This window comes from Coregonus lavaretus, assembly GCF_964263955.1.
Source record: "Coregonus lavaretus genome assembly, contig: HAP1_SCAFFOLD_129, whole genome shotgun sequence".
Classification (NCBI taxonomy): domain Eukaryota; kingdom Metazoa; phylum Chordata; class Actinopteri; order Salmoniformes; family Salmonidae; genus Coregonus; species Coregonus lavaretus.
Window position 1 is genome coordinate 102,357 of NW_028156273.1, and position 72,089 is coordinate 174,445.

Below are 72,089 nucleotides of genomic sequence, written 5' to 3' on the forward strand. Positions count from 1 at the left end.
AGGACATAGGACAGATTTAGGCTGAACAGTAGGACATAGGACAGATGTAGGATACTGAACAGTAGGACATAGGACAGATGTAGGTCCAATACATGGTGGGTCAGTAGGCCGTAGAGACTCTGAATGTGTCTTGTGTATTGACTTTCCAGTGTTTTCCGTACTGCATGTATTATAGTTTATTGGGTTTGTGGATTTGTTTGCTGGGTGCGTGTTTTGGTTTTTGCTCTAGCACAACTTATTCAGTTAACCAACTCATCATCAAGCTTTTCTGATTTGAAATGGCTGTGTAGTGTTAGAGGACCTGAGATGACATGAGAGAATACAGAGGCTTTGTTCTGACTGTTGTTTTGGACTGACAACTGTTCTGATTATTCTATTTTCCTTTAAGTTGTTGAAATGTTCCGTATTGACTGACCTTCATGTCTTAAAGTAATGATGGACTTGTCATTTCTCTTTTCTTATTTGAGCTGTTCTTGCCATAGTATGGACTTGGTCTTTTACCAAATAGGGCTATCTTCTGTATATCCCCCCTTACCTTGTCACAACACAACTGATTGGCTGAAACGCATTAAGAAGGAAAGAAATTCCACAAATGAACTTTTAAGAAGGCACACCTGTTAATTGAAATGCATTGAAATACCTGATGAAAGAATGCCAAGAGTGTGCAAAGCTGTCATCAAGGCAAAGGGTGGCTACTTTGAAGAATCTCAAATATATTTTGATTTAACACTGTTTTGGTTAATACATGATTCCATATGTGTTATTTCATTTTGTATTAATTTTTTATTCCACCTTTATTTAACCAGGTAAGCCAGTTGAGAACAAGTTCTCATTTACAACTGCGACCTGGCCAAGATAAAGCAAAGCAGTGCGATAAAAACAACAACACAGAGTTACATATGGGGTAAAACAAAACATAAAGTCAAAAATACAACAGAAAACATATATACAGTGTGTGCAAATGTAGCAAGTTATGGAGGTAAGGCAATAGTTAATCATAGTTTTGATGTCTTCACTATTATTCTACAATGTAGAAAATAGTAAAAATTAAGAAAAACCCTTGAATGAGAAGGTGTTCTAAAACTTTTGACTGGAACTGTATATGAAAATGTTCTAAAATGTTTGACCGGTAGTGTGTGTGTGTGTGTGTGTATATATATATATATACACACACACACACAGTTGAAGTCGGAAGTTTAAATACACTCCAATATATATATATATACACACAGTTGAAGTCGGAAGTTTAAAAACACTCCAATATATATATATACTCTTAGGTTGGAGTCATTAAAACTCGTTTTTCAACCACTCCACGGTTAGAACATCTGCGTGACACAAGTAATTTTTCCAACATTTGTTTACAGACAGATTATTTCACTTATAATTCACTGTATCACAATTCCAGTGGGTCAGACGTTTACATACACTAAGTTGGCTGTGCCTTTAAACAGCTTGGAAAATTCCAGAAAATGATGTCATGGCTTTAGAAGCTTCTGATAGGCTAATTGACATCATTTGAGTCAATTGGAGATGTACCTGTGGATGTATTTCAAGGCCTACCTTCAGACTAAGTGCCTCTTTGCTTGTCATCATGGGAAAATGAAAATAAATCAGCCAAGACCTCAGAAAAGAAATGGTAGATCTCCACAAGTCTGGTTCATCCTTGGGAGCAATTTCCAAACTCCTGAAGGTACAACATTCATCTGTACAAACAATAGTACGCAAGTATAAACACCCTGGGACCACGCAGCCATCATACCACTCAGGAAGGAGACTCGTTCCGTCCTAGAGATGAACATACTTTGGTGCAAAAACTGCAAATCAATCCCAGAACAACAGCAAAGGACCTTGTGAAGATGCTGGAGGAAACAGGTACAAAAGTATCTACATCCACATTAAAACGAGTCCTATTTCGACATAACCTGAAAGGCCGCTCAGCAAGGAAGAAGCCACTGCTCCAAAACCGCATAAAAAAGCCAGACTACGGTTTGCAACTGCACATGGGAACAAAAATCATACTTTTTGGAGAAATGTCCTCTGGTCTGATGAAACAAAAACAGAACTGTTTGGCAATAATGACCATCGTTATGTTTGGAGGAAAATGGGGGAGCCTGCAAGCCGAAGAACACCATCCCAACCGTGAAACACGGGGGTGGCAGCATCATGCTGTGGGGGTGCTTTGCTGCAGGAGGGACTGGTGCACTTCACAAAACAGATGGTATCATGAGGAAGGATAATTATGTGGATATATTGAAGCAACATCTCAAGACATCAGTAAGGAAGTTAAAGCTTGGTCACAAATGGTTCTTCCAAATGGACAATGACCCCAAGCATACTTCCAAAATTGTTGCAAAATGGCTTAAGGACAACAAAATCAAGGTATTGGAGTGGCCATCACAAAGCCCTGACCGCAATCCTATAGAAAATGTGTGGGCAGAACTGAAAAAGCATTTGCGAGCAAGGAGGCCTACAAACCTGACTCAATTACACCAGCTCTGTCATGAGGAATGGGCCAACATTCACCCAACTTATTGTGGGAAGCTTGTGGAAGGCTACCCGAAACGTTTGACCCAAGTTAAACCATTTTAAAGGCAATGCTACCAAATACTAATTGAGTGTATGTAAACTTCTGACTCACTGGGAATGTGATGACATAAACAAAAGCTGAAATAAATCATTCTCTATCCATTCTCTTATCATCCATCCATCCATTGATTCTTGAAGAATATAACTTCTAAATGCCTCATGAGTTCAACCGTTACACTCCATGAGAACCCAAAATGTAAGCTTGTTTTTATCCAATGTTTGTAAACATTGTAAATGTAAACAAACACTATATAGCCTCATAACATGTTTAAAACTATAATGTTGATATCATGGATGGTCAGTCCTTGCATCCATAGCTCTGTCTGGTTACATTTCTCCCATCCCTCAGCTGTTTACCAAAACAGAGGCAGGGCGACCGTTTTGTTATTGTTTCATCTGTGGATTTGCCCTTTAAACAGCTTCATATTAAACAAGATATCAAAGTGTCCCCAACACAAAGGTAAACAATAGGCCTGTAGTAAATGCAGCATTTCGTCTTTCACATGTAAATAGTACTTTTTCAGTAGTGCTCAAAGCATGCAGCGTTCTAAGGCGTCACCACAGATCCTGGTTCGATCCCAGCCGGCCGTGAACCGGGATGACCCATGATGCGGCGCCCAGTTGGCCCAGCGTCGTCCGGCTCAGGGGAAGGGTTTGGCCGGCCTGGGTTTGTCCTTGTCCCATCGCGCTCTAGCTCCTCCTGTGGCCGGCCGAGCACGAGTACGGTGTTCCCTCCGACACGTTGGTGCTGCTGGCTTCCGGGTTAAGCGAGCATTGTGTCAACAAAAGCAGTGCGGCTCTCGACCTTCGCCTCTCCCGAGTCCGTACAGGAGTTGCAGCGATGGGACAACACTGTAACTACCAATTGGGGAGAAAAAGGTGTACAAAAATAATGAATAATAATAATCTTTAACATTGATTTATCCTGCAATAGATGTCGTTCAATTGGGAACATACATTTTTGTCTTCTACTAATGCATTAAGGGGAGTAATCTAAAAGTAACGGAATGGAATATTACTTTACTGATTACCATTTTTGACAGGTACAGTGGGGGGAAAAGTATTTAGTCAGCCACCAATTGTGCAAGTTCTCCCACTTAAAAAGATGAGAGAGGCCTGTAATTTTCATCATAGGTACACGTCAACTATGACAGACAAATTGAGAAAAAAAATTCCAGAAAATCACATTGTAGGATTTTTAATGAATTTATTTGCAAATTATGGTGGAAAATAAGTATTTGGTCACCTACAAACAAGCAAGATTTCTAGCTCTCACAGACCTGTAACTTCTTCTTTAAGAGGCTCCTCTGTCCTCCACTCGTTACCTGTATTAATGGCACCTGTTTGAACTTGTTATCAGTATAAAAGACACCTGTCCGCAACCTCAAACAGTCACACTCCAAACTCCACTATGGCCAAGACCAAAGAGCTGTAAAAAGGACACCAAAAACAAAATTGTAGACCTGCACCAAGCTGGGAAGACTGAATCTGCAATAGGTAAGCAGCTTGGTTTGAAGAAATCGACTGTGGGAGCAATTATTAGGAAATGGAAGACATACAAGACCACTGATAATCTCCCTTGATCTGGGGCTCCACGCAAGATCTCACCCTGTGGGGTCAAAATGATCACAAGAACAGTGAGCAAAAATCCCAGAACCACACGGGGGGACCTAGTGAATGACCTGCAGAGAGCTGGGACCAAAGTAACAAAGCCTACCATCAGTAACACACTACACCGCCAGGGACTCAAATCCTGCAGTGCCAGACGTGTCCCCCTGCTTAAGCCAGTACATGTCCAGGCCCGTCTGAAGTTTGCTAGAGTGCATTTGGATGATCCAGAAGAGGATTGGGAGAATGTCATATGGTCAGATGAAACCAAAATAGAACTTTTGGGTAAAAACTCAACTCGTCGTGTTTGGAGGACAAAGAATGCTGAGTTGCATCCAAAGAACACCATACCTACTGTGAAGCATGGGGGTGGAAACATCTTGCTTTGGGGCTGTTTTTCTGCAAAGGGACCAGGACGACTGATCCGTGTAAAGGAAAAAATGAATGGGGCCATGTATCGTGAGATTTTGAGTGAAAACCTCCTTCCATCAGCAAGGGCATTGAAGATGAAACGTGGCTGGGTCTTTCAGCATGACAATGATCCCAAACACACCGCCCGGGCAACGAAGGAGTGGCTTCGAAGAAGCATTTCAAGATCCTGGAGTGGCCTAGCCAGTCTCCAGATCTCAACCCCATAGAAAATCTTTGGAGGGAGTTGAAAGTCCGTGTTGCCCAGCGACAGCCCCAAAACATCACTGCTCTAGAGGAGATCTGCATGGAGGAATGGGCCAAAATACCAGCAACAGTGTGTGAAAACCTTGTGAGGACTTACAGAAAACGTTTGAACTGTGTCATTGCCAACAAAGGGTATATAACAAAGTATTGAGAAACTTTTGTTATTGACCAAATACTTATTTTCCACCATAATTTGCAAATAAATTCATTAAAAATCCTACAATGTGATTTTCTGGATTTCTTTTCTCATTTTGTCTGTCATAGTTGACGTGTACCTATCATGAAAATTACAGGCCTCTTTCATCTTTTTAAGTGGGAGAACTTGCACAATTGGTGGCTGACTAAATACTTTTTTCCCCACTGTATGTATTGGCAATAATTTATTTCCAATAGGGAGGCATGAAATAATTACAAATGTATATTTTGTCAGGCTGGATGTTTGAAATATGAGTAGGTGATTTGAGTCATGCTTCTTCAGTAGTGGAATAAAGACAATTAGCACTTGAATATTATCAAGAAATACTGGAGTGATGTAAGATTGTTCATAAAATTGTTCATAGACGCATGTGTTATCCTGCGTCAATGTTTATAGGCTGCAAGTATGTTGAATGAAGTTGTTTTCAAGTCGTTGAAACAACGACCTGAGAAATCTCTTCAACTTTCACTTTCAACCAAAACTGAACATAGATTGGACCTCGAGCATAGTCTTCTTTTCAACAACATTTTGCAAGGTGGGATAGCCCAATGTCAAAACATAGTTTTAACGTGTCCAAATCAATAACCAATATGCAGAGTTGTGGAGGTTTCATTCAGGTCTCTGTTTAAATAAACGCTCTGTCTTTGGCAGGAGAAAGACCAGATTCAGAGGAACCAGAGACGTCCAAACCAGCAAGACGATTCCACTGCACCCACTGTGGAAAAGGTTTTAATCAGTTAAGGGACCTGAAACGACATGAGAGAATACACACAGGGGAGAAGCCTTTCCAATGCTCCCAGTGTGGAAAGAGTTTTTCCTTGTTAGCGAGCCTGAAAATACATGAGAGGACACACACAGGAGATAAGCCTCATCACTGCTCCCAGTGTGGAAAGAGTTTTACCCAGTTAGGACACCTGAAAGTAACATGAGAGAATACACACAGGGGAAAAGCCTTATCACTGCTCCCAGTGTGGAAAGAGTTTTAACCGGAAAGAATACCTGAAAGAGCATGAGAGAATACACACAGGGGAGAAGCGAGAGAAGACGTACCACTGCTCCCACTGTGGAAAGGGTTTTAACCAGTTAGGGGACCTCAAACGACATGAGACAATACACACAGGGGAGAAGCCTCATCACTGCTCCCAGTGTGGAAAGGGTTTTAACCAGTTAAAGGACCTGAAACGACATGAGAGAATACACACAGGGGAGAAGCCTTTCCAATGCTCCCATTGTAGAAAGAGTTTTACCCAGTTAGGGAGCCTAAAAATACATGAGAGGACACACACAGGAGATAAGCCTCATCACTGCTCCCAGTGTAGAAAGAGTTTTAACCGGAAAGAATACCTGAAAGAGCATGAGAGAATACACACAGGGGAGAAGCGAGATAAACCTTTCCAATGCTCCCAGTGTGGAAAGAGTTTTTCACAGTTAGGGAACATGAAACAACATGAGAGGACACACACAGGAGAGAAGCCTCATCACTGCTCCCAGTGTGGAAAGAGTTTTACCCAATTAGGACACCTGGAAGTGCATGAGAGAATACACACAGGGGAGAAGTGCTACCACTGCTCCCAATGTGAAAAGAGTTTTGCCTGGTTAGAGTACCTGAAAATACATGAGAGAATACACACAGGAGAGAAGCCTCATCACTGCTCCCAATGTGAAATGAGTTTTGCCTGGTTAGGTCACATGAGAAGACATGAGAGGACGCACACAGGAGATAAGGATGTAGGCTGCTGAACAGTGGGACATAGGACAGATGTAGGCTGAACAGTAGGACATAGGACAGATGTAGGCTGAACAGTAGGACATAGGACAGATGTAGGTCCAATACATGGTGGATCAGTAGGCCGTGGAGACTCTGAATGTGTCTTGTGTATTGACTTTCCAGTGTTTTCCGTACTGCATGTATTATAGTGGATTGGGTTTGTGGATTTGTTTTCTGACTTCACAAAATGAATTTCCATGTAAATGGACAAAGTATATTGCTCTCCTTTTGAGAAAAGAAAAATCCAGTTAGAGGAAGGTTTCCCAAACTCTACCCCAAAGGGTAGATCAGCTTTAATGTTGCAGATAGATTGTATCTTCCACACTCTTGGCATCCCGTCTCTCAACCAGCTTCATGAGGTAGTCACCTGGAGCTACCACAGTATTCGTCTCAACATCAACTGTTCAGAGGAGACTGCGTGAATCAGGCCTTCATGGTCGAATTGCTTCAAAGAAACCACTACCAAAGGACACCAATAAGAAGAGGCTTGGGCCACGGAACACGAGCAATGGACATTAGGCTGGTGGAAATCTGTAATTTGGTCTGGAGTTCAAATTTGAGATTTTTGGTTCCAACCTCTGTGTCTTTGGGAGATGCAGAGTAGGTGAACGGATGATCACCACATGTGTGGTTCCCACCGTGAAGCATGGAGGTGGTGTGGGGGTACTTTGCTGGTGACACTGTCAGTGATTTTATTTAGAATTCAAGGCACACTTAACCAACATGGCTACCACAGCATTCTGCAGCGATACGCCATCCCATCTGGTTTGTGCTTAGTGGGACTATCATTTGTTTTTCAACAGGACAATGACCCCAAACACACCTCCAGGCTGTGTAAGGGCTATTTAAACCAAGAAGGAGAGTGATGGAGTGCTGCATCAGATGACCTGGCCTCCACAATCACCCGACCTGAACCTCAATTGAGATGGTTTGGGATGAGTTGGACCGCAGAGTGAAGGAAACAAAGCCAACAAGTGCTCAGCATATGTGGGAACTCCTTCAAGACTGTTGGAAAATAATTCCTCATGAAGCTGGTTGAGAGAATGCCAAGCTGTCAACAAGGCAAAGGGTAGCCATTTTGAAGAATGTAAATATAAAATATATATTGATTTGTTTAACACTTTTTGGTTACTACATGATTCCATATGTGTTTTTTCATAGTTTTGATGTCTTCACCATTATTCAACAATGTATAAAATACAGTGGGGGAAAAAAATATTTAGTCAGCCACCAATTGTGCAAGTTATCCCACTTAAAAAGATGAGAGAGGCCTGTAATTTTCATCATAAGTACACGTCAACTATGACAGACAAAATGAGAAAAAAAAATCCTGAAAATCACATTGTAGGATTTTTTATGAATTTATTTGCAAATTATGGTGGAAAATAATTATTTGGTCAATAACAAAAGTTTCTCAATACTTTGTTATATACCCTTTGTTGGCAATGACACAGGTCAAACGTTTTCTGTAAGTCTTCACAAGGTTTTCACACACTGTTGCTGGTATTTTGACCCATTCCTCCATGCAGATCTCCTCTAGAGCAGTGATGTTTTGGGGCTGTCGCTGGGCAACACGGACTTTCAACTCCCTCCAAAGATTTTCTATGGGGTTGAGATCTGGAGACTGGCTAGGCCACTCCAGGACCTTGAAATGCTTCTTACGTAGCCACTCCTTCGTTGCCCGGGCGGTGTGTTTGGGATCATTGTCATGCTGAAAGACCCAGCCACGTTTCATCTTCAATGCCCTTGCTGATGGAAGGTGGCTTTCACTCAAAATCTCACGATACATGGCCCCATTCATTCTTTCCTTTACACGGTTCAGTCGTCCTGGTCCCTTTGCAGAAAAACAGCCCCAAAGCATGATGTTTCCACCCTCATGCTTCACAGTAGGTATGGTGTTCTTTGGATGCAACTCAGCATTCTTTGTCCTCCAAACACGACAAGTATTTTTTTTACAAAAAGTTATATTTTGGTTTCATCTGACCATATGACATTCTCCCAATCCTCTTCTGGATCATCCAAATGCACTCTAGCAAACTTCAGACGGGCCTGGACATGTACTGGCTTAAGCAGGGGGACACGTCTTTATTATTATTTATTATTACGTCTTGCACTGCAGGATTTGAGTCCCTGGCGGCGTAGTGTGTTACTGATGGTAGGCTTTTTTACTTTGGTCCCAGCTCTCTGCAGGTCATTCACTTGGTCCCCCGTGTGGTTCTGGGATTTTTGCTCACCGTTCTTGTGATCATTTTGACCCCACGGGGTGAGATCTTGCGTGGAGCCCCAGATCGAGGGAGATTATCAGTGGTCTTGTATGTCTTCCATTTCCTAATAATTGCTCCCACAGTTGATTTCTTCAAACCAAGCTGCTTACCTATTGCAGATTCAGTCTTCCCAGCCTGGTGCAGGTCTACAATTTTGTTTCTGGTGTCCTTTCACAGCTCTTTGGTCTTGGCCATAGTGGAGTTTGGAGTGTGACTGTTTGAGGTTGTGGACAGGTGTCTTTTATACTGATAACAAGTTCAAACAGGTGCCATTAATACAGGTAACGAGTGGAGCACAGAGGAGCCTCTTAAAGAAGAAGTTGCAGGTCGGTGAGAGCCAGAAATCTTGCTTGTTTGTAGGTGACCAAATACGTATTTTCCACCATAATTTGCAAATAAATTCATTAAAAAACCTACAATGTGATTTTCTGGATTTTTTTTTCTCAATTTGTCTGTCATAGTTGACGTGTACCTATGATGAAAATTACAGGCCTCTCTCATCTTTTTAAGTGGGAGAACTTGAACAATTGGTGGCTGACTAAATACTTTTTTCCCCCCACTGTAGTTAAAATAAAGAAAAACCCTTGAATGAGTAGGTGTGTCCATACATTGACTGGTACTGTACATCTACATGATGTATTGTTACACAATGTAGGCTCAGTATAGACCCAACTGCATATTGTGATATTATTGTAACCTTATGTTTAAAATACTCACTCATTAAAAAATATGTTCTCATCAACACAACACTTTCTACACTCTTTGTACTTTTACATATCATTTTATTATTTAATAAAATACATGAAAAACTAACGTTTTGTTTGAAAATAAAATAAAGATTTTACCTAAATGTGTTACTTTTGGGCAATATACAATATTGATTGAGTAACTATTTGCTAAGGAATGTGACTGTTTTTCTGGATTGTCTGAACTGTATTTGACTTTGTTTTGTACTTTCCGATTTTGATTAGATTTGGTCTATAAATGTTATGTGGAGGAAAGAGACCCTGGTCCCAATGGTGGCTTCCTGTTTAAATAAAGGTAAAATATTGATTTATTTATTCATATTTATTGTATACAGTATATCAATGTAGAGCTCATGTAAACCATGATTGACCACACACTCCAGCCCATTAGGTGGCGGCAAACACCCTGAAGGGTTGTTTGCGGACCACCATTATACCATAGAAGAAGATGCTTCTTCAACAACAACAAAGCTACTGATTCAACCACCTCGGTAGCTTGCTAGCTAATATAAAACCGAAACATTGAAGTTATTTTAGAACATTTTGGATAATATTAATCTGACTGTTTACGTATCTACTGGTTAACTTCAACTTAATTTCATTGTTCTATTTGTTGAGATTGATACTCATTAGCACTAATGCTAATCGCTGATGCTAGTCACTAATTAGCTAACATCCCTAACCATGAACTTAGCTACTCCCCTGCTAAAGAAGAGGAGGATATTACAGTGAAAGAAGTGGAAGAACATTTTAGAGAGGAAGAGGATGCTATCTCAATAAAGGTGAATGAGGAAGAGGAAGGAGAGGAGGAGGAGACTGAACACGACACCAGTGAGTATAGCTGCTCTTGTCAAAATGAAAAGCATGGCATGTGTGCACAAAAAAAAGGAAGAACTTGTGGGGGACTTTTATTTTGACATGAGGTAAGCAGAGAAAGTGGGTATGGAACAGACTGTTTAATAGATAGATATTCTGTCTCATTCCTCCCGTTTTAAGTACCAACAGTCCAGCCCACCGGTACAGTAGAGTATAGTACAGCACAGCAATGTTTCTGAAACTTACAGAAGGAAAATAACTCATCAGAAACTAAGTGTTGATATCAGTTGTAAAATAACTCATCAGAAAATAAGTGTTGATATTAGTTGTAAAATAACTCATCAGAAACTAAGTGCTGATATCAGTTGTAAAATAACTCATCAGAAACTAAGTGTTGATATTAGTTGTAAAATAACTCATCAGAAACTAAGTGTTGATATCAGTTGTAAAATAACTCATCAGAAACTAAGTGTTGATATTAGTTGTAAAATAACTCATCAGAAACTAAGTGTTGATATTAGTTGTAAAATAACTCATCAGAAACTAAGTGTTGATATCAGTTGTAAAATAACTCATCAGAAACTAAGTGTTCATTTGTTATTTAAATCTCAATGGTTTTATTAGGTCCTTAATATTTAGCTATAAGGTATAGGGAGGCGGGGCACGTAGCCCTTTCCTGCAGTCAAATGTCCAAATCGCTCTCTGGTGGCCTCAAGGGTGGAATGTTATTCATATTTTTCAGAATTTCATAATTCATAAAATCTTACGAATGTAACTCTGAAAATCTGGTATTTCTATGTTAAACAGTTTTGTTATACAGTATTTCAGTGTTCTGTGATGTATATGAAGTGTAATATCGGGACGCAAACTCAAAATGTAATACATTTCAACTCTATATCTGACATGGTCCAGGTGTCTAATGTAATACATTCCAACTCTATATCTGACATGGTACAGGTGTCTAATGTAATACATTCCAACTCTATATCTGACATGGTACAGGTGTCTAATGTAATACATTCCAACTCTATATCATGGTACAGGTGTCTAATGTAATACATTCCAACTCTATATCTGACATGGTACAGGTGTCTAATGTAATACATTCCAACTCTATATCTGACATGGTCCAGGTGTCTAATGTAATACATTCCAACTCTATATCATGGTACAGGTGTCTAATGTAATACATTCCAACTCTATATCTGACATGGTACAGGTGTCTAATGTAATACATTCCAACTCTATATCTGACATGGTCCAGGTGTCTAATGTAATACATTCCAACTCTATATCTGACATGGTCCAGGTGTCTAATGTAATACATTTCAACTCTATATCTGACATGGTCCAGGTGTCTAATGTAATACATTCCAACTCTATATCTGACATGGTCCAGGTGTCTAATGTAATACATTCCAACTCTATATCTGACATGGTCCAGGTGTCTAATGTAATACATTCCAACTCTATATCTGACATGGTCCAGGTGTCTAATGTAATACATTCCAACTCTATATCTGACATGGTACAGGTGTCTAATGTAATACATTCCAACTCTATATCTGACATGGTACAGGTGTCTAATGTAATACATTTCAACTCTATATCTGACATGGTACAGGTGTCTTTTTTTTGAATGACTCAAATGTAAATGTAAAGAGTTACACAGACTAATCTGAAAATCTCTATGATGCCACGTCATACAGTATATGCTATATTATTACAACCCAACTCCTGGCTGATTTCATGACATTTGGGTGAAATCTTGGCTTTCATTTTCTTTTCAAAATGATGAAGGGGACAGAACCAAAGACAGCGAAGGATCATTTGGATCTGGATTAAAACAATCTAAAACACTGACCTCAGGTTATTGAGGGATCTAGTTTGGATTAAACCTCAGAGGAAGACAGTTTTACCATGTGGAGGGTTCATTCAGGGTCGTGTTTATTAAGTGCACAACATAGCAAAATGTTTCACAGCTCAAAATGAAAAAAATATATAAAAATGTATATGATCCTAGTCTCTGTTTAACTAGATACGCTGTTTGTCTTTGGCAGACTCTCACTCTCACATCGGTAAGAGTCCTTCAGGGGAACCAGAGATGCCCAAACCAGCGAGACCACACCAGTGTTCCCACTGTGGAAAGAGTTTTAAGTGGGTATGTTACCTGAAAGAGCATGAAAGAATACCCACAGGAGAAAAGCCGTTCCAATGCTCACAGTGTGGAAAGGGTTTTACCTTGGAAGGGAGCCTGAAAACACATGAGAGGACACACACAGGAGAAAAAACATTCCAATGCTCTCAGTGTGGAAAAGGTTTTACCCGGGTAGTGAACCTGCAAACGCATTTGAGAACGCACACAGGGGAGAAGCCCTACCACTGCTCAGATTGTGGAAAGAGATTTACCCAGCTAGGGAACCTGAAATCACATGAGAGAACACATTCTTTAGAGAGACCTTTTCAGTGCTCACAGGGTGGAAAGAGATTTATCAAGTCATCAAATCTGAAAGACCATAAGGGAATACACACTGGAGAACGACCATTCCAATGTTCTCACTGTGGAAAGGGTTTTACCTTGGTAGGGAGCCTGAAAATGCATGAGAGGACACACACAGGGGAGAAGCCTTTCCAATGCTCTCAGTGTAAAAATAGTTTTAGCAAGTTAGGGAACCTGAAAAGGCATGATAGGACACACACAGGAGAAAAACATTTCTATGTTCCCAGTGTGGAAAGAGTTTTACAGAGTTAGGGAGCATGAAAAGACATGAGATAATACACAACCACTGCTCCCGATGTGAAATTAGATTTTCCTCATCATGGTGCCTAAAATCACATGAGAGGACACACTCAGGAGAGAAGCTTTTCCAATGCTCCCAGTGTGTAAAGTGTTTTACCCGGTTAGGGACTCTGAAAATACATCAGAGAATACACTTTGGAGTGAAGCTTTACCACTGCTCCCACTGTGGATTTAAATTGACCTGGTCAAGGCAACTAAAAGAGCATGAAAGAATCCACACCTAAGAGAAACGTTATCAATGCTCCCAGTGTGGAAAGATATTTACCCAGTTAGGGAAAGACCATGTGGTAACACACACATGGAAGATGCCTTACCACTGCTCCCAGTGTGGAAAGAGGTATATCAATAATAATAATATAAGGCAATTAGCAGACGCTTTTATCCAAAGCGACTTACAGTCATGCATGCATACATTGTACATATCGATGGTCCCAGGAATCAAACCCACTACCCTGGTGTTACAAGCGCCAGTATGAAAAATGTATGGACTCACCGAATCTGGGAAACCCTGCCCTAATGGCTCCTGTAAGTCGCCCTGGATAAGAGCGTCTGCTAAATGACTAAAATAAAAAAAAATAATACATCTGAATAGAAGAAAATTGTATAAGGAAGCTAACTTGAAGATACTGTGTATCCATGAAAACCGGATGTTTCCGGTTTCTTCCGATAAGAAGTGAGGAAAATCCTTACTTTGAAATGATTTGTTATGACGTTGTTTGACATAATCTTTTTTTGTTAAACTGCGTCACCCAATTCAGTCAGCAGATGGCGACGTGAGTCATTCAGGTGCTTCTTGCGTGACGTATAATCTAGTGGACGGGATGCTAAGAACAGCAACACGGCTACTTATCCACCTCGATAGCTTGCTAGTCAACATGAAAAGGAAACATTGAAGCTCATTCTTGTGTATATTAGTCTCAGCGTTTTAAACACAGTTATGTTTACGTATCAACTTCTTAACTTTAACGTCATTTGCTAGATGTTAAATGTGTTAGCTTGTTAAGATTGATATTGAGCCCGGCACTAGGCTAGTCGTTAATGCTAACCAGCTAATGCTAACTAGCTAGCTAACATCCCCGACCATGAGCTCACTAAGCTACTCTCCTCCTGCTAAAGAAGAGGAGGTCTGCTGGACGGAGAAAGAAGCTCTGGGGATGAACATTGTCGTAAAAGAGGAGGATATTACAGTGAAAGGAGAGGAAGAAGCTTTCGGAATGAAAAAGGAGGAAGAGGAGGCTATCACATTGAAAGAAGAAGTGGAGCATTTTGGAGTGGAAGAGGGAATAACGGCTGGAACACTGGAAGAGGAGGTAGAAGCTTTCAGAATGAAAGAAGAGGAGGAGGATATCACATTGAAAGAAGAGAAGGATGTTTTAGTGAAAGAAGAGAAAGATCCGTTTGGAGTGAAAGAGGAAGAGGGGATAGAGGCTATCACAGTGGAAGAAGAGGAGGTAGATGCTTTCAGAATAAAAAAGGAGGAAGAGGAGGCTGTTATTGTGAAAGAAGAAGAGGATGTTACAGTGAAAGATGAACCTTTTTGGGGGGAAGAGGAGGCTATCTCAATAAAAGAGAAGGTTGAAGACGTTCTGGGAGTGAAAGAGGAGGAGACAGAATATCTGATTAACACCAGTGAGTAACTGTCTAAAAAAGGTTCTGCACTCGAATAGGTTGTTCAGTACTGTATGGATTGTTAAAGGGGAAATCTGTGATTGGTGCATGCATTTTTTGACTTTTAAATGATTTATACTTTATACTCCATTTACATGGAAAATCATTTTGTGAAGTCAGCGGGTAAATATCTTTCCACACTGGGAGCTGTCTCCCAAGCTGGTCTCACTTGCTCAGAGGAAGAGATAATTGATCATTTTTCTGGATAGCCAGAAAATGTGACACGTGACTACCTATGCAAATGTTGGGGTCTGAAACCTGACAGTTCAAGTCAGGTCCGCTGAGAGAATGCAAAACAGACAGCAGACAGACGGGGCTTTCTGGCGCTATGAGGCACGGGACCCTATGAAATTCACGGTGCGCTTTGTACACAAAATGTAACTGGGAACCAGTCCAGAACTTCACATCTAAGAGTTTAAAAGCAGAGGAGAAGTCCAAGAAACTAAACTAAAACAAATAAGAGAGAGAGTTGTAGCCAATGATTCTTGACGAATATAACTTCTAAATGCCCAACAACTTTAGTTCAACGGTCATCAACCCCATCAGAACAGCATGTTTAACTCTATGTAGTGGGATAGAGGAGTTAGTGAGCTGATTTTGGTCAATTCTGAATTCAACTCACTGGATTCAACTCAGGATAACCGTTGAAGGTTGCTTACCTGTTAGCCTTGTACGTTTCTATGGCAACAAATCCTTCAACTCTAAACCTGCTGACTCCACTTTATCCTGAATCAAGTGTCTGAGCTGCGAGTTGAGGACCAATCAAATCGTGGGCCTCTGTAGCTCAATTGGTAGAGCACGGCGCTTGTAACGCCAAGGGTAGTGGGTTCGATCCCCGGGACCACCCATACGTAAAAATGTATGCACACATGAGGTCCTCTGTAGCTCAGCTGATAGAGCACGGCGCTTGTAACGCCAAGGTAGTGGGTTCGATCCCCGGGACCACCCATACACAAAAAAAATGTATGCACGCATGACTGTAAGTCGCTTTGGATAAAAGCGTCTGCTAAATGGCCTATATATTATAATATTATCATTAGGCGATTCCTCAACAGCCCAAAAACAACATAGAAACTTCATTTGGAGGAAGGATGTTTGACATGCTTTTTACATTTATATCAATATCTATATTTTTTATCATGATGAAACTAGACATTTTAGGCCCTTTTTAGACCCTGAGGTCACATGTTTACCATCTGTTTGATGTTCTCGTTCATACAGGAGAGAGACATGACTATCGTGGATCCTCTGGGGAGCCTCAACAACATCCTGATGCTGACGAGGCAGAGAAGAGTCTCTCCAGATCAGAACACCAGATGGTACAGCTTGGTCTGGTCTAGCATACAGCTTGCTCTATCGGGGTCTGGGCTGGGTTTCTGTAAAGCACTTTATGACAACAGTGACATTAGCATCCATAATGATATGTGTCTGTGTCCCCTCTATATGGTTACCAGGACAACGCTAGCCCTTCCGCCCTCCCAGAGTCCCCGTGTCGTACCTCTCCCAGTAGCACCTTACTGCTGGGTCTGAAGAGGTTGTCTGTGCGGCTGGTGGACTGCAGGAAAACATCGGGGCTGAGTGGAACTGTGAGAGGAGGAGAAGAGAAGAAAGGAGCAGATTTGACTCATCAAAGTAAGTGCTGTAGTTTAGTTTGAACAATAAAATAGATCTGCCCACTGGTATCTGTTACCAGGACAACCAGCAGAGTTCTATTAGTTGACATGAATATATACTGGTATCTGTTACCAGGACAACCAGCAGAGTTCTGTTAGTTGACATGAATATATACTGGTATCTGTTACCAGGACAACCAGCAGAGTTCTGTTAGTTGACATGAATATATACTGGTATCTGTTAGCAGGACAACCAGCAGAGTAAATCCAGAGAGTGTGGTGAAGGATGGTTATGGTATTACATTGATAACCAACTATTTCCAGACTCCAAGACCACTCCATGGCTGTTCTAAATAATTGAAAGTTCCCCTGGAAGGGACGAATAATGAAGCACCCTATACTATTCAGGTCTGGAATTGGCCTTTAAAACGGACCAATAACATCACACTACCGTGCTATACTATTCATAATGTGACGAGATCCTGAGGCCCATTGTCGTGCCATTCATCCACCGCCATCACCTCATGTTTCAGCAGGATAATGCACGGCCCCATGTCGCAAGGATCTGTACTCAATTCCTGGAAGCTGAAACTGTCCCAGTTTTTTCCATGGCCTGCATATTCACCAGACATGTCACCCCATTGAGCATGTTTGGGATGCTCTGTAATGACGTGTACGACAGCGTGTTCCAGTTCCCACCAATATGCAGCAGCTCGAGTGGGAAAACATTCCACAGGCCACAATCAACAGCCTGATCAACTCTATGTGAAGGTGTAACGCTGCATGAGGCAAATGGTCACACCAGGTACTGACTGGTTTCCTTATATGAACTGGAACTCAGTCAAATCTTTGAAATTGTTGCATGTTGCGTTTATATTTTTGTTCAGTGGTGAAGGATGTATTGCCCGAAGGAAATAGTAAAATTGTATTATACTGGGAAAGATGGGTTAGTCTGTGGACGTCTAAGGGTTGGAATTAAGATTAGAGTGATTGGTTGATTTGAGGATGCACTTGGAGTCCAGTACAAATAGGAGGTGGCTATAGGAGAACGCTACCATAGTGCCAACTTTAAAGTTTGGTGGATGAGGAATAATGGTCTGGGGCTGTTTGTCATGGTTCGGGCTAGGCCCCTTAGTTCCAGTGAAGGGAAATCTTTAACGCTACAGCATACAATGACATTCTAAACGATTCTGTGCTCCCAACTTTGTGGCAACAGTTTGGGGAAGGCCCTTTCCTGTTTCAGCACGACAATAGCCCCTGTGCACAAAGCGAGGTTCATGAAGAAATTATTTGTTGAGATTGGTTTGGAAGAACTTGACTGGCCTGGACAGAGCCCTGATCTCAACCCCGTCGAACACCTTTGGGATGAATTGGAACGCCGACTGCGAGCCAGGCCTAATCGCCCAACATCAGTGCCCGACCTCACTAATGCTATTGTGGCTGAATGGATGCAAGTCCCCACAGCAATGTTCCAACATCCAGTGGAAAGCCTTCCCAGAAGAGTGGAGGCTGTTATAGCAGCAAAGGAGGGACCAACTCCATATTAATGGCCATGATTCTGGAATGAGGTTTTCGATGAGCAGGTGTCCACATAATTTTGGTCATGTAGTGTATTTAATGTTTGACCCCATCCCTCAGCTATATACCAAAACAGTGGCAGGGTGACAACTTTGTTGTTGTTTGAACTGCAGATTGCCTCTTTAGGTCTAGTAGCCTATCAAATAACAATAATGTACACTTAAAGTGTATCCTATACTAGTCTATTTATCCATTAGGTCTAATAAATGTATCCTATACTGACTAGTCTATTTATCCATTAGGTCTAATAAATGGATCCTATACTGACTAGTCTATTTATCCATTAGGTCTAATAAATGTATCCTATACTGACTAGTCTATTTATCCATTAGGTCTAATACATGTATCCTATTCTGACTAGTCTATTTATCCATTAGATCTAATAAATGTATCCTATACTGACTAGTCTATTTATCCATTAGGTCTAATAAATGGATCCTATACTGACTAGTCTATTTATCCATTAGGTCTAATAAATGTATCCTATACTGACTAGTCTATTTATCCATTAGGTCTAATAAATGTATCCTATACTGACTAGTCTATTTATCCATTAGGTCTAATAAATGTATCCTATACTGACTAGTCTATTTATCCATTAGGTCTAATAAATGTATCCTATTCTGACTAGTCTATTTATCCATTAGATCTAATAAATGTATCCTATACTGACTAGTCTATTCATCAATTAGGTTTAATAAATATTGCCACTCCTATTTGCCATATCTTCAATCTAAGCCTACTAGAAAGTGTGTTGCCCTCAGGCCTGGAGGGAAGCAAAAGTCATTCCGCTACCAAAGAATAGTAAAGCCCCCTTTACTGGCTCAAATAGCCGACCAATCAGCCTGTTACCAACCCTTAGTAACGTTTTGGGGAAAGTTGTGTTTGGCCAGATAAAATGCTATTTTACAGTAAGCAAATTGACAACAGACTTTTCAGCACACTTATAGGGAAGGGCATTCCACAAGCACAGCGCTTACACAAATGACTGATGATTGGCTGAGAGAAATTGATGTTAAAAAGATTGTGGGGGCTGTTTTGTTAGACTTCAGTGCGGCTTTTGATATTATAGATCATATAGTCTGCTGATGGAATGGAATATTACTTAACTGATTACACTTTTTGACAGGTACAGTGGGGGGGAAAAAGTATTTAGTCAGCCACCAATTGTGCAAGTTCTCCCACTTAAAAAGATGAGAGGCCTGTAATTTTCATCATAGTTACACGTCAACTATGACAGACAAATAGAGATTTTTTTTCTCCAGAAAATCACATTGTAGGATTTTTAATGAATTTATTTGCAAATTATGGTGGAAAATAAGTATTTGGTCACCTACAAACAAGCAAGATTTCTGGCTCTCACAGACCTGTAACTTCTTCTTTAAGAGGCTCCTCTGTCCTCCACTCATTACCTGTATTAATGGCACCTGTTTGAACTTGTTATCAGTATAAAAGACACCTGTCCACAACCTCAAACAGTCACACTCCAAACTCCACTATGGCCAAGACCAAAGAGCTGTCAAAGGACACCAGAAACAAAATTGTAGACCTGCACCAGGCTGGGAAGACTGAATCTGCAATAGGTAAGCAGCTTGGTTTGAAGAAATCAACTGTGGGAGCAATTATTAGGAAATGGAAGACATACAAGACCACTGATAATCTCCCTTGATCTGGGGCTCCATGCAAGATCTCACCCGTGGGGTCAAAATGATCACAAGAACGGTGAGCAAAAATCCCAGAACCACACGGGGGGACCTAGTGAATGACCTGCAGAGAGCTTGGACCAAAGTAACAAAGCCTACCATCAGTAACACACTACACCGCCAGGGACTCAAATCCTGCTGTGCCAGACGTGTCCCCCTGCTTAAGCCAGTACATGTCCAGGCCCGTCTGAAGTTTGCTAGAGTGCATTTGGATGATCCAGAAGAGGATTGGGAGAATGTCATATGGTCAGATGAAACCAAAATATAACTTTTTGGTAAAAACTCAAGTCGTTGTGTTTGGAGGACAAAGAATGCTGAATTGCATCCAAAGAGTGAAAACCTCCTTCCATCAGCAAGGGCATTGAAGATGAAACGTGGCTGGGTCTTTCAGCATGACAATGATCCCAAACACACCGCCCGGGCAACGAAGGAGTGGCTTCGTAAGAAGCATTTCAAAATCCTGGAGTGGCCTAGCCAGTCTCCAGATCTCAACCCCATAGAAAATCTTTGGAGGGAGTTGAAAGTCTGTGTTGCCCAGCGACAGCCCCAAAACATCACTGCTCTAGAGGAGATCTGCATGGAGGAATGTGCCAAAATACCAGCAACAGTGTGTTAAAACCTTGTGAAGACTTACAGAAAACGTTTGACCTGTGTCATTGCCAACAAAGGGTATATAACAAAGTATTGAGAAACTTTTGTAATTGACCAAATACTTATTTTCCACCATAATTTGCAAATAAATTCATTAATAATCCTACAATGTGATTTTCTGGATTTTCTCATTTTGTCTGTCATAGCTGACGTGTACCTATGATGAAAATCACAGGCCTCTCTCATCTTTTTAAGTGGGAGAACTTGCACAATTGGTGGCTGACTAAATACTTTTTTTCCCCACTGTAACTAGCAACTGTAACGGATTACATTTAGAAAGTAACCCAACCAATCAACCCTGCCAAGATTATTTTAAATGTGAATTTTTTTTGTAAACTGGCCTCGGGTTATTGAGGGATCTGATTTGGATTAAACCTCCTAGCAAGACGTTGTGGAGGTTTCATTCAGGTCTCTGTTTAAATAAACGCTCTGTCTTTGGCAGGAGAAAGACCAGACTCAGAGGAAGCAGAGACGTCCAAACCAGCAAGACGATTCCACTGCTCCCACTGTGGAAAAGGTTTTAATCAGTTAAGGGTCCTGAAACAACATGAGAGAATACACACAGGGGAAAAGCCTCATCACTGCTCCCAGTGTGGAAAGAGTTTTAACCAGAAAGGAAACCTGAAAGAGCATGAGAGAATACACACAGGGGAGAAGCGAGATAAACCTTTCCAATGCTCCCAATGTGGAAAGAGTTTTACCCAGTTAGCGAGCCTGAAAATACATGAGAGAATACACACAGGAGAGAAGCCTCATCACTGCTCCCAGTGTGGAAAGAGTTTTAACCTGAAAGGACAACTGAAAGAGCATGAGAGAATACACACAGGGGAGAAGCGAGATAAACCTTTCCAATGCTCCCAATGTGAAAAGAGTTTTGCCTGGTTAGCTGACCTGAGAAGACATGAGAGGACGCATACAGGAGAGAAGCCTCATCACTGCTCCCAGTGTGGAAAGAGTTTTAACCAGTTAGGTCACCTGAGAAGACATGAGAGAATACACACAGGACATAAGGATGTAGGCTGGTGAACAGTAGGACATAGCACAGATGTAGGCTGAACAGTAGGACATAGGACAGATGTAGGATGTTGAACAGTAGGACATAGGACAGATGTAGGATGCTGGACAGTAGGACATAGGACAGATGTAGGCTGAACAGTAGGACATAGGACAGATGTAGGCTGAACAGTAGGACATAGGACAGATGTAGACTGAACAGTAGGACATAGGACAGATGTAGGATTCTGAAAAGAAGGACATAGGACAGATGTAGGATACTGAAAAGTAGGACATAGGACAGATGTAGTATACTGAACAGTAGGACATAGGACAGATGTAGGATTTTTTTAATAATTTTTTTATATTTTTTTTTATTTCACCTTTATTTAACCAGGTAAGCCAGTTGAGAACAGGTTCTCATTTACAACTGCGACCTGGCCAAGATAAAGCAAAGTAGTGCAATAAAAACAACAGAGTTACATATGGGGTAAAAAAAAAACATAAAGTCAGAAATACAACAGAAAATATATATACAGTGTGTGCAAATGTAGCAAGTTATGGAGGTAAGGCAATAAATAGGCTATAGTGCAGAATAATTACAATAGTATTAACACTGGAATGCTAGATGTGCAAGAGATTATGTGCAAATAGAGATACTGGGGTGCAAAAGAGCAAAATAAATAACAATATAGGGATGAGGTAGTTGGGTGGGCTAATTACAGATGGGCTGTGTACAGGTGCAGTGATCGGTAAGGTGCTCTGACAACTGATGCTTAAAGTTATTGCGAGGAGGACATAGGACAGATGTAGGATACTGAACAGTAGGACATAGGACAGATGTAGGATACTGAACAGTAGGACATAGGACAGATGTAGGCTGAACAGTAGGACATAGGACAGATGTAGGCTGAACAGTAGGACATAGGACAGATGTAGGATACTGAACAGTAGGACATAGGACAGATGTAGGCTGAACAGTAGGACATAGGACAGATGTAGGCTGAACAGTAGGACATAGGACAGATGTAGGCTGAACAGTAGGACATAGGACAGATGTAGGATACTGAACAGTAGGACATAGGACAGATGTAGGTCCAATACATGGTGGGTCAGTAGGCCGTAGAGACTCTGAATGTGTCTTGTGTATTGACTTTCCAGTGTTTTCCGTACAGCATGTATTATAGTGGATTGGGTTTGTGGATTTGTTTGCTGGGTGCGTGTTTTGGTTTTTGCTCTAGCACAACTTATTCAGTTAACCAACTCATCATCAAGCTTTTCTGATTTGAATGGGCTGTGTAGTGTTAGAGGACCTGAGATGACATGAGAGAATACAGAGGCTTTGTTCTGACTGTTGTTTTGGACTGACAACTGTTCTGATTATTCTATTTTCCTTTAAGTTGTTGAAATGTTCCGTATTGACTGACCTTCATGTCTTAAAGTAATGATGGACTTGTCATTTCTCTTTGCTTATTTGAGCTGTTCTTGCCATAGTATGGACTTGGTCTTTTACCAAATAGGGCTATCTTCTGTATATCCCCCCTTACCTTGTCACAACACAACTGATTGGCTGAAACGCATTAAGAAGGAAAGAAATTCCACAAATGAACTTTTAAGAAGGCACACCTGTTAATTGAAATGCATTGAAATACCTGTTGAAAGAATGCCAAGAGTGTGCAAAGCTGTCATCAAGGCAAAGGGTGGCTACTTAGAAGAATCTCAAATATATTTTGATTTAACACTTTTTTGGTTAATACATGATTCCATATATGTTATTTCATAGTTTTGATGTCTTCACTATTATTCTACAATGTAGAAAATAGTAAAAATAAAGAAAAACCTTGAATGAGTAGGTGTTCTAAAACTTTTGACTGGTTCTGTATATGAAAATGTTCTAAAATGTTTGCCCGGTAGTGTGTGTGTATGTATATATATATATATATATATATATATATATATATATATATATATATATATATATATATATATATACATACATATATATATATATATATATATATATATATATATATATATATATATATATATATATGTATATGTATATATATATGTATATATATATACATATATATATATATATGTATATACATATATATATGTATATATATATATATATGTATATATATATACATATATATATATATATACATATATATATATATATGTATATATATATATATATATATATATATATATATATATATATATATATATATATACATATATATATATATATATGTATATGTATATATATATATATATATATATATATATATATATATATATATATACATATATATATATATATATATGTATATATATACAGTTGAAGTCAGAAGTTTAAATACACTTAGGTTGGAGTCATTAAAACTTGTTTTTCAACCACTCCACACATTTCTTGTTAACAAACTATAGTTTTGGCAAGTCGGTTAGGACATCTACTTTGTACATGACACAAGTCATTTTTCCAACAATTGTTTACAGACAGATTATTTCACCTATAATTCATTTGTATCACAATTCCAGTGGGTCAGAAGTTTACATGCACTAAGTTGACTGTGCCTTTAAACAGCTTGGAAAATTCCAGAAAATGATGTCATGGCTTTAGAAGCTTCTAATAGGCTAATTGACATAATTTGTGTCAATTTGGAGATGTACCTATGGATGTATTTCAAGGCCTACCTTCAAACTAAGTGCCTCTTTGCTTGACATCATGGGAAAATGAAAAGAAATCAGCCAAGACCTCAGAAAATAAATGGTAGACCTCCACAAGTCTGGTTCATCCTTGGGAGCAATTTCCAAATGGCTGATGGTACCACGTTCATCTGTATAAACAATAGTACACAAGTATAAACACCATGGGACCACGCAGCCGTCATACCGCTCAGGAAGGAGACGCTTTTTATCTCCTAGAGATTAACGTACTTTAGTGCGAAAAGTGCAAATCAATCCCAGAACAACAACAAAGGACCTTGTGAAGATGCTGGAGGAAACAGGTACAAAAGTATATATATCCACAGTAAAACTAGTCCTATATCGACATAACCTGAAAGGCCGCTCAGCAAGGAAGAAGCCTCTGCTCCAAAACCGCCATAAAAAAGCCAGACTACGGTTTGCAACTGCACGTGGGGACAAAAATCTTACTTTTTGGAGAAATGTCCTCTGGTCTGATAAAACAAAAAACAGAACTGTTTGGCCATAATGACCATCGTTATGTTTGGAGGAAAATGGGGGAGCCTGCAAGCCGAAGAACACCATCCCAACCGTGAAACACGGGGGTGGCAGCATCATGCTGTTGGGGTGCTTTGCTGCAGGAGGGACTGGTGCACTTCACAAAACAGATGGTATCATGAGGAAGGAAAATTATTTGGATATATTGAAGCAACATCTCAAGACATCAGTAAGGAAGTTAAAGCTTGGTCACAAATGGTTCTTCCAAATGGACAATGACCCCAAGCATACTTCCAAAGTTGTTGCAAAATGGCTTAAGGACAACAAAATCAAGGTATTGGAGTGGCCATCACAAAGCCCTGACCTCAATCCTATAGAAAATGTGTGGGCAGAACTGAAAAAGCGTTTGCGAGCAAGGAGGCCTACAAACCTGACTCAGTTACACCAGCTCTGTCATGAGGAATGGGCCAAAATTCACCCAACTTATTGTGGGAAGCTTGTGGAAGGCTACCCGAAACGTTTGACCCAAGTTAAACCATTTTAAAGGCAATGTTACCAAAAAACTAATTGAGTGTATATAAACTTCTGACCCACTGGGAATGTGATGAAAGAAATAAAAGCTGAAATAAATCACTCTCTCTACTATTATCATCCATCCATCCATTGATTCTTGAAGAATATAACTTCTAAATGCCTCATGAGTTCAACTGTTACACTCCATGAGAACCCAAAATGTAAGCTTGTTTTTCTCCAATGTTTGTAAACATTGTAAATGTAAACATTTACATTACATTTTAGTCATTTAGCAGACGCTCTTATCCAGAGCGACTTACAGGAGCAATTAGGGTTAAGTGCCTTGCTCAAGGGCACATTAACGTCATTTAGCAGACGCTCTTAGCCAGAGCGACTCACAAATTGGTGCGTTCACCCTATAGCCAGTGGGATAACCACTTTACAATTGGGGGGGGGGGGGGGTAGAAGGATTCCTTTATCCTATCCTAAACAAACACTATATAGCCTCATAACATGTTTAAAACAATAATATTGATATCATGGATGGTCAGTCCTTGCATCCATAGCTCTGTCTATTCATCTTACATTACATTTCTCCCATCCCTCAGCTGTTTACCAAAACAGAGGCAGGGTCGACCGTTTTGTTATTGTTTCATCTGTGGATTTTGCCCTTTAAACAGCTGCTTAGTATCAAGATATCAAAGTGTCCCCAACACAAAGGTAAACAATAGGCCTGTAGTAAATGCAGCATTTCGTCTTTCACATGTAAATAGTACTTTTTCAGTAGTGCTCAAAAGCATGCAGCGTTCTAAGGCGTCACTACTGATCCCGGTTCGATCCCAGCCGGCCGTGAACCGGGATGACCCATGATGCGGTGCCCAGTTGGCCCAGCGTCGTCCGGCTCAGGGGAGGGTTTGGCCGGCCCGGGTTTGTCCTTGTCCCAGCGCACTCTAGCTACTCCTGTGGCAGGCCGGGCGCAAGATGTACAGTGTTTCCTCCGACACATTGGTGCTGCTGGCTTCCGGGTTAAGCGAGCATTGTGTCAAGAAGCAGTGCGGCTCTCGACCTTCGTGGTCTGTGAGAGCCAGAAATCTTGCTTGTTTGTAGGTGACCAAATACTTATTTTCCACCATAATTTGCAAATAAATTCATTAAAAATCCTACAATGTGATTTTCTGGATTTTTTTCTAATTTTGTCTGTCATAGTTGACGTGTACCTATTTATAATTACAGGCCTCTCTCATCTTTTTAAGTGGGAGAACTTGCACAATTGGTGGCTGACTAAATACTTTTTTTCCCCACTGTATGTATTGGCAATAATTAATTTCCAATAGGGAGGCATGGAATAATTACAAATGTATATTTTGTCAGGCTGGATGTTTGAAATATGAGTAGGTGATTTGAGTCATGCTTCTTCAGTAGTGGAATAAAGACAATTAGCACTTGAATATTGTCAAGAAATACTGGAGTGATGTAAGATTGTTAATAAAATTGTTCATAGACGCTGCGTCAATGTTTATAGGCTGCAAGTACGTTGAATGAAGTTGTTTTCAAGTCGTTGAAACAACGACCTGAGAAATCTCTTCAACTTTCACTTTCAACCAAAACCGAACATAGATTGGACCTCGAGCATAGTCTTCTTTTCAACAACATTTTGCAAGGTGGGATAGCCCAATGTCAAAACACAGTTTTAACGTGTCCAAATCAATAACCAATATGCAGAGTTGTGGAGGTTTCATTCAGGTCTCTGTTTAAATAAACGCTCTGTCTTTGGCAGGAGAAAGACCAGATTCAGAGGAACCAGAGACGTCCAAACCAGCAAGACGATTCCACTGCACCCACTGTGGAAAAGGTTTTAATCAGTTAGGGGACCTGAAACGACATGAGAGAATACACACAGGGGAGAAGCCTTTCCAATGCTCCCAGTGTGGAAATAGTTTTTCCTTGTTAGCGAACCTGAAAATACATGAGAGGATACACACAGGGGAAAAGCCTCATCACTGCTCCCAGTGTGGAAAGAGTTTTACCCAGTTAGGACACCTGAAAGTGCATGGGAGAATACACACAGGGGAAAAGCCTCATCACTGCTCCCACTGTGGAAAGGGTTTTAACCAGTTAGGGGACCTCAAACGACATGAGACAATACACACAGGGGAGAAGCCTCATCACTGCTCCCAGTGTGGAAAGGGTTTTAACCAGTTAGGGGACCTGAAACGACATGAGACAATACACACAGGGGAGAAGCCTTTCCAATGCTCCCAGTGTAGAAAGAGTTTTACCCAGTTAGGGAGCCTAAAAATACATGAGAGAATACACACAGGAGATAAGCCTCATCACTGCTCCCAGTGTGGAAAGAGTTTTACCCAGTTAGGACACCTGAAAGTGCATGAGAGAATACACACATAGGAGAAGTGCTACCACTGCTCCCAATGTGAAAAGAGTTTTGCCTGGTTAGGGTACCTGAAAATACATGAGAGAATACACACAGGAGAGAAGCCTCATCACTGCTCCCGGTGTGGAAAGAGTTTTACCCAGTTAAGTCACCTGAAACAGCATGAGAGAATACACACAGGGGAGAAGCCGTACCACTGCTCCCAATGTGAAAAGAGTTTTGCCTGGTTAGGTCACATGAGAAGACATGAGAGGACGCACACAGGAGATAAGGATGTAGGCTGCTGAACAGTGGGACATAGGACAGATGTAGGCTGAACAGTAGGACATAGGACAGATGTAGGCTGAACAGTAGGACATAGGACAGATGTAGGCTGAACAGTAGGACATAGGACAGATGTAGGTCCAATACATGGTGGATCAGTAGGCCGTAGAGACTCTGAATGTGTCTTGTGTATTGACTTTCCAGTGTTTTCCGTACTGAAGTAGAGTGATGGAGTGCTGCATCAGATGACCTGGCCTCCACAATCACTCGACCTGAACCTCTATTGAGATGGTTTGGGATGAGTTGGACCGCAGAGTGAAGGAAACAAAGCCAACAAGTGCTCAGCATATGTGGGAACTCCTTCAAGACTGTTGGAAAATAATTCCTCATGAAGCTGGTTGAGAGAATGCCAAGCTGTCATCAAGGCAAAGGGTGGCCATTTTGAAGAATGTAAATATAAAACATATATTGATTTGTTTAACACTTTTTGGTTACTACATGATTCGATATGTGTTTTTTCATATTGTTGATGTCTTCACCATTATTCAACAATGTATAAAATAGTAAAAATGAAGAAAAACCCTTGAATGAGTAGGTGTGTCCATACATTGACTGATACTGTACATCTACATGATGTATCGTTACACAATGTAGGCGCAGTATAGACCCAACTGCATATCTTGATATTGTTGTAACCTTATGTTTAAAATACTCACTCATTAAAAATCTGTAATGATCAACACATGATTATCTTTGTACTTTTACATATATTTTATTTATTTTAATAAAATGCATGAAAAACAAACGTTTTGTTTGAAAATAAAATAAAGATTTGACCTGACGTTATTACTAACTGCAGTCAGCAGGTGGCGATGTGGGTCTTTCAGGCAATGCTGCCATTGTGACGTATAATCTAGCGGGCAGAGGCTGCTGTCAAGAAACACTGGCATGTTTTATCATCGGACCCAGCTCTGCCAACTTATTGTACAAAGGAGAGGTCGCAATTTACGCGACATGTTGGTCGATGACAACTGCCAAAATGAGCCAGGCTCGTTTACGCCCTCTTACGAACGGCAGCTATAAATGCAGAGGCTGCGCACAGTGCAACAATATGCCACCCACGGAAAGGAAAACGATTCCAAATAAATGGCATTATTAGGTGCTCCTCCACCCATGTCATCTCCATGATTAAATGTCCATGTGGGCTGTGGGATGTAGATAAAACCTCTCGTTCTCTCAAACCAGAGAATTCCTGAACATAAAAGTTCAACCGGAAGAAACGACAGGGATTATCCAGTGACATTTTAATGACCAAAAACATCACATTTCTACCTTTTTAGATTTAGTGTCAAAGAGAAAGTCGAGATATCAGAGACGAGGTGATATAAAGAACTCTTGAGCAAAAGAGAATGTTTGGGGATTTTCACCCTCCAGACATTATTCCCTAAAGGTCTAAATGATGAAATGTCCATGCATGTTATGTTGTAAATGAGAACGTGAACTAATGCGGCCACTTCAGACTACTCCAATGTTTCTTCTTGCACTGGACCCAATGAGTTATGAAAACTTACTTGATAGGTCGATGTGCTCGTTGTGGTTTTACAGACGTGTTTTAATACGTTTTATGTACACACTTCAGTAGAATACTTATGAAAGGCACATTGTTTTATTTAGTAAAACTTGTTTATTTTCCCTCGACTTCAACCCCATTGGATGCATTGGGTGGCGCAGTGGTGCAGTGGCGCAGTGGTCTAACTGTTCGAATCCAGGCTCTGTCGCAGCCGGCCGCGACCGGGAGACTCATGGGCGGCGCACAATTGGCCCAGCACCGTCCAGGGTAGGGGAGGGAATGGCCGGCAGGGATGTAGCTCAGTTGATAGAGCATGGCGTTTGCAACGCCAGGGTTGTGTGTTCGATTCCCACGGGGGGCCAGTATAAAAAAAAAAAAATGTATTCACTAACTGTAAGTCGCTCTGGATAAGAGCGTCTGCTAAAATGACTAAAATGTAAAAAAAATGCATTGAACGGATGTGGGTGGAGCAACGTCTACATAAAGGTGGAAATTCAAAACACTCACAGAAGCTCTGACGAAGGCCTCGAGGCGGATACGTAAAGATAATAAAGAGCAGTGATACTATCAGGAGCAGTGGGCGGGTTTCTTCTTGTTTCTCTCTTGTCATTGCTGATTAAAATTGATGTCAATGATGAGAGTAATGTAGCTGAAAAATAAATATGTAAATGCTGGTTGATTTTTGTTTTGTACACAACAATTAAGAAATTGACAAAACTCGTAAATGGTGTGAAATAAAACAAAAGTTTGTTCATCAAGTATAGCAGTTTGAATTGCGTTAACACAAATGACTCGTAAATAAACCTTGTAGATGATAAAAGACGGGAATTAACGGTGAACATTGACCGGTGATGATACAACTGGGAATTGATCAACATGAACAAACAAAAAGTTAGCCTAAACAACTCACGCCACGTCACAATACATGCGCACTATTTGTCTGGAGACAGAGACTTGCCTATAGTGCGTTTTCGCCTCACACCATTCCCTCCTTCTTCTCTAGACATCTGTTTGTATTATACTCAATATTCATAGCCCGATCTTTACAAGCAATAAGCCTCGGGGGAACTTTAAAAACGTGTTCGGGTATAAAGCAGTAGTCATTTATGAAAAACAAAGGAACATTCAAAGGACAAATGCGGAACATCGAAACCAATTTTTGTTTTTTTACCGATTCATGTTTATTCATAAAAAGCAGAAGATAGTAAATATCATTAATCACAATGGTTAGTCTTTTCAAATTAACAGGACAACATTCTGAACGTATTCATATGACTACATTTATCCTAATCGGAAACATATGCCGCGGGGAGAAGTCAAAAGATCCTAGAAGTCGCGCTATAAATTGTCAAATCCAGAATAAATATAAGCTAGCCGAATTGTTCAGTCTTGATCTATGATCAAAATAGGCTGGGACGTGTTCGGGTTCCCTTACAGAAAAAAAAATGCAATCAGAGAGCAGTATAACTGCAATTACTGCGTCCAAAATACCACAGTCGACTAAAGTTACTGAACTTTTACAGCAGTTTAAAAAAAAAAGCAATATTTAGTTGTAAGGGTTCTGTTTAGGCTATAGGTTATGGGGAAGAACGCAACTGCACTGAAACGAATAGCCTGATTCAATGCAATTCCCCACTCCTGAACATCAAAACTGTGTTTATAGGCATAACATACCACTCAATAAGAAGAGGAAGAGGTCAAATCATGACATCAGTGATTTTCAGGTCGGAAAGTCGGAGATGTAGAAAGATTTCCGAATTGGAAATAAGAGTTGAATCACCATTGAAATATAATTGTTCCTAGTCAGAGCTTGTTTTTTTCTGAGCGACTTTAAAGGGGAAATAAGCAATTTGCTACATCCAATTTCAAACTTTTAAATTAATGATTTATGTACCCATTGACTCTTTAAGAATATAAACGTATACATGCCTAATGAGCTTAGTTCAACTGCCGTACCCCATCAGAAACCAACCTGTTTAACTCCATTGGTTTGTAAACATTGTAAACACTGTTCGCCTGAAAACGTGGATAAACTAGAATTTAAAATATCATCTTGCATCCATAGCTCTGTGAATTTGAGAGTGGTTGTATTTCTCCAGCCTCAGCTTTTTACCAAAACAGTGGTGGGGTATCCGCTTTGTTATTGTTTGAACTGCAGATCCCCTGTAAAGGAAAAGTCATAACAGGGTTCATTATAACAGGGTTTATTATAGCAGGGTTTATTTTAATTATTGATAAACATGCACCTGTTTGGTAACTGACTGTTAGAACTGTAAAGGCTCCGTGGATTGATGAGGAATTGAAAAACTGTCTGGTTGAAAGAGACGGGGCAAAAGGAGTGGCTAATAAGTCTGGCTGCACATCTGACTGGTTGACTTACTGCAAATTGAGAGATTATGTGACTAAACTCAACAAAAAGAAGAAGAAAACTGTATTATGAAGCCAAGATCAATGATATAAAGAACGATGGAAAATAAATTTGGAGTACTTTAACTGAAATATGGGTAGAATGACATTCAACTCCATCTTTCATCGAATCAGATGGCTTATTCATCACAAAACCATTTGATGTTGCCAATTATTTTAATGATTACTTAATTGGCAAAGTGGGCAAACTTAGGCAGGAAATGCCAACAAGGAACAGTGAGCCATCGTATTCATGCATAAAAAAAACAAATAATGAAAGAAAAGCATTGAAAGTTTGAATTTTGTAAAGTTAGTGTGGGAGAGGTGGAAAAAGTATTGTTATCGATCAATAATGACAAACCTCCTGGCATTGACAACTTAAATGGAAAGCTACTGAGGATGGTAGCTGACTCTATAGCCACTCCTATCTGTCATATCTTTAATCTGAGCCTAGAGGAAAGCCAAAGTCATTCTGCTACCCAAGAATGGTAAAGCAGCCTTTACTGGTTCTAACAGTAGACCTACATTTATAAGCTTGCTGCCAGCTCTTAGCAAACTGTTGGGAAAAATGGTGTTTGACCAAATACAATGCTATTTCTCTGTAAACAAATTAACAACAGACTTTCAACATGCTTATAGGGAAGGGCACTCAACATGTACTGCACTGACACAAAGGACTGATGATTGGTTGAAAGAAATTGATAATAAGAAGATTGTGGGAGCTGTACTGTTAGATTTCATTTCAGCCTTTGATATTATTGACCATAACCTGTTGTTGAAAAAACGTACGTTTTGGAACGGGTGGCCACTAATAAACTGGTCCTGAACATCTCTAAAACTAAGAGCATTGTATTTGGTACAAATCATTCCCTAAGTTCTAAACCTCAGCTGAATCTGGTAATGAATGGTGTGGCTGTTGAACAAGTTGAGGAGACTACATTGCTTGGCGTTACCTTAGATTGTAAACTATCGTGGTCAAAACATATAGATTCAATGGGCTCCCGAGTGGCGCAGCGGTCTAAGGCACTGCATCTCAGTGCTTGCGGTGTTACTACAGACCCCCTGGTTCGATTCCAGGCTGTATACACAACCGGCCGTTATTGGGAGTCCCATAGAGTGGCGCACAATTGGCCCAGTGTCGTCCGGGTTTGGTGGTGTAGGCCGTCATTGTAAATAAGAATTTGTTCTTAACGGACATGCCTAGTTAAATAAAAAAAGATGGGGAGAGGTCTGTCCGTAATAAAGAGATGCTCTGCTTTTTTTTACACCACACTCCAAAAAGCAAGTTCTGCAGGCTCTAGTTTTGTCATTATTACCTGTAAGACAATTGGTTATTTACCAATTATTTGTTTACATTGTTTGCCAGAATATAGTTTTTGTTCAACTGCGTCACTCCAGTCAGCAGATGGCGATGTGAGTCTTTCAGGTGATGATTCTTGCGTGACGTATATTCTAGTGGACGGGACGCTTTTTCAACAACAACAATTCAGCCGCCTTGGTAGCTTGCTAGCCAACATAAAACCAAAATATTGAAGCTCTTTAGACCATTTTTGTGTATATTAACATCAGTGTTTTAAACACACTGTCTGTGTATTTAGCAGTTACTCCTTTTGATTTCACATTTACGTTATTAGCTATCTGGCTAAGTAACACTAGGCTAATGCTAACTAGCTAGAAAACATCCCCGACCATGAGCTCACTAAGCTACTCTCCTCCTCCTAAAGAAGAGGTCTGCTGGACGGAGAAAGACGTTACAGTGAAAGAAGAGGAGGAAGAGGAGGATGTCACAGTTAAAACAGAAGTAGAGGATGAAGCTGTTACAGTGAAAGAAGAGGAAGAAGTTACAGTGAAAGAAGAGGAAGAAGGTTTCAGAGTGAAAGAGGAGGATGCAGTTTTTGGAGTGAAGGAGGAGGGGGAGATTACTGTCACATTGGAGGAAGAAGAGGAGACTGGAGAGCTGATTAACACCAGTAAGTAGTATTTTAAAAACAGTGCCACAAACTCTGTAGTTGTTGAACTATTGAACTAATGTGTCGTCTTAAAGACTGCGGTCAAGTGATCCGTCATTCGCAAAACGTGGTCACGCCACCCACCCTTCTGTTTCCGCCTGAATTTTCTTACGGAATAGATACCATTTAACTGTACCGCGTGTTTTCTGGGAGGGAAACTGAGTCGGATGCTCTCTAATGCTCCGACAGAAACGATAGCTACAAATCATTCTAAAAATGACTTTGATATCACGGGTAGAGTGAGGCTGCAGAGGTTGCAGTAGCCCAACGTTGGTGCTGTTTAGGAAATGTTAAATTGTCAAAGCAAGATGTGTTTACGGTCATGATACACACACAGGAAGATCTAAATGATCTTGATATGTTTTTAGTATATAATTAATCCAGTGACCTTTGCTTACCATACGATGTCCATATTATGCCAACTTAAAATATGGGTTAATATAATTACTTATTCTATATTACAGTTAACTTTTAAGTAAAATTGGATGGTAAACATTTTGTCATGTCTGCCACTAGTACGTCACTAATCCATGTTCATTAACATGGCGTTATGCTGGCTTCAACATGGGGGAACACTAGTTTACTGCACAGTGCATTAGGAAAGGATTCAGACCCCTTAACTTTCTCCACATTTTGTTACGTTAAAGCCTTATTCTAAAATGGATTAGATAGTTTTTCCCCCTCATCAATCTACACACAATACCCCTTAATGACAAAGCAAAAACAGGGTTTTTGCAAATGTATACAGAAAAATACTGAAATATCACATTTACATAAGTATTCAGACCCTTTACTCAGTCTTCTTGGCTATGACGCTACAAGCTTGGCACGCCTGTATTTGGGGGGTTTATCCAATTCTTCTCTGCAAATCCTCTCAAGCTCTGTCAGGTTGGATGGGGAGTGTCACTGCACAGCTATTTTCAGTTCTCTTTATAGATGTTTGATCAGGTTCAACTCTGGGCTCAGGCTGGGCCACTCAAGGACATTCAGAGACTTGTCCCGATGCCACTCCTGTGTTATCTTGGTTGTGTGCTTAGGGTCATTGTCCTGTTGGAAGGTGAACCTTCGCCCCAGTCTGAGGTCCTGAGCTCTCTGGAGCAGGTTTCATCAAGGATCTCTCTGTACTTTGCTCCTTTCATCTTTCCCTCGATCCTGACAATTCTCCCAGTCCCTGCATCTGAAAAACATCCCCACAGCATGATGCTGCGACAACAATGCTTCACCGTAGGGATGGTGCCAGGTTTCCTCCAAAGAATCTTGTTTCTCATGGTCTGAGTCTTTAGGTGAATTTTGGCAAGCTCCAAGCGGGCTGTCATGTGCCTTTTACTGAGGAGTGGCTTCCGTCTGGCCACTCTACTATAAAGGCCTGATTGGTGGAGTGCTGCAGTGATGGTTGTCCTTCTGGAAGGTTCTCCCATCTCCACAGAGGAACTCTGGAGCTCTGTCAGAGTGACCATCAGGTTCTTGGTCACCTCCCTGACCAACCCCTTCTCCCCCGAATGCTCAGTTTGGCTAGGCTGCCAGCTCTAGGAAGAGTCTTTTGGTGGTTCCAAACTTTTTCCATTTAAGAATGATGGAAGCCACTGTGTTCTTGGGGAACTTCAATGCTGCAGACATTTTTTTGGTACCCTTCCCCAGATCTGTGCCTCGACACAATCCTGTCTCAAAGCTCTACGGACAACTCCTTCGACCTCATGGCTTTTGCACTGACATGCACTGTCAACTGTGGGACCTTATGTAGACAGGTGTGTGCCTTTCCAAGTCATGTCCAATCAATTGAATTTACCACAGGTGGACTCCAATCAAGTTGTAGAAACAACTCAAGTATCATCAATGAAAACAGGATGCACCTGAGCTCAATTTGGAGTCTCATAGCAAAAAAAAAGTCAAGGGGTCTGAAAACTTTCCGAATGCGCTGTAAACAGAGCTAAGAGTCTCACCAAAGCAGTGCAAAATATCCGGTTAGAAATGATTATTTTCTCTCTTGAACATTGGATGATCTGGGCCAATAGCTGAAGTGTATTTTTATAGCGGACACTCCGGTGTCTTATTGCCCACATGTTCTATCCTCTCTATTTGATATGAATATGACTTGGCCCATTAAGACACTCAGGTTGTGGTGTTATTTTATGTATCATGAAGGCAAGTGTAGGGAAAGGTCAAAGGTAAAATAATAATATTAGTAATAAGCATGGATATGTTGTAAAATTGAAAATCTATATGCCTTGGAGTGTTTATGGATTGAGAGCCAGTTGAATTCAGAGCAGAGATAATTATGTGTTTTTCATGAAAACTCCTGCAGCTGGTTTAGGAGTGTCAATGACGTGATGGCTGTGTGGAGATAGAAGTAACAATGGAACTAGTGTTAGCATTTTTTTATGCTTATGACCTTATGACCTGACACATGGCCACATGCACATAATCTCAGGGGCTGAGAGGATGATGAATGATAAATGTTTTATAATGTATTATGAAATGATAATGGTGAAACAGAATGAACATGTTTGATATTTTATAATCCAGATATATGTTTAAATAATGAATATAGACATTAAGTATATGATGTGTTCTTTTACAGGGGTTTTTAAACTGTGGCCATGGGGTTGTTCTAGACATCTGGTTTGCATTTACATTAGTTTTTTTAAGAAGGGGCTTTTGAGAAGGGGCCTAGGCACGCAGCCAATAGAATGATCGAATGAGAGGGTGGTACCGAACTAAAAAAAGTTAGGAATGTTTGTACATGTGGCTATAAAATTGAGCTCTTGGCCAAAAAGGGACAGTCTTTGTCTCTTTGGAAAAAGGCTCGGCTTTGTTTTTTTAATAAAGTCTAAATTCTTAAATTCACAGGCTCTTATGTCTTGAGAGATATTTTTGAGTTGATTATCTAGTCAAATGTTTCTACAACAAGGTTAATGCAGGTTAGATTTCCTCTCTATTTGATATGAATATGACTTGGTCCATTAAGACACTCAGGTTAATGCAGGTTAGATTTCCTCTCTATTTGATAGGAATATGACTTGGCCCATTAAGACACTCAGGTTAATGCAGGTTAGATTTCCTCTCTATTTGATAGGAATATGACTTGGCCCATTAAGACACTCAGGTTAATGCAGGTTAGATTTCCTCTCTATTTGATATGAATATGACTTGGCCCATTAAGACACTCAGGTTAATGCAGGTTAGATTTCCTCTCTATTTGATATGAATATGACTTGGCCCATTAAGACACTCAGGTTAATGCAGGTTAGATTTCCTCTCTATTTGATATGAATATGACTTGGCCCATTAAGACACTCAGGTTAATGCAGGTTAGATTTCCTCTCTATTTGATATGAATATGACTTGGCCCATTAAGACACTCAGGTTAATGCAGGTTAGATTTCCTCTCTATTTGATAGGAATATGACTTGGCCCATTAAGACACTCAGGTTAATGCAGGTTAGATTTCCTCTCTATTTGATAGGAATATGACTTGGCCCATTAAGACACTCAGGTTAATGCAGGTTAGATTTCCTCTCTATTTGATAGGAATATGACTTGGCCCATTAAGACACTCAGGTTAATGCAGGTTAGATTTCCTCTCTATTTGATATGAATATGACTTGGCCCATTAAGACACTCAGGTTAATGCAGGTTAGATTTCCTCTCTATTTGATATGAATATGACTTGGCCCATTAAGACACTCAGGTTAATGCAGGTTAGATTTCCTCTCTATTTGATATGAATATGACTTGGCCCATTAAGACACTCAGGTTAATGCAGGTTAGATTTCCTCTCTATTTGATATGAATATGACTTGGCCCATTAAGACACTCAGGTTAATGCAGGTTAGATTTCCTCTCTATTTGATATGAATATGACTTGGCCCATTAAGACACTCGGGTTAATGCAGGTTAGATTTCCTCTCTATTTATTTGATATGAATATGACTTGGCCCATTAAGACACTCGGGTTAATGCAGGTTAGATTTCCTCTCTATTTGATATGAATATGACTTGGCCCATTAAGACACTCAGGTTAATGCAGGTTAGATTTCCTCTCTATTTGATATGAATATGACTTGGCCCATTAAGACACTCAGGTTAATGCAGGTTAGATTTCCTCTCTATTTGATATGAATATGACTTGGCCCATTAAGACACTCAGGTTAATACAGGTTAGATTTCCTCTCTATTTGATATTTACATTTTTACATTTACATTTACGTAATTTAGCAGACGCTCTTATCCAGAGCGACTTACAAATTTGTGCATTCACCCTATAGCCAGTGGGATAACCACTTTACAATATGTTTTTTGTTTTTAGGGGGCGGGGGGGTAGAAGGATTACTTTATCCTATCCCAGGTATTCCTTAAAGAGGTGGGGTTTCAAATGTCTCCGGAAGGTGGTGAGTGACTCCGCTGTCCTGGCGTCGTGAGGGAGCTTGTTCCACCATTGGGGTGCCAGAGCAGCGAACAGTTTTGACTGGGCTGAGCGGGAACTATGCTTCCGCAGAGGAACGGGAGCCAGCAGGCCAGAGGTGGATGAACGCAATGCCCTCGTTTGGGTGTAGGGACTGATCAGAAACTGAAGGTACAGAGGTGCCGATCCCCTCACAGCTCCATAGGCAAGCACCATGGTCTTGTAACAGATGCGAGCTTCAACTGGAAGCCAGTGGAGTGTGCGGAGGAGCGGGGTGACGTGAGAGAACTTGGGAAGGTTGAACACCAGACGGGCTGCGGCATTCTGGATGAGTTGTAGGGGTTTAATGGCACAGGCAGGGAGCCCAGCCAACAGCGAGTTGCAGTAATCCAGACGGGAGATGACAAGTGCCTGGATTAGGACCTGTTTCGCTTCCTGTGTAAGGCAGGGTCGTACTCTCCGAATGTCGTAGAGCATGAATATGACTTGGCCCATTAAGACACTCAGGTTAATGCAGGTTAGATTTCTCGTGCCGCGCTATTTCATGATCAAACAATGAATGAATCTAACCGAGTTCTAGGCTATATCATAAAGTTAGAACAATGATGGTGTTCTCGGGGTGATGAGAGATGTTGGGTTTGCGCCAGACAAATCACATGAGAAATTCGAACAAACCGTACAGTTCAGCAAAGCATTATATAGACAGAAATGATTGCATGCATGCAAGGCCCATTGCGACCCAAACGACCAAAAACCTAATCCTACTCATTTAAATATCATAAAAGTATTAAGACAAATTCAAGTTATGAAGGGTATTTTCCAAGCTATTCTACTGAGGGGTTTAATATCCTACATTTGAATGACAAATATTTGAGATCACAAGAAGTTAAACTGAGCAAACAGCACATCATTTTCAAGATATCAACAGTTGCTTCAGTAAAACTCTGAAGAATACATCTCAGATTAAACCCAATGTGGTGAAGGCACAAGCTAAGATCTGATGCATCAATATCCCATGGGGCGGCGCACAATTGGCCAAGCGTCGTCCAGGGTAGGGGAGGGAATTGCCGGCAGGGATGTAGCTCAGTTGGTAGAGCATGGCGTTTGCAACGCCAGGGTTGTGGGTTCGTTTCCCACGGGGGGCCAGTATAAAAAAATAACAATAACAATAATGTACTCACTAACTGTAAGTCGCTCTGGATAAGAGCGTCTGCTAAATGACTAAAAAAAATAAAAAAATATCCATCCCATCCACAACAGTTATGGATGTTATGGATATCGTAACGCTGAAAAACCATCCTGACAATGAAAACAGAGAAACCAATTATAGACCATATAAAACCTTGATGAAAGTTAGCTTTAGAGTGAAATGTTCAAGATGATACGATGTTTTACAAAAACTTTTCCTAAAAAACGTAATGGATGTTTCCTGTCTATCCCAGTCAACCCCCCTATCTTTACAAGACTGTCGAACACGCAAACAAAACCCAAGACTCTTCAATATGGTCTTCATTGCTTCATTAACATCTGATCTTCATAACTAATACTGGGAGACAGCTGTAAGTGGAAGAACCAGCTCTGTAAGCCCTTTGTAAAAGCTTTGAAATATGATTGAATGAAAAGCCTTTTTCTAGACTTGGCTTCCTACTCTGTAATTCTCAGGACATTTAATCCATACCAAGGCCTCCTTTAAGACTCCATAATGTTTCATCATTAGATGCTACAGTCCTCCTTTAAGACTCCATAATGTTTCATCATTAGATGCTACAGTCCTCCTTTAAGACTCCATAATGTTTCATCATTAGATGCTACAGTCCTCCTTTAAGACTCCATAATGTTTCATCATCAGATGCTACAGTCCTCCTTTAAGACTCCATAATGTTTCATCATTAGATGCTACAGTCCTCCATTAAGACTCCATAATGTTTCATCATTAGATGCTACAGTCCTCCATTAAGACTCCATAATGTTTCATCATTAGATGCTACAGTCCTCCTTTAAGACTCTATAATGTTTCATCATTAGATGCTACAGTCCTCCATTAAGACTCCATAAAGTTTCATCATTAGACGCTACAGTCCTCCTTTAATACTCCATAATGTTTCATCATTAGATGCTACAGTCCTCCTTTAAGACTCCATAATGTTTCATCATTAGATGCTACAGTCCTCCTTTAAGACTCCATAATGTTTCATCATTAGATGCTACAGTCCTCCTTTAAGACTCCATAATGTTTCATCATTAGATGCTCCAGTCCTCCTTTAAGAATCCATAATGTTTCATCTGTAGGTGAAGCCTCCTTTAAGACTCCATAATGTTTCATCTGTAGGTGAAGCCTCCTTTAAGACTCCATAATGTTTCATCTGTAGGTGAAGCCTCCTTTAAGACTCCATAATGTTTCATCTGTAGGTGAAGCCTCCTTTAAGACTCCATAATGTTTCATCTGTAGGTGAAGCCTCCTTTAAGACTCCATAATGTTTCATCTGTAGGTGAATTCTTCTTTAAAACTCCATAATGTTAAAGGGATACTGTGAGATTCTGGCAATTTTACAGAGTCAGATTAAATACTGTAGTCCTCAATATCTGTTATTCTAGTGCTCTGCTCAGCCTAAAAACATGACATTCCATGAGAGCAAGATTCTAGTTGGAGCTCTACATCTTTTGTTTTACACCAAGATTATTTTAAATGAGACAATTTTTTGTAAACTGGCCTCAGGTTATTGAGGGATCTGATTTGGATTCAACCTCCGAGCAAGAGAGTTGTGGAGGTTTCATTCAGGTCTCTATTTAAATAAACACTCTGTCTTTGGCAGGAGAAAGACCAGACTCAGAGGAACCAGAGACGTCCAAACCAGCAAGACGACACCACTGCTCCCACTGTGGAAAGGTTTTTAACCAGTTAGGGGACCTGAAACAACATGAGAGAATACATACAGGAGAAAAGCCATACCAGTGCTCCAAGTGTGGAAAGAGTTTTACCCAGTTAGGGCACCTGAAAGGCCACAAGAGATTGCACACAGGGGAGAAGCCTTATCGCTGCTCCCAGTGTGGAAATAGTTTTACAGCGTTAGGGAGCCTGAAAATACATGAAAGAATACACACAGGAGAGAAGCCTTACTACTGCTCCCAGTGTGGAAAGAGGTTTGCCCGTTTAGGGCACCTGAAAGAGCATACAAGATTGCACACAGGGGAGAAGCCTTACCACTGCTCCCTGTGTGTAAAGAGATTTTCCTCATCGGGGTGCCTGAAAATACATGGGAGGACACACACAGGCGATAAACCTTTCCAATGCTCCCAGTGTGGAAATAGTTTTTCCTTGTTAGCGAGCCTGAAAAGACATGGGAGGACACACACAGGAGATAAGCCTCATTACTGCTCCCAGTGTGGAAAGAGTTTTAACCGGAAAGGACAACTGGAACAGCATGAGAGAATACACACAGGGGAGAAGCCCTACTACTGCTCCCAATGTGAAAAGAGTTTTGCCCGGTTAGGGGACCTGAGAAGACATGAGAGGATGCACACAGGAGAGAAGCCTCATCACTGCTCCCAGTGTGGAAAGAGTTTTAATCAGTTAGGTCACATGAGAAGACATGAGAGAATACATACAGGAGATAAGGATGTAGGCTGCTGAACAGTAGGATATAGGACAGATGTAGGCTGAACAGTAGGACATAGGACAGATGTAGGATACTGAACAGTAGGACATAGGACAGATGTAGGATACTGAACAGTAGGACATAGGACAGATGTAGGATACTGAACAGTAGGACATAGGACAGATGTAGGCTGAACAGTAGGACATAGGACAGATGTAGGATACTGAACAGTAGGACATAGGACAGATTTAGGCTGAACAGTAGGACATAGGACAGATGTAGGTCCAATACATGGTGGGTCAGTAGGCCGTAGAGACTCTGAATGTGTCTTGTGTATTGACTTTCCAGTGTTTTGCGTATTGCATGTATTATAGTGGATTGGGTTTGTGGATTTGTTTGCTGACTTCACAAAATGAATTTCCATGTAAATGGACAAAGTATATTGCTCTCATTTTGAGAAAAGACAAATCCAGTTAGAGAAAGGTTTCCCAAACTCTACCCCAAAGAGTAGATAATAATAATAGTTGGTCATTTAGCAGACACTCTTATCCAGAGCGACTGACAGGAGCAATTAGGGTTAAGTGCCTTGCTCAAGGGCACATCGACAGATTTTTCACCTAGTCGGCTCGGGGATTAGAACCAGCGACCTTTCGGTTACTGGCACAACGCTCTTAACCACTAAGTTACCTGCCGCCCAGCTCAGCTTTAATGTTGCTGGTGACACTGTCTGTGATTTTATTTAGAATTCAAGGCACACTTAACCAGCATGGCTACCACAGCATTCTGCAGCGATACAACATCCCATCTGGTTTGAACTTAGTGGGACTATCATTTGTTTTTCAACAAGACAATGACCCACAACACACCTCCAGGCTGTGTAAGGGTTATTTGACCAAGAAGGAGAGTGATGGAGTGCTGGATCAGATGACCTGGCCTCCACAATCATCCGACCTCAACCCAATTGAGATGGTTTGGGATGAGTTGGACCTTAGAGTAAAGGAAAAGCAGCCAACAAGTGCTCAGCATATGTGGGAACTCCTTCAACACTGTTGGAAAATAATTCCTCATGAAGCTGGTTAAGAGAATGCCAAGAGTGTGCAAAGCTGTCATCAAGGCAAAGGGTGGCTACTTTGAAGAATCTCAAATATACCATTTATTTTGATTTGTTTAACACTTTTTGGTTACTACATGATTCCATATGTGTTATTTCATAGTTTTGATGTCTTCACTATTGTTCTACAATGTATAAAATAGTACAAATAAAGAAAAACCCTTGAATGAGTAGGTGTGTCCAAACCTTTGACTTGTACTTTACATCTACAGTTGAAGTCGGAAGTTTACATACATCTTAGCCAAATCCATTTAAACTCAGTTTTTCACAATTCCTGATAATTAATCCTAGTAACAATTCCCTGTCTGTGAAATGTCAGAATAATAGTAGAGAGTGATTTATTTCAGCTTTTATTTATTTCATCACATTCCCAGTGGGTCAGAAGTTTACATACACTCAATTAGTATTTGGTAGCATTGCCTTTAAATTGTTTAACTTGGGTCAAACGTTTTGGGTAGCATTCCACAAGCTTCCCACAATAAGTTGGGTGAATTTTGGCCCATTTCTCCTGACAGAGCTGGTGTAACTGAGTCAGGTTTGTAGGCCTCCTTGCTCGCACACGCTTTTTCAGTTCTGCCCACAAATGTTCTATAGGATTGAGGTCAGGGCTTTGTGATGGCCACTCCAATACCTTGACTTTGTTGTCCTTAAGCCATTTTGCCACAACTTTGGAAGTATGCTTGGGGTCATTGTCCATTTGGAAGAACCATTTGCGACCAAGCTTTGACTTCCTGACTGATGTCTTGAGATGTTGCTTCAATATATCCACGTAATTTTCCTTCCTCATGATGCCATCTATTTTGTGAAGTGCACCAGTCCCTCCTGCAGCAATGCACACCCACAGCATGATGCTGCCACCCCCGTGCTTCACGGTTGGGATGGTGTTCTTCAGCTTGCAAGCATCCCCCTTTTTCCTCCAAACATAACAATGGTCATTATGGCCAAACAGTTATATTTTTGTTTCATCAGACCAGAAGACATTTCTCCAAAAGGTACGATCTTTGTCCCCATGTGCAGTTGCAAACCATAGTCTGGCTTTTTTATGGGGGTTTTGGAGCAGTGGCTTCTTCCTTGCTGAGCGGCCTTTCAGGTTATGTCGATATAGGACTCATTTTACTGTGGATATAGATACTTTTGTACCTGTTTCCTCCAGCATCTTCACAAGGTCATTTGCTACTGTTCTGGGATTGATGTGCACTTTTCGCACCAAAGTACGTTCATCTCTAGGAGACAGAACGCGTCTCCTTCCTGAGCGGTATGACGGCTGCGTGGTCCCATGGTGTTTATACTTGCGTACTATTGTTTGTACAGATGAACGTGGTACCTTCAGGCGTTTGGAAATTGCTCCGAAGGATGAACCAGACTTTTGGAGGTCTACTGATTTCTTTTCATTTTCCCATGATGTCAAGCAAAGAGGCACTGAGTTTGAAGGTAGGCCTGGAAATACATCCACATGTACACCTCCAATTGACTCAAATGATGTCAATTAGCCTTTCAGAAGCTTCTAAAGCCATGACATCATTTTCTGGAATTTTCCAAGCTGTTTAAACTTCTGACCCACTGGAATTGTGAAACAGTGAATTGTAAGTGAAATAATCTGTCTGTAAACAATTGTTAGATAAATTACTTTGTCATGCACAATGTAGATGTCCTAACCGACTTGCCAAAACTATAGTTTGTTAACAAGAAATGTGTGGAGTGGTTGAAAAACGAGTTTTAATGACTCCAACCTAAGTGCATGTAAACTTCCGACTTCAACTGTACATGATGTATTGTTACACCAGGTAGGCGCAGTATAGACCCAACTGCATATCGTGATATTATTGTAACCTTATGTTTAAAATACTCACTCAGTATAAATCTGTAATGATCAACACATTATTCTCTTTGTGCTTTTATATATCATCTTATTCTTTAATAAAATACATTTAAAAAAACGAACGTTTTGTTTATAAATAAAATAACGATTTTCCCTAAATGTGTTACTACCTTCAGTCAGCAGGTGGCGATGTGGGTCTTTCAGGCAATGCTGCCATTGTGACGTATAATCTAATGGACGGGACATTTCTTCAACAACAAGGACAGCTAATCATCCACCTCGATAAGTTGCTAGCCAACATAGCCGAAACATTGAAGCTCTTAAGATGCATGATTTTTTGACAAAATATCTATCTGCGACTTTTTGGCCAGATATTGCAATTGCGATTTATGAATAGCGATTTTTAAACACTTAGGTGAAAACTTGGTAATTCCATCAGACATGGTTACAACAAGTGTCAGGGTAGAGAGCATCACTTCTAAAATGAGTATGAGTGAATACATACTGTGTAACTGAATACAAAACCAACATTGTTATACATATGATTAGATCGGCTTATTACACCAACATTCATTTATATTATTACGCCAGCATTCATTTATATTATTACACCAGCATTCATTTATATTATTACACCAACATTCATTTATATTATTACGCCAACATTCATTTATATTATTACGCCAACATTCATTTATATTATTACGCCAACATTCATTTATATTATTACGCCAACATTCATTTATATTATTACGCCAACATTCATTTATATTATTACGCCAACATTCATTTATATTATTACGCCAACATTCATTTATATTATTACGCCAACATTCATTTATATTATTACGCCAACATTAATTTATATTATTACGCCAACATTCATTTATATTATTACGCCAACATTCATTTATATTATTACGCCAACATTCATTTATATTATTACGCCAATCGTCTAGAAGGACGAGAGCAGAGGAGAGAGAGTTAGCTTTAGCAGTGCGGAGAGCCTCCGCGACACAGAGAAGAGCAGTCTCAGTTGAATGACCAGTCTTGAAAACCTGACTGGTTTGGATCAAGAAGGTCATTCTGAGAGAGATAGCAAGAGAGTTGGCTAAAGACGGCACGTTCAAGAGTTTTGGAGAGAAAAGAAAGAAGGGATACTGGTCTGTAGTTGTTGACATCGGAGGGATCGAGTGTAGGTTTTTTGAGAAGGGGTGCAACTCTCGCTCTCTTGAAGACGGAAGGGACATAGCCAGCGGTCAAGGATGAGTTGATGAGCGAGGTGAGGTAAGGGAGAAGGTCTCCGGAAATGGTCTGGAGAAGAGAGGAGGGGATAGGGTCAACATTAATTTATATTATTACGGCAACATTCATTTTTAACATGATCATCTAAATATGGTGTGCTATAAGCCCAGCACTTATTCACATTCATTAATGAATAACTTCATGACTTCCAATAGAGTACCACAGTATGAGTCATAATACCCATAAAACCTAGCGGTCAAACAAGGAAATAGTTCCAATCGTTTTTTCCACCATTCATTTTTCCCATAGGGGGTTTTAGAAACACTTAAAATAACGACTGTGTTTTGTGTAGGCTTTACCCTGGAGTGACGATTGCAAGGTGCAGCCTGTGTCCAAAAACATTGGAGTCTGGTCCAGTCATTCAATGTGATGACCTTTAACCTTTTTTTGTTATCGTGATCGTTATGTACACTGGCTGCTCCTCATTTAAGGCACCAGGAGACTAAAGCTTCTCTCAACCCTATCACACTGGCTGCTCCTCATTTAAGGCACCAGGAGACTAAAGCTTATCTCAACCCTATCACACTGGCTGCTCCTCATTTAAGGCACCAGGAGACTAAAGCTTCTCTCAACCCTATCACACTGGCTGCTCCTCATTAAGGCACCAGGAGACTAAAGCTTCTCTCAACCCTATCACACTGGCTGCTCCTCATTTAAGGCACCAGGAGACTAAAGCTTCTCTCAACCCTATCACACTGGCTGCTCCTCATTAAGGCACCAGGAGACTAAAGCTTCTCTCAACCCTATCACACTGGCTGCTCCTCATTTAAGGCACCAGGAGACTAAAGCTTCTCTCAACCCTATCACACTGGCTGCTCCTCATTTAAGTCACCAGGAGACTAAAGCTTCTCTCAACCCTATCACACTGGCTGCTCCTCATTTAAGGCACCAGGAGACTAAAGCTTCTCTCAACCCTATCACACTGGCTGCTCCTCATTCAGGCCCCAATCGAACAAGAAGCCATGTCTGTATAGGAGAAAAACAAACCCTATTCAGAAGAACCTCACCAGGACAGAAGAACATGCACTTAATGAAATATTCATCTTTAGTTATCAAACCTGCAGACAAGGGGAATTCAGAGACAACTTCAAGACATTCAGAGACAACTCATTAATGAACGTCTCTATAGCAAACTGAGTGTTGATCCCACACAGGTGTGGTTGCAGGAATAGACTCAATGCTAGAGCCATTGTCGAGCTTTGTAGAGTATTTTATTAAATCTCATGTGCAAAAGCATTGTCGCGATCGTCAGGGTAAGGAGTAGACCAAGGCGCAGCGTTGCAGGCAAACATACTTATTTATTAGCGAAAACGTGAACAAAACAACAAAAGACGGTAACGTGACAGTACACGGTTAAACACAACCAACTCGATACAAGAACCCACAAACACAAAGTGAAAACAGACAGTTTAAATATGGCTCCCAATCAGAGACAACCAGCAAACAGCTGACACTCGTTGCCTCTGATTGGGAGTCACTTAGGCCAACACAGAAAACAACAACCTAGAATACCCAACATAGAAACAACCCACACGGAACGAACACACCCTGGCTCAACATACAGAGTCCCGGAGCCAGAGCGTGACAGTACCCCCCCCTAAAGGCGCGGACTGCGACCGCGCCTCAAAAAGAGCAAAACAGGGGAGGGCTGGGTGGGCATACCTCCTCGGCGGCGGTTCCGGCGCCGGGCTTGACCACCACCCCTCCATAATCCCCCCGTAGCGCCCCTGGTCCGGTCTGACCCCGCTGGCTGGATCTGGACTGGACATCGACGGAGCAGATTGCTTAAGCTCCGTTGTGGAGCAGCTGACCTGTACCTGATCATGTACCGGACTGACGACGCGCACCCCTGGCTTGGCGCGTGAGGCAGGAACGGACCGGACCTGGCTGACGATGCGCACCCCTGGCTTGGTGCGTGGAGCAGCAACGGACCGGACCGGGCTGACGATACGCACCCCTGGCTTGGTGCGTGGAGCCGGAACGGGCCTCACCGGACTGACGACTCGCATCCCTGGCTTGTTGCGAGTAGCAGGAACAGGCCGGGTTGGGCTGGCGACGCGCACCGTAGGTTTGGTGCGAGTGACAGGAACAGGCCGGGTCGGGCTGGCGACGCGCACCGTAGGTTTGGTGCGAGTGGCAGGAACAGGCCGGACCGGGCTGGCGACGCGCACCGTAGGTTTGGTGCGAATGGCAGGAACAGGCCGGGTCGGGCTGGCGACGCGCACCGTAGTTTTGGTGCGAGTGGCAGGAACAGGCCGGGTCGGGCTGGCGACGCACACCGTAAACTTGGTGCGGGTGGCAGGAACAGGCCGGACCGGGCTGGTGACGCACACCGTAGGCTTGGTGCGTGGAGCAGGGATGGGCCGGACTGGGCTGGCGACGTGCACCACAGACTTGGTGCGGAGAGCAGGAACGGGCCGGACAGGGCTGAGGAAACGCACCACAGACTTGGTGCGGGGAGCAGGAACAGGCCGGGCCGGGCTGGCGATGCGCACCATCGGCCTGGTGCGGGGAGCAGGAACAGGCCGGACCGGGCTGGCGACGCGCACCATAGGCTCGGTGCGGGGAGCAGGAACAGGCCGGGCCGGGCTGACGACACGCACCACAGGCTCGATGCGAGGAACAGGAACAGGCCGGACCGTACTGGGGACACACACCACTGGCCCTACGCAGGGATCAGGAACGGGCCGGACCGGACTGGTAACACACCCCAGTATCGAACCCACAACCCTGGCGTTGAAAACGCCATGCTCTACCAACTGAGCTACATCCCTGCCGGCCATTCCCTCCCCTAGACGACACTGGGCCAATTGTGCGCCGCCCATGAGTCTCCCGGTCGCAGCCGTGTCGCAGCCGGCTGCGACAGAGCCTGGAATCGAACCAGGATCTCTAGTGGCACAGTTACCAGGATCTCTAGTGGCACAGTTCTTGCCTTAGACCACTGCGCCACTCAGGAGACAAATTAATGATATATACCCATTGACTCTTTTAAGAATGTAACTTGTAAATAAAATGCCCAATGAGCTTTGTTCAACTGTCGTACCTCATCAGAACCCAACAAGCCTGTTTAACTCCATTGGGTTGTAAACAATGTAAACAAGGTTCGCCTGAAAACATGGATAAACTAGAATTGAAATATCACCGATGGTCAGTTCTTGCGTCCCATAGCAGTATGAATTTGAGAGGGGTTGTATTTCTCCAGCCTCAGATTTTACCAAATCGGGTGGGGTGCGGATTATTTTTAACACATACTTATCTATTTCTTCAGGTAAAACTTTTTTATTTTCTTAAAAACTGCCATGTTGGTTAAGGGCTTGTAAGTAAGCATTTCACTGTTGTATTCGGCGCATGTGGCAAATACAATTTGATTTTATTACCTTTTCTAACAGGGTTTATTCATAACAGGGTTTATTCATAACATGGTTTATTATAACATGGTTTATTCATAACAGGGTTTATTCATAACAGGGTTTATTCATAACAGGGTTTATTCATAACATGGTTTATTCATAACAGGGTTTATTCATAACATGGTTTATTCATAACAGAGTTTATTCATAACATGGTTTATTATAACAGGGTTTATTCATAACATGGTTTATTATAACAGGGTTTATTCATAACAGGGTTTATTCATAACAGGGTTTATTCATAACAGGGTTTATTCATAACAGGGTTTATTCATAACATGGTTTATTATAACATGTTTTATTCATAACAGGGTTTATTCATAACAGGGTTTATTCATAACAGGGTTTATTCATAACAGGGTTTATTATAACAGGGTTTATTCATAACAGGATTTATTCATAACAGGGTTTATTTATAATATACATATGGCCTATTCATAACATGGTTTATTCATAACAGGATTTATTCATAATGTACAAATCCCTTTTCAGCTTCTACATCTGCGTAGAGGAAATTATTATCTGTAAGAAGTAAGAGAACTGGTTATTTACCAATTATTTGTTTACATTGTGCCTCATTCACCAACCGTTCTTACGAAGTAATGTGTTCATAAACCCCACTTACACACTTTTTACGAAGATTCTGACATTCACTAATGTTTTCTCATCTTGGATTTGTTCTTAGCTAAGAACAAAATCCACGCCCACTCAAGAGCATTCTTACGCACATTTGAGTGATGACAGTTTGCTCCAAATCATTGGTTACTGCATTTCATTTAATTCTACAGTCGTTTACAATGATAGTATTTTACTGTAATGTATTTCTGATAATTTGTTGGAGAAAAAAAAAATCATAGTATGCAAAGAAAAACACTAACACTGCAATTTCCATCAGCCATTAAGCTGATTAAATCCTGCATTATGTGGTGATTGATCGCGCTATTTATAGGGCTTAAAATGGGCCTGTTTCTGCAGATCAGTCATGCTTATCCAAATGGCACATCTATTGCTGCTTGACGAACATTGCCGAGCTCTGAGAAGGGAACGCATCTTTGAGGATCCCGTTGATTTATTTGCAGAGACTGACGAGTACTTTGATCGGACGGTTTAGGCTTCCAAGGCACGTTTTAATGGAGCTGTGTGATACTTTGGAGCCAGCGCTACGAAGCCATACCCAACGGTCCAATCCCGTACCGCCTCATGTGCAGGCACTCTCCACTTTGGGGATTTTTAGCCACTGGGACATTTCAGCGGGAGTTAGCAGACCGGGTGGGGCATATCACAGCCATCCATCAGCCGCGCTCTCCCACGAGTTGTGGGTGGAATAAATCAAATCAACTGGCCACACAATATATTTTCTTCCCCTACACAGCGCAACAACAGCTGCCGGTCAAGAGAGGGTTCTACTCTGTTGCGGGTCTGCACAACGTAATCGGGGCAATAGACTGCACTCGCGTGCGCATTAAGGCGCTCTCACCAGACCCGTTCCCGTACCTCAACCGCCCTGAAGTGTCATGTCCTTATATGGGAATTTGCGGGGCATTTTCTTATGCTAATTAGGAACAACTGGCATACTCCAGTTACCCACTCCAGTCAGCAGACGGCGATGTGAGTCTTTCAGGTGATGCTTCTTCCCACTCCAGTCAGCAGATGGCGATGTGTGTCTTTCAGGTAATGCTTCTTCCCACTCCAGTCAGCAGATGGCGATGTGAGTCTTTCAGGTGATGCTTCTTCCCACTCCAGTCAGCAGATGGCGATGTGAGTCTTTCAGGTGATGATTCTTGCGTGACGTATATTCTAGTGGACGGGATGGGACGCTTTTTCAACAACAGCAATGCGACCACTTCGGTAGCGTGCTAGCCAACATAAAACCAAAATATTGAAGGTCTTTAGACCATTTTTGTGTATATTACATCAGTGTTTAAAACACACTGTCTGTGTATTTAGCAGTTACTCCATTTGATTTCATATTTACGTTATTAGTTATCTCGTCTCCTGTAGCTCAGTTGGGAGAGCATGGCGCTTGCAACGCAAGGATTGTGGGTTCGATTCCGACGGGGTGCCAGTATGAAAAATGTATGCACTCACTAACTGTACGTCGCTCTGGATAAGAGCGTCTGCTAAATGACTATAAATGTTTTAAAAAAATCTGTCTAACTAACACTAGGCTAATGCTAACTAGCTAGCTAACATCCCCGACCATGAGCTCACTAAGCTACTCTCCTCCTGCTAAAGAAGAGGAGGTCTGCTGGACGGAGAAAGACGTTACAGTGAAAGAAGAGGAGGATGTTACAGTAAAACAAGAAGTAGAGGATGAAGCTGTTACAGTGAAAGAAGAGGAAGAAATTACAGTGAAAGAAGAGGAAGGAGGTTTCGGAGTGAAAGAGGAGGAGGCAGTTTTTGGAGTGAAGGAGGAGGGGGAGATTACTGTCACATTGGAGGAAGAAGAGGAGACTGGAGAGCTGATTAACACCAGTAAGTAGTATTTTAAAAACAGTGGCACAAACTCTGTAGTTGTTGAACTAATGTGTCGTTTTACAGACAGTTCAGCAAAGCATTATATAGACAGAAATGATTGCATGCATGCAAGGCCCATTGCGACCCAAACGACCAAAAACCTAATCCTACTCATTTAAATATCATAAAAGCATTAAGACAAATTCAAGTTATGAAGAGTATTTTCGAAGCTATTCTAATGAAGTGTTTAATATCCTAAATTTGTAGCTTTAAATAGGAATAATTAAGAATGTCAGAGTCAATGCTATTCTCAATCACATTTATTTTGAATGACAAATATTTTAGATCACAAGAAGTTAAACTGAGCAAACAGCACATCATTTTCAAGATACCAACAGTTGCTTCAGTAAAACTCTGAAGAATACATCTCAGAATAAACTCAATGTGGTGAATGCACAAGCTAAGATCTGATGCATCAATATCCATCCCATCCACAACAGTTATGGATGTTACGGATATCGTAACGCTGAAAAACCATCCTGACAATGAAAACAGAGAAACCAATTATAGACCATATAAAACCTTGATGAAAGTTAGCTTTAGAGTGAAATGTTCAAGATGATACGATGTTTTACAAAAACTTTTCCTAAAAAACGTAATGGATGTTAGCTGTCTATCCCAGTGATCCCCCTATCTTTACAAGACTGTCGAACACGCAAACAAAACTCAAGACACTTCAATATGGTCTGCATTGCTTCATTAACATCTGATCTTCATAACTAATACTGGGAGACAGCTGTAAGTGGAAGAACCAGCTCTGTAAGCCCTTTGTAAAAGCTTTGAAATATGATTGAATGAAACGCCTTTTTCTAGACTTGGCTTCCTACTCTGTAATTCTCAGGACATTTAATCCATACCCAGGCCTCCTTTAAGACTCCATGATGTTTCATCATTAGATGCTAAAGTCCTCATTTAAGACTCCATAATGTTTCATCATTAGATGCTACAGTCCTCCTTTAAGACTCCATAATGTTTCATCATTAGATGCTACAGTCCTCCTTTAAGACTCCATAATGTTTCATCATTAGATGCTACAGTCCTCATTTAAGACTCCATAATGTTTCATCATTAGATGTTACAGTCCTCCTTTAAGACTCCATAATGTTTCATCATTAGATGTTACAGTCCTCCTTTAAGACTCCATAATGTTTCATCATTAGATGTTACAGTCCTCCTTTAAGACTCCATAATGTTTCATCATTAGATGCTACAGTCCTCCTTTAAGACTCCATAATATTTCATCTGTAGGTGAAGCCTCCTTTAAGACTCCATAATGTTTCATCTGTAGGTGAAGCCTCCTTTAAGACTCCATAATGTTTCATCTGTAGGTGAAGCCTCCTTTAAGACTCCATAATGTTTCATCTGTAGGTGAAGCCTTCTTTAAGACTCCATAATGTTTCATCTGTAGGTGAAGCCTCCTTTAAGACTCCATAATGTTTCATCTGTAGGTGAAGCCTCCTTTAAGACTCCATAATGTTTCATCTGTAGGTGAAGCCTCCTTTAAGACTCCATAATGTTTCATCTGTAGGTGCTACAAAAGCAAAAATTGAAAGATGAGAATTGGTGTCATATTAAGCTTTGCCCCTTGCTCTGTAGTATGATTAGTATTTTGATTTCAATAAAACATTTCTTACATAAATTTATTAATATTGAAAAATATAAACATTAATATGAAAATGAAAATATACACTTTTATTGGGCTAATTTGTCAATATATTGTTGAGCATAATATACTCTATGGACATATCAAAGTTCCAGCGTGGGATCTCTGCTTCTTTTAGTGATATGATCCATTTGGTAAGCATTACCAACATAATGGAAGTAAAAATGTATTTAAATAGTTTGCCCTCTGCTGGTGATTTGCAGGTCAAAGGAGGGCTGATTTGGATTCAACCTCCTAGCAAGATAGTTGTGGAGGTTTCATTCAGGTCTCTATTTAAATAAACACTGTCTTTGGCAGGAGAAAGACCAGACTCAGAGGAAGCAGAGACGTCCAAACCAGCAAGACTACGCCACTGCTCCCACTGTGGAAAGGTTTTTAACCAGTTAGGGGACCTGAAACAACATGAGAGAATACACACAGGCGATAAACCTTTCCAATGCTCCAAGTGTGGAAAGAGGTTTGCCCATTTAGGGCATCTGAAAGAGCATAAGAGATTACACACAGGGGAGAAGCCTTACCAATGCTCCCTGTGTGTACAGAGATTTTCCTCATCAGGGTGCCTGAAATTCCATGAGAGGACGCACACAGGCGATAAACCTTTCCAATGCTCCCAGTGTGGAAATAGTTTTTCCTTGTTAGCGAGCCTGAAAAGACATGGGAGGACACACACAGGAGAGAAGCCTCATTACTGCTCCCATTGTGGAATGAGTTTTAACCGGAAAGAATACCTGAAAGAGCATGAGAGAATACACACAGGAGATAAGCCTCATTACTGCTCCCAGTGTGGAAAGAGTTTTAACCGGAAAGGAAAACTGGAACAGCATGAGAGAATACACACAGGGGAGAAGCCGTACCACTGCTCCCAGTGTGAAAAGAGTTTTGCCCGGTTAGGGGACCTGAGAAGACATGAGATGACGCACACAGGAGAGAAGCCTCATCACTGCTCCCAGTGTGGAAAGAGTTTTAACCAGTTAGGTCACATGAAAAGACATGAGAATACACACAGGACATAAGGATGTAGGCTGCTGAACAGAAGGACATAGGACAGATGTAGGATACTGAACAGTAGGACATAGGACAGATGTAGACTGAACAGTAGGACATAGGACAGATGTAGGATACTGAACAGTAGGACATAGGACAGATGTAGGCTGAACAGTAGGACATAGGACAGATGTAGACTGAACAGTAGGACATAGGACAGATGTAGGATACTGAACAGTGGGACATAGGACAGATTTAGGCTGAACAGTAGGACATAGGACAGATGTAGGCTGAACAGTAGGACATAGAACAGATGTAGGCTGAACAGTAGGACATAGGACAGATGTAGGTCCAATACATGGTGGGTCAGTAGGCCGTAGAGACTCTGAATGTGTCTTGTGTATTGACTTTCCAGTGTTTTCCGTACTGCATGTATTATAGTGGATTGGGTTTGTGGATTTGTTTTCTGACTTCACAAAATGAATTTCCATGTAAATGGACAAAGTATATCGTATCGTACCGCTGCTCTCCTTTTGAGAAAAGTAAAATCCAGTTAGAGGAAGGTTTCCCAAACTCTACCCCAAAGGGTAGATCAGCTTTAATGTTGCAGATAGATTGTAGCTTCCGCACTCTTGGCATTCTCTCAACCAGCTTCATGAGGTAGTCACCTGGAATGCATTTCAATTAACAGGCGTGCCTTCTTAAAAGTACATTTGTGGAATTTCTTTCCTTCTTAATGCGTTTGAGCCAATCAGTTGTGTTGTGACAAGGTAGGGGGGGGGGGGTATACAGATGATAGCCCTATTTGGTAAAAGACCAAGTCCATATTATGGCAAGAATATCTCAAATAAGCAAAGAGAAACGACAGTCTATCATTACTTTAAGACATGAAGGTCAGTCAATACTGAAAATGTCTAGAACTTTGAAAGTTTCTTCAAGTGCAGTCGCAAATACCATCATGCTCTATGATGAAACTGGCTCTCATGAAGACCGCCACAGGAAAGGAAGATGCAGAGTTACCTCTGCTGCAGAGGATAAGCTCATTAGAGTTAACTGCACCTCAGATTGCAACCCGAATAAATGCTTCACAGAGTTCAAGTAACAGACACATCTCAACATCAACTGTTCAGAGCAGACTGTGTGAATCAGGCCTTCATGTTCGAATTGCTGCAAAGAAACCACTACTAAAGTACACCAATAAGAAGAACAGACTTGCTTGGGCCACAAAACACGAGTAATGGGCATTAGGCTGGTGGAAATCTGTCCTTTGGTCTGACGAGTCCAAATTGGAGATTCTTGGTTCCAACCGCTGTGTCTTTGTGAGACGCAGAGTTGGTGAATGGATGATCTCCGCATGTGGGGTTCCCACAGTGAAGCATGGAGGAAGAGGTGTGATGGTGTGGGGGTGCTTTGCTGGTTACACTGTCTGTGATTTATTTAGACTTCAAGGCACACTTAACCAGCATGGCTACCACAGCATTCTGCAGCGATACGCCATCCCATCTGGTTCACGCTTACTGGGACAATAATTTGTTTTTCAACAGGACAATGACCCACAATACACCTCCAGGCTGTGTAAGGGCTATGTTACCAAGAAGGAGAGTGATGGAGTGCTGCATCAGATGACCTGGCCTCCACAATCCCCCGACCTCAACCCAATTGAGATGGTTTGGGATGCAAGTTGCACCGCAGAGTAAAGGAAACAAAGCCAACAAGTGCTCAGCATATGTGGGAACTCCTTCAACACTGTTGGAAAACAATTCCTCATGAAGCTGGTTGAGAGAATGCCAAGAGTGTGCCAAGCTGTCATCAAGGCAAAGGGTGGCTATTTGAAGAATCTCAAATATAAAATATATATTGATTTATTTAACACTTTTTGGTTACTACATGATTTCATACGTGTTATTTCATATTTGATGTCTTCACTATTATTCAACAATGTATAAAATTGTTAAAATAAAGAAAAAACCTTGAATGAGTAGGTGTGTCTAAACATTTGACTGATACTGTACATCTACATTATGTATCGTTACACAATGTAGGCGCAGTATAGACCCAACTGCATATCTTGATATTATTGTAACCTTATGTTTAAAATACTCACTCATTAAAAATATGTTCTGATCAACACATGATTCTCTTTGTACTTTTACATATCATTTTATTATTTAATAAAATACATGAAAAACAAACGTTTTGTTTATAAATAAAATAAAGATTTTCCCTAAATGTGTTACTAACTTCAGTCAGCAGGTGGCGATGTGGGTCTTTCAGGCAATGCTGCCATTGTGACGTATAATCTAATGGACAGGACATTTCTTCAACAACAAGGACGGCTAATCAGCCACCTCGGTAAATTGCTAGCCAATTAGGCTGCTGTCAAGAAACACTGGCATGTTTTATCATCGGACCCAGCTCTGCCAGCTGAATTTAAGAAACCACCACTTATCGTACAAAGGAGAGGTCGTCATTTACGCGACATGTTGGTCGATGCCAACTGCCAGCCACAAAAGAAAATGAGCCAGGCTCGTTTCCGCCCTCTTCCGAACGGCAGCTATAAATGCAGAGGCTGCGCGCAGTGCAACGATATGCCACCCAAATACAGGAAAACGGTTCCAAATAAATGGCATTATTAGCTGCTCCTCCACCCATGTCATCTCCATGATTAAATGGCCATGTGGGCTGTGAATTCCTGAACATTAAAGTTCAACCGGAAGAAACGACAGGGATTATCCAGTTGCAGTACATTTTAATGGCCAAAAACATGAAATTTCTACCTTTTAAGATTTAGTGTCAAAGAGAAAGTCAAGATATCAGACAGACGAGGCGATATAAATAACTCTTGAGCAAAAGAGAATGTTTTGGGATTTTCACCCTCCAGACATTATTCCCTAAAGGTCTAAATGATGAAATGTCCATGCATGTTATGTTGTAAATGAGAACGTGAACTAATGCCGCCACTTCAGACTACTCCGATGTTTTTTCTTGCACTGTACCCAATGAGTTATGAAAACTTACTTGATAGGTCGATGTGCTCGTTGTGGTTTTACAGACGTGTTTTAATACGTTTTATGTACACACTTCAGTAGAATACTTATGAAAGGCACATTGTTTTATTTAGTAAAACGTGTTTTATTTTCCCTCGACTCCAACCCCATTGGATGCATTGAACGGATGTGGGTGGAGCAACGTCTACATAAAGGTGGACATTCAAAACACTCACAGAAGCTCTGACGAAGGCCTCGAGGCGGATACCTAAAGATAATAAAGAGCAGTGATACTATCAGGAGCAGTGGGCGGGTTTCTTCTTGTTTCTCTCTCGTCATTGCTGATTAAAATTGATGTCAATGATGAGAGTAATGTAGCTGAAAAAGAAATATGTAAATGCTGGTTGATTTTTGTTTTGTACACAACAATTAAGAAATTGACAAAACTCGTAAATGGTATGAAATAAAACAAAAGTTTGTTCACCAAGTATAGCAGTTTGAATTGCGTTAACACAAATGACTCGTAAATAAACCTTGTAGATGATAAAAGACGGGAATTAACGGTGAACATTTATCGTTGAACATTTACCGGTGATGAAACAATGGTGAATTGATCAACGTGAACAAACAAAAAGTTAGCCTAAACAACTCACGCCATGTCACAATACATGCGCACTATTTGTCTGGAGACAGAGACTTGCCTATAGTGCGTTTTCGCCTCACATCATTCCCTCCTGCTTCTCTAGACATCTGTTTGTATTATACTCAATATGCATAGCCTGATCTTTACAAGGAATAAGCCTCGGGGGAACTTTAAAAACGTGTTCGGGTATAAAGCAGTAGTCATTTATGAAAAACAAAGGAACATTCAAAGGACAAATGCGGAACATCGAAACCAATTTTTTTTTTTTTACCGATTCATGTTTATTCATAAAAAGCAGAAGATAGTAAATATCATTAATCACAATGGTTAGTCTTTTCAAATTAACAGGACAACGTTCTGAAAGTATTCATATGACTACATTTATCCTAAGCGGAAACATAACAAACAGCCGCGGGGAGAAGTCAAAAGATCCTAGAAGTCGGGCTATAAATTGTTAAATCCAGAATAAATATAAGCTAGCCGAATTGTTCAGTCTTGATCTATGATCAAAATAGGCAGGGACGTGTTCGGGTTCCCTTACAGGAAAAAAAAATGCAATCAGAGAGCAGTATAACTGCAATTACTGCGTCCAAAATACCACAGTCGACTGCCGTTACTGCACTTTTACAGCAGTTTCAAAAACTGCAATATTTTGTTGTAAGGGTTCGGTTTAGGCTATAGGTTATGGGGAAGAACGCAACTGCACTGAAACGAATAGCCTGATTCAATGCAATTCCCCACTCCTGGACATGTTTATAGGCACAACCTACCACTCAATTCCGGAGCATTTAAAACAACCATATTTTCTGTGGGATAATGATACTTGCACCGTGCACCAATCGTTTTTTTATTTGTATCACCATTTATAAGCCAACACCGGGTAAACTTGTGGTAAACTGGGAACTCTGGGGGGGGAAGAGGTCAAATCATGACATCAGTGATTTTCAGGTCGGAAAGTCGGAGATGTAGAAAGATTTCCGAATTGGAAATAAGAGTTGAATCACCATTGAAATATAATTGTTCCTAGTCAGAGCTTGTTTTTTTCTGAGCGACTTTAAATGGGAAATAAGCGATTTGCTACATCCAATTTCAAACTTTTAAATTAATGATTTATGTACCCATTGACTCTTTTTAAGAATATAAACGTATACATGCCTAATGAGCTTAGTTCAACTGCCATACCCCATCAGAAACCAACCTGTTTAACTCCATTGGTTGTAAACATTGTAAACACTGTTCGCCTGAAAACATGGATAAACTAGAATTTAAAATATCATCTTGCATCCATAGCTCTGTGAATTTGAGAGTGGTTGTATTTCTCCAGCCTCAGCTTTTTACCAAAACAGTGGTGGGGTATCCGCTTTGTTATTGTTTGAACTGCAGATCCCCTGTAAAGGAAAAGTCATAACAGGGTTCATTATAACAGGGTTCATTATAGCAGGGTTTATTTTAATTATTGATAAACATGCACCTGTTTGGTAACTGACTGTTAGAACTGTAAAGGCTCCGTGGATTGATGAGGAATTGAAAAACTGTCTGGTTGAAAGAGACGGGGCAAAAGGAGTGGCTAATAAGTCTGGCTGCACATCTGACTGGTTGACTTACTGCAAATTGAGAGATTATGTGACTAAACTCAGCAAAAAGAAGAAGAAAACTGTATTATGAAGCCAAGATCAATGATATAAAGAACGATGGAAAACAAATTTGGAGTACTTTAACTGAAATATGGGTAGAATGACATTCAACTCCATCTTTCATCGAATCAGATGGCTTATTCATCACAAAACCATTTGACGTTGCAAATTATTTTAATGATTACTTAATTGGCAAAGTGGGCAAACTTAGGCAGGAAATGCCAACAATGAACAGTGTGAGCCATCGTATTCATGCATAAAAAAACAAATAATGAAAGAAAAGCATTGAAAGTTTGAATTTTGTAAAGTTAGTGTGGGAGAGGTGGAAAAAGTATTGTTATCGATCAATAATGACAAACCTCCTGGCATTGACAACTTAAATGGAAAGCTACTGAGGATGGTAGCTGACTCTATAGCCACTCCTATCTGTCATATATTTAATCTGAGCCTAGAGGAAAGCCAAAGTCATTCTGCTACCCAAGAATGGTAAAGCGGCCTTTACTGGTTCTAACAGTAGACCTACATTTATAAGCTTGCTGCCAGCTCTTAGCAAACTGTTGGGAAAAATGGTGTTTGACCAAATACAATGCTATTTCTCTGTAAACAAATTAACAACAGACTTTCAACATGCTTATGTGGAAGGGCACTCAACATGTACTGCACTGACACAAAGGACTGATAATTCGTGTCCGTGTCTAGTTCTTTCATAACGCAGCAATAATTAAACGTTGGCTAGCTAGCACAAAGATATTGTATTTAGCTACCACAGTACAGCTAGCTGGTAGTGTTGGCTAGCTAGCAATGGCTGCTGCGTTGACTCTGTTTGAAAAACGGCGTCGCTGCGAACGAATGTAGCTGGCTAAAAGGATATTGTATTTAGTAGCTACCGTTGCTAATAGCTACTCGCCAGCTAGTTCAGGAGGTGAGTTAGCTAGCTAGCTATCTTCGTGCTACACCCGGCACCGCCGAATACAAAAGTAACCTACAATAACTACATACCACAACAGCCCACGATGCCTACCTATAATACCTAATAATATACAGGCCACGATGCCTACCTATAATACCTAACTACAATCTAAATACATAGTTTAAGCCTTACTCGACAAAGCCCAAGCTATGTATGAAGCCAAACTTACCCGACGCTGGGTGGCAGACTGCAATCAGTAGCTGTAATTAAGTACAGCAGCTACCAACCACCTTTTAAATTTTTTATTTTTATTTAACCTTTATTTAACCAGGTAAACCAGTTGAGAACAAGTTCTCATTTACAACTGCGACCTGGCCAAGATAAAGCAAAGCAGTGTGATAAAAACAACACAGAGTTACATATGGGGTAAAACAAAACAAAGTCAAAAATACAACAGAAATACATATAATATACAGTGTGCAAATTTAGCAAGTTATGGAGGTAAGGCAATAAAATAGGCTATAGTGCAAAATAATTACAATTAGTATTAACACTGGACTGATAGATGTGCAAGAGATGATGTGCAAATAGAGATACTGGGGTACAAATGAGCAAAATAAATAACAATATAGGGATGAGGTAGTTGGGCGGGCTAATTTCAGATGGGCTGTGTACAGGTGCAGTGATCGGTAAGGTGCTCTGACAACTGATGCTTAAAGTTAGTGAGGGAGATAAGTGTCTCCAGCTTCAGAGATTTTTGCCTCGGATAATGAGGTTAGAAACACAGCTGAATGGTAGGCAGCTAGCTGGCTCAATCACAGGTACTCTTATGCGTGAAATAACATTGAAAACAACTAACCACAGTTGCTAAAAGTTACCAGTAGCTACCCGCTAGCTAGCTAGCTTTGTTGGTCCAAGTAGTAGGTTAGCTAGCCTCGTGCTTCGCCGGGGTCCGCCGAATACAATACTTACCTACAATAATTACCTACAATAACCTACAATAACCTAAAATAACTACCTAAGTAAACTACCTATAATACCTAACTACAATACCTACCTACAATCTAAATACATGGTTTAAGCTTTACTCAACACCATATAAGAAGCCAAGCTTACCTCCTGCTAGAGAAAACACAACCTCTCCCGACCACCGTCAATTCAAAAATATAGGGAAGGGCACTCAACATGTACTGCACTGACACAAAGGACTGATGATTGGTTGAAAGAAATTGATAATAAGAAGATTGTGGGAGCTGTACTGTTAGATTTCAGATCAGCCTTTGATATTATTGACCATAACCTGTTGTTGAAAAAACATATCTGTTATGGTTTTTCAACCTCTGCCATATCGTGGATTCAGAGCTATCTGCCTAATAGAACTCAGAGTTTTCTTTAATGGAAGCTTCTCTAATGTCAAACATGTAAAGTGTGGTGTACCACAGGGCAGCTCTCTAGGCCCTCTACTCTTTTCTATTTTTACCAATGACCTGCCACTGGCATTAAATGAAGCATGTGTCCATGTATGCTGATGATTCAACCTATACGCATCAGCAACCACAGCTAATAAAGTTACTGAAACCCTTAACAAAGAGTTGCAGTCTGTTTTGGAATGGGTGGCCACGAATAAACTGGTCCTGAACATCTCTAAAACTAAGAGCATTGTATTTGGTACAAATCATTCCCTAAGTTCTAAACCTCAGCTGAATCTGGTAATGAATGGTGTGGCTGTTGAACAAGTTGAGGAGACTACATTGCTTGGCGTTACCTTAGATTGTAAACTATCGTGGTCAAAACATATAGATTCAATGTGCTCCCGAGTGGCGCAGCGGTCTAAGGCACTGCATCTCAGTGCTTGCGGTGTTACTACAGACCCCCTGGTTCGATTCCAGGCTGTATACACAACCGGCCGTTATTGGGAGTCCCTTAGGGTGGCGCACAATTGGCCCAGCGTCGTCCGGGTTTGGTGGTGTAGGCCGTCATTGTAAATAAGAATTTGTTCTTAACTGACTTGCCTAGTTAAATAAAAAAAGATGGGGAGAGGTCTGTCCGTAATAAAGAGATGCTCTGCTTTTTTGACACCACACTCCAAAAAGCAAGTTCTGCAAGCTCTAGTTTTGTCATTATTACCTGTAAGACAATTGGTTATTTACCAATTATTTGTTTACATTGTTTGCCAGAATATAGTTTTTGTTCAACTGCGTCACTCCAGTCAGCAGATGGCGATGTGTGTCTTTCAGGTGATGCTTCTTCCCACTCCAGTCAGCAGATGGCGATGTGTGTCTTTCAGGTGATGCTTCTTCCCACTCCAGTCAGCAGATGGCGATGTGAGTCTTTCAGGTGATGATTCTTCCCACTCCAGTCAACAGATGGCGATGTGAGTCTTTCAGGTGATGATTCTTGCCACTCCAGTCAGCAGATGGCGATGTGAGTCTTTCAGGTGATGCTTCTTCCCACTCCAGTCAGCAGATGGCGATGTGAGTCTTTCAGGTGATGATTCTTGCGTGACGTATATTCTAGTGGACGGGACGGGACGCTTTTTCAACAACAACAGCAACAACAACAATTCAGCCGCCTTGGTAGCTTGCTAGCCAACATAAAACCAAAATATTGAAGCTCTTTAGACCATTTTTGTGTATATTAACATCAGTATATTTAGCAGTTACTCCATTTGATTTCACATTTACGTTATTAGCTATCTGGCTAAGTAACACGAGGCTAATGCTAACTAGCTAGCTAACATCCCCAACCATGTGCTCACTAAGCTACTCTCCTCCTCCTAAAGAAGAGGAGGTCTGCTGGACAGAGAAAGACGTTACAGTGAAAGAAGAGGAGGAAGAGGAGGATGTCACAGTTAAAACAGAAGTAGAGGGTGAAGCTGTTGCCGTGAAAGAAGAGGAAGAAGTTACAGTGAAAGAAGAGGAAGAAGTTACAGTGAAAGATGAGGAAGAAGGTTTCAGAGTGAAAGAGGAGGATGCAGTTTTTGGAGTGAAGGAGGAGGGGGAGATTACTGTCACATTGGAGGAAGAAGAGGAGACTGGAGAGCTGATTAACACCAGTAAGTAGTATTTTAAAAACAGTGGCACAAACTCTGTAGTTGTTGAACTATTGAACTAATGTGTCTTCTTAAAGACTGCGGTCAAGTGATCCGTCATTCGCAAAACGTGGTCACGCCACCCACCCTTCTGTTTCCGCCTGAATTTTCTTACCGAATAGATACCACTTAACTGTACCGCGTGTTTTCTGGGAGGGAAACTGAGTCGGATGCTCTCTAATGCTCCGACAGAAACGATAGCTACAAATCATTCTAAAAATGACTTTGATATCACGGGTAGAGTGAGACTGCAGAGGTTGCAGTAGCCTAACCTTGGTGCTGTTTAGGAAATGTTAAATTGTCAAAGCAAGATGTGTTTACGGTCATGATACACACACAGGAAGATCTAAATGAGCTTGATATGTTTTTAGTATATAATTAATCCAGTGTGATGACCGTTGCTTACCATACGATCTCCATATTATGCCAACTTAAAATATGGGTTAATATAATTACTTATTCTATATTACAGTTAACTTTGAAGTAAAATTGGATGGTAAACATTTTGTCATGTCTGCCACTAGTACGTCACTAATCCATGTTCATTAACATGGCGTTATGCTGGCTTCAACATGGGGGAACACTAGTTTACTGCTCAGTGCATTAGGAAAGGATTCAGACCCCTTAACTTTCTCCACATTTTGTTACGTTGAAGCCTTATTCTAAAATGGATTAAATCTTTTTTCCCCCTCATCAATCTACACACAATACCCCATAATGACAAAGCAAAAACAGGGTTTTTGCTAATTTATAAAGGGAAATACTGAAATATCACATTTACATAAGTATTCAGACCCTTTACTCAGTATTTGTTGAAACACCTTCAGCAGCGATTACAGCCTTGAGTCTTCTTGGGTATGACGCTACAAGCTTGGCACACCTGTATTTGGGGAGTTTATCCCATTCTTCTCTGCAGATCCTCTCAAGCTTTGTCAGGTTGGATGGGGAGTGTCGCTGCACAGCTATTTTCAGGTTTCTCCATAGATGTTCGATCAGGTTCAAGTCCGGGCTCAGGCTGGGCCACTCAAGGACATTCAGAGACTTGTCCCGATGCCACTCCTGCGTTGTCTTGGCTGTGTGCTTAGGGTCATTGTCCTGTTGGAAGGTGAACATTCGCACCAGTCTGAGGTCATGAGCGCTCTGGAGCAGGTTTTCATCAAGGATCTCTCTGTACTTTGCTCCGTTCATCTTTCCCTCAATCCTGACAAGTCTCACTGCCTCTGAAAAACATCCCCACAGCATGATGCTGCCACAACCATGCTTCACCGTAGGGATGGTGCCAGGTTTCTTCCAGATGTGACGCTTGGCATTCAGGCCAAAGAGTTCAATCTTGGTTTCATCAGACCAAATAATCTTGTTTCTCATGGTCTGAGAGTCTTTAGGTGCCTTTTGGCAAGCTCCAAGCGGGCTGTTATGTGCCTTTTACTGAGGAGTGGCTTTCCGTCTGGCCACTCTACCATAAAGGCCTGATTGGTGGAGTGCTGCAGAGATGGTTGTCCTTCTGGAATGTTCTCCCATCTCCACAGAGGAACTCTGGAGCTCTGTCAGAGTGACCATCGGGTTCTTGGTCACCTCCCTGACCAAGGCCCTTCTCCCCTGATTGCTCAGTTTGGCCGGGCGGCCAGCTCTAGGAGGAGTCTTGGTGGTTCCAAACTTTTTCCATTTAAGAATGATGGAAGCCACTGTGTTCTTGGGGAACTTCAATGCTGCAGACATTTTTTGGTACCCTTCCCCAGATCTGTGCCTCGACACAATCCTGTCTCGAAGCTCTACGGACAACTCCTTCGACCTCCTCCATGGCTGTGCTTTTGCACTGACATGCACTGTCAACTGTGGGACCTTATGTAGACAGGTGTGTGCCTTTCCAAGTCATGTCCAATCAATTGAATTTACCACAGGTGGACTCCAATCAAGTTGTAGAAACAACTCAAGGATGATCAATGGAAACAGGATGCACTGGAGATCAATTTGGAGTCACTTTTTCATTATGGGGTATTGTGTGTAGATTGAGGAGGGGAAAAAAACAAGTTAATCCATTTTAGAATAAGGCTGTAATGTAACAAAATGTGGAAAAAGTCAAGGGGTCTGAATACTTTCCGAATGCTCTGTAGACAGAGCTAAGAGTCTCACCAAAGCAGTGCAAAATATCCGGTTAGACATTATTATTTTCTCTCTTGAACATTGGATGATCTGGGCCAATAGCTAAAGTGTATTTTTATAGCGGACACTCCGGTGTCTTATTGCCCACATGTTCTATCCTCTCTATTTGATATGAATAATGACTTGGCCCATTAAGACACTCAGGTTAATGCAGGTTAGATTTCCTCTCTATTTGATATGAATATGACTTGGCCCATTAAGACACTCAGGTTAATGCAGGTTAGATTTCCTCTCTATTTGATATGAATATGACTTGGCCCATTAAGACACTCAGGTTAATGCAGGTTAGATTTCCTCTCTATTTGATATGAATATGACTTGGCCCATTAAGACACTCAGGTTAATGCAGGTTAGATTTCCTCTCTATTTGATATGAATATGACTTGGCCTATTAAGACACTCAGGTTAATGCAGGTTAGATTTCTCGTGCCGCGCTATTTCATGATCAATCAATGAATGAATCTAACCGAGTTCTAGGCTATATCATAAAGTTAGAAGTTATTTTTCTATAACCTAAAACATGGGATACCTAAAGTAATAATGAGACAGAGAAGGAACAATAGCAAGATATAAAAATCACATGAGAAATTCGAACAAACCGTACAGTTCAGCAAAGCATTATATACAGTGGGGAAAAAAAGTATTTAGTCAGCCACCAATTGTGCAAGTTCTCCCACTTAAAAAGATGAGAGAGGCCTGTAATTTTCATCATAGGTACACGTCAACTATGAGAGACAAATTGAGAAAAAAAAATCCAGAAAATCACATTGTAGGATTTTTAATGAATTTATTTGCAAATTATGGTGGAAAATAAGTATTTGGTCACCTACAAACAAGCAAGATTTCTGGCTCTCACAGACCTGTAACTTCTTCTTTAAGAGGCTCCTCTGTCCTCCACTCGTTACCGGTATTAATGGCACCTGTTTGAGCTTGTTATCAGTATAAAAGACACCTGTCCACAACCTCAAACAGTCACACTCCAAACTCCACTATGGCCAAGACCAAAGAGCTGTCAAAAGGCACCAGAAACAAAATTGTAGACCTGCACCAGGCTGGGAAGACTGAATCTGCAATAGGTAAGCAGCTTGGTTTGAAGAAATCAACTGTGGGAGCAATTATTAGGAAATGGAAGACATACAAGACCACTGATAATCTCCCTCGATCTGGGGCTCCACGCAAGATCTCACCCCGTGGGGTCAAAATGATCACAAGAACGGTGAGCAAATATCCCAGAACCACACGGGGGGACGTAGTGAATGACCTGCAGAGAGCTGGGACCAAAGTAACAAAGCCTACAATCAGTAACACACTACGCCGCTAGGGACTCAAATCCTGCAGTGCAAGACATTTCCCCCTGCTTAAGCCAGTACATGTCCAGGCCCGTCTGAAGTTTGCTAGAGTGCATTTGGATGATCCAGAAGATCATTGGGAGAATGTCATATGGTCAGATGAAACCAAAATATAACTTTTTGGTAAAAACTCAACTCACCGTGTTTGGAGGACAAAGAATGCTGAGTTGCATCCAAAGAACACCATACCTACTGTGAAGCATGGGGGTGGAAACATCATGCTTTGGGGCTGTTTTTCTGCAAAGGGACCAGGACGACTGATCCGTGTAAAGGAAAGAATGAATGGGGCCATGTATCGTGAGATTTTGAGTGAAAATCTCCTTCCATCAGCAAGGGCATTGAAGATGAAACGTGGCTGGGTCTTTCAGCATGACAATGATCCCAAACACACCGCCTGGGCAACGAAGGAGTGGCTTCGTAAGAAGCATTTCAAGGTCCTGGAGTGGCCTAGCTAGTCTCCAGATCTCAACCCCATAGAAAATCTTTGGAGGGAGTTGAAAGTCCGTGTTGCCCAGCGACAGCCCCAAAACATCACTACTCTAGAGGAGATCTGCATGGAGGAATGGGCCAAAATACCAGCAACAGTGTGTGAAAACCTTGTGAAGACTTACAGAAAACGTTTGACCTGTGTCATTGCCAACAAAGGGTATATAACAAAGTATTGAGAAACTTTTGTTATTGACCAAATACTTATTTTCCACCATAATTTGCAAATAAATTCATAAAAAATCCTACAATGTGATTTTCTGGATTTTTTTTCCTCATTTTGTCTGTCATAGTTGACGTGTACCTATGATGAAAATTACAGGCCTCTCTCATCTTTTTAAGTGGGAGAACATGCACAATTGGTGGCTGACTAAATACTTTTTTCCCCCACTGTAGACAGAAATGATGCATGCATGCAAGGCCCCTTGCGAACCAAACGACGAAAAACCTAATCCTACTCAAATAAAACCTAATCCTACTTTAAATATCATAAAAGCATTAAGACAAATTCAAGTTATGAAGAGTATTCATAACTAATACTGGGAGACAGCTGTAAGTGGAAGAACCAGCTCTGTAAGCCCTTTGTAAAAGCTTTGAAATATGATTGAATGAAAAGCCTTTTTCTAGACTTGGCTTCCTACTCTGTAATTCTCAGGACATTTAATCCATACCCAGGCCTCCTTTAAGACTCCATAATGTTTCATCATTAGATGCTACAGGCCTCCTTTAAGACTCCATAATGTTTCATCATTAGATGCTACAGTCCTCCTTTAAGACTCCATAATGTTTCATCATTAGATGCTACAGTCATCCTTTAAGACTCCATAATGTTTCATCATTAGATGCTACAGTCCTCCTTTAAGAATCCATAATGTTTCATCATTAGATGCTACAGTCCTCCTTTAAGACTCCATAATGTTTCATCATTAGATGCTACAGTCCTCCTTTAAGACTCCATAATGTTTCATCATTAGATGCTACAGTCCTCCTTTAAGACTCCATAATGTTTCATCATTAGATGCTACAGTCCTCCTTTAAGACTCCATAATGTTTCATCATTAGATGCTACAGTCCTCCTTTAAGACTCCATAATGTTTCATCATTAGATGCTACAGTCCTCATTTAAGACTCCATAATGTTTCATCATTAGATGCTACAGTCCTCCTTTAAGACTCCATAATGTTTCATCATTAGATGCTACAGGCCTCCTTTAAGACTCCATAATGTTTCATCATTAGATGCTACAGGCCTCCTTTAAGACTCTATAATGTTTCATCATTAGATGCTACAGTCCTCCTTTAAGACTCCATAATGTTTCATCATTAGATGCTACAGTCCTCCTTTAATACTCCATAATGTTTCATCATTAGATGCTACAGTCCTCATTTAAGACTCCATAATGTTTCATCATTAGATGCTACAGGCCTCCTTTAAGACTCTATAATGTTTCATCATTAGATGCTACAGTCCTCCTTTAAGACTCCATAATGTTTCATCATTAGATGCTACAGTCCTCCTTTAAGACTCCATAATGTTTCATCATTAGATGCTACAGTCCTCCTTTAAGACTCCATAATGTTTCATCATTAGATGCTACAGTCCTCCTTTAAGACTCCATAATGTTTCATCATTAGATGCTACAGTCCTCCTTTAAGACTCCATAATGTTTCATCATTAGATGATACAGTCCTCCTTTAAGACTCCATAATGTTTCATCATTAGATGCTACAGTCCTCCTTTAAGACTCCATAATGTTTCATCATTAGATGATACAGTCCTCCTTTAAGAATCCATAATGTTTCATCATTAGATGATACAGTCCTCCTTTAAGACTATATAATGTTTCATCATTAGATGCTACAGTCCTCCTTTAAGACTCCATAATGTTTCATCATTAGATGCTACAGTCCTCCTTTAATACTCCATAATGTTTCATCATTAGATGCTACAGTCCTCCTTTAAGACTCCATAATGTTTCATCTGTAGGTGAAGCCTCCTTTAAGACTCCATAATGTTTCATCTGTAGGTGAAGCCTCCTTTAATACTCCATAATGTTTCATCTGTAGGTGAAGCCTCCTTTTAGACTCCATAATGTTTCATCTGTAGGTGAAGCCTCCTTTAAGACTCCATAATGTTTCATCTGTAGGTGAAGCCTCCTTTAAGACTCCATAATGTTTCATCTGTAGGTGAAGCCTCCTTTAAGACTCCATAATGTTTCATCTGTAGGTGAAGCCTCCTTTAAGACTCCATAATGTTTCATCTGTAGGTGAAGCTTCCTTTAAGACTCCATAATGTTTCATCTGTAGGTGAAGCCTCCTTTAAGACTCCATAATGTTTCATCTGTAGGTGCTACAAAAGCAAAAATTGAAAGATGAGAATTGGTTTCATATTAATTGTATGAGTATGTAATTTCCCAAATGTTTTGTGGATACAATATACAGGTAACACTTGAGTCAATGAGGGATACAACGTATATTGAAAGCAGCTTCACACAGCTGTGGTTCCTGAGATAATTAAGCAATTAACATCCAGTCATGCTTAGGGTCATGTATAAAAATGCCCAGTTGACCATTATCTTGGCTACCATGGCTATAAGAAGAGATCTCAGAGACTTTGAAAGAGGTGTCTCAAAGGAGCGTAGGGGGTTTAAAGGGAGTTTGTGTCTCAGTCACTGGATCTCAACCTAATTTAACCCTTATGGGAGATTCTGGAGCGGCGCCTGAGACAGCGTTTTCCACCACCATCAACAAAACATAAAATTATTGAATTTCTCATCAAGGAATTGTGTCGCATCCCTCCAATAGAGCTCCAGAAACATGCAGAATCTATGCCAAGACACATTGAAGCTGTTGTGGGGTCCGAACGACCAAGACACTTTATGCTGGGGTTTCCTTTATTTTGGCAGTTACGACACTTTATGTTGGGGATTCCTTTATTTTGGCAGGTATGACACTTTGTGTTGGGGATTCCTTACAGAGTCTCATTAACTTGTGGAAACCATTTTTCCAGATTCAGAGGAACCAGAGACGTCCAAACCAGCAAGACGATTCCACTGCTCCCACTGTGGAAAAGGTTTTAATCAGTTAAGGGTCCTGAAACGACATGAGAGAATACACACAGGCGATAAACCTTTCCAATGCTCCAAGTGTGGAAAGAGTTTTTCCTCATCATGGTGCCTGAAAAGACATGAGAGTATACACACAGGGGAAAAGCCCTACCACTGCTCCCAGTGTGGAAAGAGTTTTAACCGGAAAGAATACCTGAAAGAGCATGAGAGAATACACACAGGGGAGAAGCGAGATAAACCTTTCCAATGCTCCCAGTGTGGAAAGAGTTATACCCAGTTAGCGAGCCTGAAAATACATGAGAGAATACACACAGGAGAGAAGCCTCATCACTGCTCCCAGTGTGGAAAGAGTTTTACCCTGAAAGGACAACTGAAAGAGCATGAGAGAATACACACAAGGGAGAAGCCCTACCACTGCTCCTAATGTGAAAAGAGTTTTGCCTGCTTAGCTAACCTGAGAAGACATGAGATGACGCATACAGGAGAGAAGCCTCATCACTGCTCCCAGTGTGGAAAGAGTTATAACCGGTTATGTCACCTGAGAAGACATGAGAATACACACAGGACATAAGGATGTAGGCTGCTGAACAGTAGGACATAGGACAGATGTAGGCTGAACAGTAGGACATAGGACAGATGTAGGCTGAACAGTAGGACATAGGACAGATGTAGGCTGAACAGTAGGACATAGGACAGATGTAGGATACTGAACAGTAGGACATAGGACAGATGTAGGTCCAATACATGGTGGATCAGTAGGCCGTAGAGACTCTGAATGTGTCTTGTGTATTGACTTTCCAGTGTTTTCCGTACAGCATGTATTATAGTGGATTGGGTTTGTGGATTTGTTTTCTGGGTGCGTGTTTTGGTTTTTGCTCTAGCACAACTTATTCAGTTAACCAACTCATCATCAAGCTTTTCTGATTTGAATGGGCTGTGTA

At 41.0% G+C, this 72,089-nt stretch overlaps 2 protein-coding genes across 2 annotated transcripts; both read left to right on the forward strand.

Moving 5' to 3' along the window:
• Window positions 1–14,417: 14,417 nt before the first annotated feature.
• Window positions 14,418–29,285, forward strand: LOC311126515 (uncharacterized protein; the record flags this gene model as incomplete). The annotated part of the gene is made up of 6 exons (XM_084200511.1): window positions 14,418–14,718; window positions 14,989–15,091; window positions 16,343–16,449; window positions 16,585–16,762; window positions 27,151–27,225; window positions 29,248–29,285. Exons 1-6 carry the CDS (start codon window positions 14,545–14,547, stop codon window positions 29,283–29,285), a joined length of 675 nt encoding a protein of 224 aa, XP_084056637.1. The 5' UTR covers window positions 14,418–14,544.
• Window positions 29,286–33,471: 4,186 nt separating this feature from the next.
• LOC311126513 (uncharacterized protein) lies at window positions 33,472–43,293 on the forward strand. The gene is made up of 2 exons (XM_084200509.1): window positions 33,472–33,975; window positions 41,230–43,293. Exons 1-2 carry the CDS (start codon window positions 33,696–33,698, stop codon window positions 42,045–42,047), a joined length of 1,098 nt encoding a protein of 365 aa, XP_084056635.1. The 5' UTR covers window positions 33,472–33,695; the 3' UTR covers window positions 42,048–43,293.
• Window positions 43,294–72,089: the final 28,796 nt, after the last annotated feature.

Bases quoted from the DNA above. Each gene is read 5' to 3' on its own strand.
- LOC311126513 (XM_084200509.1), top strand. From the start codon at position 33,696: ATGAGCTCACTAAGCTACTCTCCTCCTCCTAAAGAAGAGGTCTGCTGG. The intron at 33,976-41,229 runs GTAAGTAGTATT...TGTCTTTGGCAG, and splicing joins TGGAGAGCTGATTAACACCA to GAGAAAGACCAGACTCAGAG.